The sequence below is a fragment of the Bufo bufo genome, chromosome 1, assembly GCF_905171765.1.
Source record: "Bufo bufo chromosome 1, aBufBuf1.1, whole genome shotgun sequence".
Taxonomy (NCBI): domain Eukaryota; kingdom Metazoa; phylum Chordata; class Amphibia; order Anura; family Bufonidae; genus Bufo; species Bufo bufo.
The window spans coordinates 836281068-836353156 of NC_053389.1; the positions used below are offsets into that span (position 1 = coordinate 836281068).

The window sequence follows — 72089 nt, forward strand, 5'->3', positions numbered from 1 at the left end:
GGCAGCCCACCCACAACCCAATACTGGACCTGTTGCATTTGGTAGCCTGTCTCTGTCCAGTGAGTCCACCAAGGTTATGTTGGAAGCTGGTACTCCCGGTCTCTGTGTTGCTCCCTGGCTTAGAGTCTGGTTGTTGGAGGGGGAGACCGACTGTCTCTACCCCCTGTTCTGTAGGTGCAGAGACCACGGTCCCATCTGCACTGTTGTGGGGGTTACTGTCTCCCCCTGGTGCGTTAAGCTGCCGCTGGGGAGAGGGGGTAACGAGCTCCTCTCCCATACATACTTCCAGCCGCTGGGGAGGGCGACCGACCGTCTCCGCTCCCAATACAGTGTCCTGCTGCTGGGGAAAGGAGACTGGGCTCTCTATTCCCTGCTGGACACTCTGCCGCTGGGGAATGGAGACTGGGCTCCCAATTCCCAAAAAATCACTCTGCTGCTGGGGGGCAGGAACAACTACCTCTGCCCCCTGTAACTCAGCCTGCCGCTGGGGAGGGAGGACGCTGCTCTCCTCTCCCTGCATTTCACACTGCCTTCCCGGCATATCACTCTGCTGCTGGGGGGCAGGGACAACTACCTGTGCCCCCTGTAACTCAGCCTGCCGCTGGGGAGGGAGGACGCTGCTCTCCTCTCCCTGCATTTCACACTGCCTTCCCGGCATATCACTCTGCTGCTGGGGGGCAGGAACAACTACCTCTGCCCCCTGTAACTCAGCCTGCCGCTGGGGAGGGAGGACGCTGCTCTCCTCTCCCTGCACTTCACACTGCCTTCCCGGCATATCACTCTGCTGCTGGGGGGCAGGGACAACTACCTCTGCCCCCTGTAACTCAGCCTGCCGCTGGGGAGGGAGGGCGCTGCTCTCCTCTCCCTGCACTTCACACTGCCGCTGGGGAATGGAGACTGGGCTCCCAATTCCCTGCAGGACCGGTGGAGAGACCTCGGTCCCCTCTCTACCGGCCACCTGGGGTCCTTCCCAGTAACACTCTACAATATCTGCCCAGCTGAATGGGTCTGGATCTGGGTCTGTCACCTTACCGTCCTGCTGAGCCTTCTCAATGGAGTGGAAGAGATCTCGGTAGTCCTGCTCCAGTTCCCACTCCAGGGTTGCTAGGTGAGCCAGGTCTTGCTCTACCTCATGGGGGTCATCCCACTCATGCCTAGCCTCCCTCTCATAGAAAATGTCCTGAAGTCTGGACTGTACAGGGCTCCCAAAGTCAGGCTCTGCAAAGGACTCCCATAACAAGCCAGGACCATCAAACGCCTCTCCCTCTGGCTTGTCATGTTCGGCTGTCCAGGGTATATACTGTGCCATATACCACCAAAGCGCCTGGTAGGCATCCTCCAGCCATAGCTCCTGCCATACCCGGTGCTCTAGATCCTTCACCCATTCCTCCAGGGGCTGCTCTCCCAGGAAGGGCATCCGCAGGGCCACTTGCTTCTGCAACTGCTGCTCTTCACTGGGGAGACTCTCACCCCGCTGGTATTGTAGATTATCCAGGGCCTGGTACCAGATGCCTTTCCTTAATGCATCCCGGCCATCCAGGTCCTCCTCCTCGTATAACACTGCTGGTTCCATCCTGTTGCTTTTAGGGTCGCTGTACTGAGACATGCGTTGCCTTTAAATTGTAGAATCCAAAGAAATGGTGTCTCCTGTAGCTGTCCTTCTGGCTGTAGGAACGATCCCGCTGCTTGCCACCAATGTAACGGACCGTTTCAGCAGACAAGGGGTTAAAATCCGTTTAGGCGATAAGCCCCTTTCTGAGAGACAGGCACAGCTACTGCAGGATACACCAAACTCCCGAACTGGATACAAAGTAGCACTCCAAACTGGAACCTCACGAATAGCTGCTAGCAGATGAACAGGAATCAGCTTACACTTCTGGCAATCGGTCTTCTAACAGCATACAGTGAATCCCCCCAATAACGAGACAAGGCTCCGTGTTGAGGGTCAAGCAGTGGTCTGACTGTACTTCACGTACAGCCTCTTTTATTCATAAACCACAAACATAGTACTGCCCACAGGGGTTTGAAATACAACCATCAGTAATTTACAACACATACAATGTAACTACAGCAACCAATCGTTCACACCCCCAGAGGACCAGAATGAAGACTGTGACATAGGACAAATACAACATATCCCCACAATGCATCATGGTCTCCTCCTCTCTGTCCCGGAGACAACCGAGGAGCAATCCAATTATCTCTGAGGACAAAGGGAGATCACCAATACACATGTGAGGACAACAGAACAGACATCACCATTTAAACACACAATGGGACAATGGCACAATAGAAACACACCCAGCATTTTCCTCCCAAGCTGACAAGTTACACTTATTATAAATTGTTACAACTTTGTGAGTTTACATTGGCCATACATATAACTTACATCAATTTAAACAGTATAACTTGGGGACAAACCTATCCAAAATTCACTTGAATCGGTTCAGGGGTTTAAAAGTTAGTATATGGCCCATAATCCAGGGGCAAGAGGCCAGCAGCTAGTCCTCTCCAAAACCCAGTGGCGAGGTTGGTTTCGCCACAATTACAAACTGTTAAACCGGGGGGTTTGAATGTTGAATATAAGCCATGGCTATTCATCTGATCTCTCGCTGTCCTGTCCGTGTCGGCTCATGTACTGAAGAATCTGTTCTTTTTTATTAAATATATTTGGATAATATACTTTTTTATCTTTGTCACTTATAGGACCTATGGATGGAAGGGCTTTGCTCAACAGGAGGTTGGATACTCTTCAACATGTACGACTTACTCCGTGACAGCTGCATATTTATAGATTTTGTTGAATTATGTTTGCAAGCGTTACTTTATGGCTATGTTGGATGCTTTCACCTGATAGGGTTATTACTAGGTGAGCGAGATGGGAGGACAACGGCTGCCGCTGGTCTCCTCCGAATCTACTCACAATTTACGGATGACAGTGCATCGCGAGATAGCACGTCACCCGATACTATACCCGGGGTGTCACATCCTCATTTATTAGCCGCGGCTTTTGATTTATACATTGATAAAATACGCTTGTAGTAATATCTGACGTCTTACTACAATAAACCGCTATGCGGCGTGTCAGGTGATGCTTCCATATGGGATCATGTGATTATTCCCAGGGTGACCTCACGGACATGCGCAGACACAGCTCCATGTTTCGCAGGGGATCATGTGACTATCCCTAGAGTGACATCATGGACATGCACAGCTTTAGTTCCGGGACGCCGTATTCACGCGGTGTTATCCGCAACAGTGTATCCTCCTGCCATTGAGCTCGCCCGATTCCACGCCGGGTCTGTTTACATCTGCACTGACACAGGTGATGATTATTATATACAGCTGATTGCCACTTGTGCATTATATTATGCTACTGAATAATCACAGTACCTGGAGGTTATTTACATGAATATCTGTATTGATTATATTGTCTTCCAGGCATGATGTCTTTCTCATTTATATATGAGATATTTCTTTGCATATTTTTTGTATAATTTATTAATTGTCACTTATGTATGTTAATTTGATATGACCACATAAATACCCACAGTTTTGTATGATGCATTGCTTGATAATAGTCCCAGCAAGTGGACTGAAACGTCGCAAGGGTGAATAAAGGTTCACACTTTTTCACCAACGGATGTGCTGCAGTGTCTTTATTCCTTCTGTATTATACACCTTGGTAAGGTGTTTTCATCGCTGGCACCCATTCATCTACTACTAGGTGTGCTGCCCTGAACTTTCGTTGTATATGTAATATATATACACACACACAGTGACTGCAGATTATAGGACAGGACTGTACAGCGCTGGGTGTACATACAGGGAGTGCAGAATTATTAGGCAAGTTGTATTTTTGAGGATTAATTTTATTATTGAACAACAACCATGTTCTCAATGAACCCAAAAAACTCATTAATATCAAAGCTGAATATTTTTGGAAGTAGTTTTTAGTTTGTTTTTAGTTTTAGCTATTTTAGGGGGATATCTGTGTGTGCAGGTGACTATTACTGTGCATAATTATTAGGCAACTTAACAAAAAACAAATATATACCCATTTCAATTATTTATTTTTACCAGTGAAACCAATATAACATCTCAACATTCACAAATATACATTTCTGACATTCAAAAACAAAACAAAAACAAATCAGTGACCAATATAGCCACCTTTCTTTGCAAGGACACTCAAAAGCCTGCCATCCATGGATTCTGTCAGTGTTTTGATCTGTTCACCATCAACATTGCGTGCAGCAGCAACCACAGCCTCCCAGACACTGTTCAGAGAGGTGTACTGTTTTCCCTCCTTGTAAATCTCACATTTGATGATGGACCACAGGTTCTCAATGGGGTTCAGATCAGGTGAACAAGGAGGCCATGTCATTAGATTTTCTTCTTTTATACCCTTTCTTGCCAGCCACACTGTGGAGTACTTGGACGCGTGTGATGGAGCATTGTCCTGCATGAAAATCATGTTTTTCTTGAAGGATGCAGACTTCTTCCTGTACCACTGCTTGAAGAAGGTGTCTTCCAGAAACTGGCAGTAGGACTGGGAGTTGAGCTTGACTCCATCCTCAACCCGAAAAGGCCCCACAAGCTCATCTTTGATGATACCAGCCCAAACCAGTACTCCACCTCCACCTTGCTGGCGTCTGAGTCGGACTGGAGCTCTCTGCCCTTTACCAATCCAGCCACGGGCCCATCCATCTGGCCCATCAAGACTCACTCTCATTTCATCAGTCCATAAAACCTTAGAAAAATCAGTCTTGAGATATTTCTTGGCCCAGTCTTGACGTTTCAGCTTGTGTGTCTTGTTCAGTGGTGGTCGTTGTAACGGATCCCCTTCCGTTAGTGGACGCTTCCTAGCTTGCGCCGAGGACCACAAGCACCGCACTGGACACCACAAGCACCGCAGACTCCACAACCGCCGTAGCTTAACTGGAGCCGCGCCGTCTTCCTTCCACCCTGAATGAACCTCCAGCATTCAGGACCGTGTGGGAAAGATCTCTCCTCCAGGGAATATGCAGAGCATAGCAATCCCCAGCGTGACACAGCAATTCCCTCCAATAACGAGACGAGGCTGCGTTTTGAAGGGTTAGCAAAACATTACTGAGCATGAACTCTTTATTGAGGGCTACCCGCCCGTATTTATGCAGGTCCCCACAATGCATCATGGTTTCCTCCTCTCTGCCCTAGAGACACCCGAAGACAATTCAATTATCTCCTAGGACAAAGGGAGACCACCAATACACATGTGGGAACAATAGGAGAGGAATCACCACCCAAATACACAAAATCCTCCCTTCTGTCTGTGATATATTTATGGATTAACATAACCATCACAGACAGTAAAAATACAGTTTTTAAACATACACTGTAACTTTAAAACCATACATTCCATCTCCATAAAAATTACATATTTAAAATCAGCATACATCAAACATAAACACTTCCAAAAATCACACAAATCCCTCCAGCGGATCAAAAGTTTAGTGGAAGTCCTTTATGACCGACCGCAAGCACAACTTCCTGCCCAAAACAGTTCCATAGATTTGGGCTGCGCGGTCGGTCAATTCCATGCAGAAAAATGACTAAGTCCCATCTTCGAACGGGACTTAGTCTCTGGAGCTGAAAGTTCAGTATGGCAGAAGGTAAGGGTCAGCGGCGTTCGTGTATCCGCGCATCCGATTCCAGCTCCACAGAATCCCCAGCATACACCGCTGACCGCGTTCGGTCCCACCAACAGTCCAGACATGCGGCACAGTTCTGTCACTGTTCCTGAAGGGCAACATGTCCCGGGGCCATAGTCGTAGGGCAGGAGGCCAGCCATAAGTCCTCTACAATGCCCAGTGGCAAATGGCAGTTTGTCACACAATTGGTGGCAAGCGGTGGGATGGCTTCCCTAGTGCGAGGAGCAGCATCCTGGGAACACCAAGCAAAACTGGAGTATTGGTATAGTCACGTACGGTTTGACGCTATGCTGAAGAGGCGGTTGGCTATCTACGGGCCCCACCTAACAGAGGAAATTGTACCGGAAGTGAGGAGAGAACTGGCGGAGTGTCTGCAGCAGGAAGCAGAATATCGGGCAGAGATAGCGAAGTATTCCATCCCTGCGCCCCAGCAAAAACGTGAGTTACAGGGGGCCGAAGGTGTCGTCCTTCCCCCCCAGCGGCAGTGTGTACCCCAGAGGGCCAAAGGTGTCGTCCTTCCCCCCCAGCAGCAGTGTGTACCCCAGGGGGCCGAAGGTGTCGTCCTTCCCCCCCAGCGGCAGTGGGTACCCCAGAGGTGCCGAAGGTGACGTCCTTCCCCCCCAGCGGCAGTGTGTACCCCAGGGGGCCGAAGGTGTCGTCCTTCCCCCCCAGCGGCAGTGTGAACCCCAGGGGGCCAAAGGTGTCGTCCTTCCCCCCCAGCGGCAGTGTGTACCCCAAGGGGCCGAAGGTGTCGTCTTTCCCCCCCAGCGGCAGTGTGTACCCCAGGGGGCCGAAGGTGTCGTCCTTCCCCCCCAGCGTCAGTGTGTACCCCAAGGGGCCGAAGGTGTCGTCCTTCCCCCCCAGCGGCAGTGTGAACCCCAGGGGGCCGAAGGTGTCGTCCTTCCCCCCCAGCGGCAGTGTGTACCCCAGGGGGCCGAAGGTGTCGTCCTTCCCCCCCCAGCGGCAGTGTGAACCCCAGGGAGCTGAAGGTGACGTACTTCCCCACCAGCGGCAGTGTGTACCACAGGGGGCCGAAGGTGTCGTCCTTCCCCCCCAACGGCAGTGTGAACCCCAGGGAGATGAAGGTGTCGTACTTCCTCCCCAGCGGCAGTGTGTGTTACAGGGAGCTGAAGATGCCCTCCTTCCTCCCCAGCGGCAGTGTGTACCCCAGGGGGCCGAAGATGTCGTCCTTCCCCCCCAGCGGCAGTGTGAACCCCAGGGAACTGAAGGTGTAGTCCTCTCTCCCCAGCGGCAGCTTACCATAACAAGGGGAGACACCAATCGCCCAGACGGCGCAGAGGGGACCGTGGTCTCTGCCCCTGACCTACCGGGATGCTGGACAGCCTGTCCAGATCCCCCACTACCCTCACCAGGACAACAGGAGGAGGGGGTAAGTACAAATTCCCCTCCCCAGTTAACTCCTAACGTGGCCTCAGGGTTAACAGAGGCGATGTTAACCCCTGCTGACTCCCATGTTCCTCTGGCTACTGAGCCGGACTATGGTCTCAGCACCCCAGCAGAAGAGCTGGCAGCTGGGCAGAGTGCAGTCGGCCTCTGCCCTCCCTCAAGTCCCCACAGCATGTTGCCCCATCACCACAGCAAAATACCCAGGTGCAGTAACTGTCTCTTGTGGGTGGGTCACCCTTGTACCTGTTTGTTGTGGGTGGGCTACTCGGGCATCTGGTTACTGTGGGTTGGTGGATCGACTAACGGAGGCACTGACCGACAGAAAGGTCAGGTGCCTGGTTAGTCTTCCCCCCAAAGGGGAGATGTGTGACAAACTGCCATTTGCCACTGGGCATTGTAGAGGACTTATGGCTGGCCTCCTGCCCTACGACTATGGCCCCGGGACATGTTGCCCTTCAGGAACAGTGACAGAACTGTGCCGCATGTCTGGACTGTTGGTGGGACCGAACGCGGTCAGCGGTGTATGCTGGGGATTCTGTGGAGCTGGAATCGGATGCGCGGATACACGAACGCCGCTGACCCTTACCTTCTACCATACTGAACTTTCAGCTCCAGAGACTAAGTCCCGTTCGAAGATGGGACTTAGTCATTTTTCTGCATGGAATTGACCGACCGCACAGCCCAAATCTATGGAACTGTTTTGGGCAGGAAGTTGTGCTTGCGGTCGGTCATAAAGGACTTCCACTAAACTTTTGATCCGCTGGAGGGATTTGTGTGATTTTTGGAAGTGTTTATGTTTGATGTATGCAGAGTTTAAATATGTAATTTTTATGGAGATGGAATGTATGGTTTTAAAGTTACAGTGTATGTTTAAAAACTGTATTTTTACTGTCTGTGATGGTTATGTTAATCCATAATTATATCACAGACAGAAGGGAGGATTTTGTGTATTTGGGTGGTGATTCCTCTCCTATTGTTCCCACATGTGTATTGGTGGTCACCCTTTGTCCTAGGAGATAATTGAATTGTCTTCGGGTGTCTCTAGGGCAGAGAGGAGGAAACCACGATGCATTGTGGGGACCTGCATAAATACGGGCGGGTAGCCCTCAATAAAGAGTTCATGCTCAGTCATGTTTTGCTAACCCTTCAAAACGCAGCCTCGTCTCGTTATTGGAGGGAATTGCTGTGTCACGCTGGGGATTGCTATGCTCTGCATATTCCCTGGAGGAGAGATCTTTCCCACACGGTCCTGAATGCTGGAGGTTCATTCAGGGTGGAAGGAAGACGGCGCGGCTCCAGTTAAGCTACGGCGGTTGTGGAGTCTGCGGTGCTTGTGGTGTCCAGTGCGGTGCTTGTGGTCCTCGGTGCAAGCTAGGAAGCGTCCACTAACGGAAGGGGATCCGTTACAGTCGTCTTTCAGCCTTTCTTACCTTGGCCATGTCTCTGAGTATTGCACACCTTGTGCTTTTGGGCACTCCAGTGATGTTGCAGCTCTGAAATATGGCCAAACTGGTGGCAAGTGGCATCTTGGCAGCTGCACGCTTGACTTTTCTCAGTTCATGGGCAGTTATTTTGCGCCTTGGTTTTTCCACACGCTTCTTGCGACCCTGTTGACTATTTTGAATGAAACGCTTGATTGTTCGATGATCACGCTTCAGAAGCTTTGCAATTTTAAGAGTGCTGCATCCCTCTGCAAGATATCTCACTATTTTTGACTTTTCTGAGCCTGTCAAGTCCTTCTTTTGACCCATTTTGCCAAAGGAAAGGAAGTTGCCTAATAATTATGCACACCTAATATAGGGTGTTGATGTCATTAGACCACACCCCTTCTCATTACAGAGATGCACATCACCTAATATGCTTAATTGGTAGTAGGCTTTCGAGCCTATACAGCTTGGAGTAAGACAACATGCATAAAGAGGATGATGGGGTCAAAATACTCATTTGCCTAATAATTCTGCACGCAGTGTATATATATATATATATATATATATATACACACACACATACATACACACAATGACTGCAGATTATAGGACAGGACTGTACAGCACTGGGTGTATATATATATATATATATATATATATATACAGTGACTGCAGATTATAAGACAGGACTGTACAGCGCTGGGTGTATATATATATATATATATACAGTGACTGCAGATTATAAGACAGGACTGTACAGCGCTGGGTGTGTATATATATATATATATATATATATATATATATTTACACACAGTGACTGCAGATTATAAGACAGGACTGTACAGTGCTGGGTGTATATATATATATATATATATATACACAGTGACTGCAGATTATAAGACAGGACTGTACAGTGCTGGGTGTGTATATATATATATATATATATATATATATATACACACACACATACAGTGACTGCAGATTATAGGACAGGACTGTACAGCGCTGGGTGTATATATATATATATATACAGTTGCAAGAAAAAGTATGTGAACCCTTTGGAATGATATGGATTTCGGCACAATTTGGTCATAAAATGTGATCTGATCTTCATCTAAGTCACAACAATAGACAATCACAGTCTGCTTAAACTAATAACACACAAAGAATTAAATGTTACCATGTTTTTATTGAACACATCATGTAAACATTCACAGTGCAGGTGGAAAAAGTATGTGAACCCCTAGACTAATGACAAGAGCTAATTGGAGTGAGGTGTCAGCCAACTGGAGTCCAATCAATGAGATGAGATTGGAGGTGTTGGTTACAGCTGCCCTGCCCTATAAAAAACACACACCAGTTCTGGGTTTGCTTTTCACAAGAAGCATTGCCTGATGTGAATGATGCCTCGCACAAAAGAGCTCTCAGAAGACCTACGATTAAGAATTGTTGACTTGCATAAAGCTGGAAAGGGTTATAAAAGTATCTCCAAAAGCCTTGCTGTTCATCAGTCCACGGTAAGACAAATTGTCTATAAATGGAGAAAGTTCAGCACTGCTGCTACTCTCCCTAGGAGTGGCCGTCCTGTAAAGATGACTGCAAGAGCACAGCGCAGACTGCTCAATGAGGTGAAGAAGAATCCTAGAGTGTCAGCTAAAGACTTACAGAAGTCTCTGGCATATGCTAACATCCCTGTTAGCTAATCTACGATACGTAAAACAGTAAACAAGAATGGATTTCATGGGAGGATACCACAGAAGAAGCCACTGCTGTCCAAAAAAAACATTGCTGCACGTTTACAGTTTGCACAAGAGCCCCTGGATGTTCCACACCAGTACTGGCAAAATATTCTGTGGACAGATGAAGCCAAAGTTGAGTTGTTTGGAAGAAACACACAACACTATGTGTGGAGAAAAAGAGGCACAGCACACCAACCTCAAAACCTCATCCCAACCGTGAAGTGTGGTGGTGGGGCATCATGGTTTGGGGCTGCTTTGCTGCGTCAGGGCCTGGACGGATTGCTATCATCGAAGGAAAAATTAATTCCCAAGTTTATCAAGACATTTTGCAGGAGAACTTGAGGCCATCTGTCCACCAGCTGAAGCTCAACAGAAGATGGGTGTTGCAACAGGACAACGACCCAAAGCATAGAAGTAAATCAACAACAGAATGGCTTAAACAGAAGAAAATACGCCTTCTGGAGTGGCCCAGTCAGAGTCCTGACCTCAACCCGATTGAGATGCTGTGGCATGACCTCAAGAAAGCGATTCACACCAGACATCCCAAGAATATTGCTGAACTGAAACCGATCTGTAAAGAGGAATGGTCAAGAATTACTCCTGACCGTTGTGCACGTCTGATCTGCAACTACAGGACACTATTGGTTGAAGTTATTGCTGCCAAAAGGAGGTTCAACCAGTTATTAAATCCAAGGGTTCACATACTTTTTCCACCTGCACTGTGAATGTTTACATGGTGCGTTCAATAAAAACATGGTGCAGAAATCCATATCATTCCAAAGGGTTCACATACTTTTTCTTGCAACTATATACACTGCTCAAAAAAATAAAGGGAACACTTAAACAACACGATGTAACTCCAAGTCAATCACACTTCTGTGAAATCAAACTGTCCACTTAGGAAGCAACACTGAGTGACAATCAATCTCACATGCTGTTGTGCAAATGGGATAGACAACAGGTGGAAATTATAGGCAATTAGCAAGACACCCCCAATAAAGGAGTGGTTCTGCAGGTGGTAACCACAGACCACTTCTCAGTTCCTATGCTTCCTGGCTGATGTTTTGGTCACTTTTGAATGCTGGCGGTGCTTTCACTCTAGTGGTAGCATGAGACGGAGTCTACAACCCACACAAGTGGCTCAGGTAGTGCAGCTTATCCAGGATGGCACATCAATGCGAGCTGTGGCAAGAAGGTTTGCTGTGTCTGTCAGCGTAGTGTCCAGAACATGGAGGCGCTACCAGGAGACAGGCCAGTACATCAGGAGACGTGGAGGAGGCCGTAGGAGGGCAACAACCCAGCAGCAGGACCGCTACCTCCGCCTTTGTGCAAGGAGGAACAGGAGGAGCACTGCCAGAGCCCTGCAAAATGACCTCCAGCAGGCCACAAATGTGCATGTGTCTGCTCAAACGGTCAGAAACAGACTCCATGAGGGTGATATGAGGGCCCGACGCCCACAGGTGGGGGTTGTGCTTACAGCCCAACACCGTGCAGGACGTTTGGCATTTGCCAGAGAACACCAAGATTGGCAAATTCGCCACTGGCGCCCTGTGCTCTTCACAGATGAAAGCAGGTTCACACTGAGCACATGTGACAGATGTGACAGAGCCTGGAGACGCCGTGGAGAACGTTCTGCTGCCTGCAACATCCTCCAGCGTGACCGGTTTGGCATTGGGTCAGTAATGGTGTGGGGTGGCATTTCTTTGGAGGGCCGCACAGCCCTCCATGTGCTCGCCAGAAGTAGCCTGACTGCCATTAGGTACCGAGATGAGATCCTCAGAGCCCTTGTGAGACCATATGCTGGTGCGGTTGGCCCTTGGTTCCTCCTAATGCAAGACAATGCTAGACCTCATGTGGCTGGAGTGTGTCAGCAGTTCCTGCAAGACGAAGGCATTGATGCTATGGACTGGCCCGCCCGTTCCCCAGACCTGAATCCAATTGAGCACATCTGGGACATCATGTCTCGCTCTATCCACCAACGTCACGTTGCACCACAGACTGTCCAGGAGTTGGCAGATGCTTTAGTCCAGGTCTGGGAGGAGATCCCTCAGGAGACCGTCCGCCACCTCATCAGGAGCATGCACAGGCGTTGTAGGGAGGTCATACAGGCACGTGGAGGCCACACACACTACTGAGCCTCATTTTGACTTGTTTTAAGGACATTACATCAAAGTTGGATCAGCCTGTAGTGTGTTTTTCCACTTTAATTTTGAGTGTGACTCCAAATCCAGACCTCCATGGGTTGAAAAATTTGATTTCCATTTTTTTATTTTTGTGTGATTTTGTTGTCAGCACTTTCAACTATGTAAAGAACAAAGTATTTCAGAAGAATATTTAATTAATTCAGATCTAGGATGTGTTATTTTTGTGTTCCCTTTATTTTTTTTAGCAGTGTATATATATATATACACATACAGTGACTGCAGATTATAGGACAGGACTGTACAGCGCTGGGTGTATATATATATATATATATATATATATATACATACACACACATACACACAGTGACTGCAGATTATAGGACTGATTATATTGTGATTATTATACTGTTTTACCCTGTTCTGCTTTGTTTTGTCCTTTTATGGATGATGGGTGTAGGAGTTGCATTTTTATGTCCTAACCCCCAGTGACAGAGGAGCTGTAACCAGTGAACACATCATTCTCCCCAGTACAATGTGGACTGTGCATGGTTTGTTCCGCGTCTACCTTATCTATCTATTACATCTCCCTGCTTTATATGTTTACACAGTGCAACACGGAGTGAGTACTGCCAGAACTCTGCTACATCATGATAGCACTACTGCACAGTGACTCCCCTAATAATAGAGTACAACTGCGTGACACCACTGATCAAACAATACTACACCGTGACACCACTGATCAAACAATACTACACCGTGACACCACTGATCACACACTACTACACCGTGACACCACTGATCGAACAATACTACACCGTGACACCGCTATGTATACACTACAACAATATAAAACTACTAAAGCACGATTATAATCATTGTTCTCACTAATACTCCTTGACACCACTGATTGCACATTACACTGATACTAATTATACTGTACTACTGTACAACACAAAGACACCATTAATTCTACACTACAAGATAGTGTCACCACTTATCTAACCCTAATGCACCTATAATTACACTTTAATAGACACTGACACCACTGATCTCACAATACTCCACTGTGACTTACAAGAGACTAATTGTATACTACTGCACTGTGACGCCACTTATCTAACATCAATATACTGCAGCACTACACGGTGACATCGCTAATTATAGTCCCCCCCATAGTGCCCCTAGTATTTATATTGGTCCCCTCCCGTAGTGCACCCCAGCAGTATAATGTTGCCCCCTGTAGTGTTGTAGTGCCCAACCCTGTAGTGCCCCCAGTATTTATAGTGCCCACCCCTGTAATGCCCCCCCATAGTGCCCCTAGTATTTATATTGCTCCCCTCCCGTAGTGCACCCCAGCAGTATAATGTTACCCCCTGTATTGTTGCAGCGCCCCCAGTGTTTATAGTGCCCACCCCTGTAATGTTCCCAGGCAGTTATAATGCCCCCCCCCCCGTAGTGCCCCTAGTATTTATATTGCTCCCCTCCCGTAGTGCACCCCAGCAGTATAATGTTGCCCCCTGTAGTGTTGTAGTGCCCCCAGTGTTTATAGTGCCCACCCCTGTAATGTTCCCAGGCAGTTATAATGCCCCCCCCCCCCCGTAGTGCCCCTAGTATTTATATTGCTCCCCTCCCGTAGTGCACCCCAGCAGTATAATGTTGCCCCCTGTAGTGTTGTAGTGCCCCCAGTGTTTATAAGGCCTGGGCTACACAGACTTTTTTTTTAGCACAACTGATTGATTTTAACTATTGAATGACAGCTGCAGTCCACAAGATTGCATTCTACTGAATACAGTCATTTGGACTGCAGCTGTCATTCAATAGTTAAAATCAATCAGTCGTACTACAAAAAGTTGCAGTGTAGCCCAGGCCTGAGGCCCCAAGTAGTGCTGACAAACAGACAAACAGAATACCCCCCTGACGCCATCATCCTTGATGCAGGCCACAAGTGAGTCCCAGTGCGTCACAACCACCTGCACCTACTGCCTCACAGGCTTCAGGACTAATGGCCTGTGGTCTAGGAGACTGAATGGCAGGGTGGGAGCTGTAGGCTTCCATATGCTACCCCCCCCCCCCCCCCCCCCCATAACAGATGTGGCCCTGTTTGGATCTCCTATAGGCCTCTGGCTGGTTTGGGTCTGCTGCCACCACAAGCCTAAATCAGCCTGTGGCCTGCGAAAGTGAATGGTGGGGCAGTGAGCCTGCGGGTACCAAGTGCTCCCTTCACACTACTACCCAATGACACTACTGATCTCACACTACTACACCGTGACACTACTGATCTCACACTACTACACCGTGACACCACTGATCTCACACTACTACACTGTGACACCACTGATCTCACACTACTACACCGTGACACCACTGATCTCACACTACTACACCGTGACACCACTGATCTCACACTACTACACCGTGACACCACTGATCTCACACTACTACACCGTGACACCACTGATCTCACACTACTACACCGTGACACCACTGATCTCACACTACTACACCGTGACACCACTGATCTCACACTACTACATCGTGACACCACTGATCTCACACTACTACACCGTGACACTACTGATCTCACACTACTACACCGTGACACCACTGATCTCACACTACTACACCGTGACACCACTGATCTCACACTAGTACACCGTGAAACCACTGATCTCACACTACTACACCGTGACACCACTAATCACACACTACTACACCATGACAATACTGATCTCACACTACTACACCGTGACACCACTGATCTCACAGTACTATACCATTGATCTCACACTACTACATCGTGACACTACTGATCACATACTACTACACTGACACTACTGCTCTTACACTACTACACCATGACACCACTGATGTCCTACTACTACACCGTGACACTACTGATCTCACACTACTACACCATGACACCACTGATTTCACACTACCCGACGCCACCAATTATACATTACTATAACAGGATACCACCGATCTGACACTACTACACATTAAAATCACTGATCTCATAACTCCACTGATCACACACTACTATACACTGACACCACTGATCTCACACTACTACACTGTGACACCACTGATCACACACTACTACACAGTGAGACCACTGATCACACACTACTACACCGTGACACCACTGATCACACACTACTACACAGTGAGACCACTGATCACACTACTACACCGTGACACCACTGATCACACACTACTACACCGTGACACCACTGATCACACACTACTACACCGTGACACCACTGATCACACACTTCTACACCGTGAGACCACTGATCACACAAACTACTACACCGTAACACCACTGATCTCACACTACTACACCGTGAACTACTGATCTCACACTACTACACCGTGACACTACTGATCTCACACTACTACACCGTGACACCACTGATCTCACACTACTACACCGTGACACCGCTGATCACACACTACTACATCGTGACACTACTGATCTCAAACTACTACATCGTGACACTACTGATCTCAAACTACTACATTGTGACACTACTGATCTCAAACTACTACATTGTGACACTACTGATCTCAAACTACTACATCGTGACACCACTGATCTCACACTACTACACCGTGACACCACTAATCTCACACTCCTACACCGTGAGACCACTGATCACACACTACTACACCGTGAGACCACTGATCACACACTACTACACCGTGAGACCACTGATCACACACTACTACACCGTGAGACCACTGATCACACACTACTACACCGTGACACCACTGATCACACACTACTACACCGTGACACCACTGATCACACACTTCTACACCATGAGACCACTGATCACACACACTACTACACCGTGACACCACGGCTCATACACTTGTAGATCCTAATAGCTGTAAGTATATACTATTACCGTGTCCGCTATGATCTCTCACACAGATCCATGTTTGACTCTCGCATCTGGAGCCGAATTCAGCACTTTACAGTAAACAGTAGGTGATCAGAACTGGAAAGTCAGCATCCGGGTATCGTGCGAGAGAGCGGACATTGCAGGGTTGACTGGCGGCTGTGATTGATACCTCCATCTGACACATTGAATGGTTTCCATGTTTACACACACACAGCAATGGCGATACAAGGTGTGCTGTGTAAATACATGCCGCCTGAAGCCAGACATAGCAGGCTCCTGCACTCGCCACAATCTGCTTCATCTGTCACCTACCTCCACCAATAAAACCATGCACCCTCCAAACTGCCTCCTGAAGGTGCAGCATGGAAGTGTGAACATGGTGTGAGCTCAGCACTGAGAAGCACAGTATTGTTCTGAAGTTGAACCCGGTCTAAGTAGGTTTGTCACCCGTCCACCTGCACCTTACAACATGGCGAATGAAGGAGCAACATTCTTCTCCAGCCCAGTACATCGGAAGGTACATGCAGGACCAATGTTGAACCATCTACCAAAGTTCAATGCAGTTCACTTGATGGGACTGATGGAAGGTAGAACAAGAGACCACGTCCTCTACTACTGCTGACGTTCTTCTGCAGGATCAGTTTGTGCGTGGACTCAGAAATCAGCCATAGCTGAGAACCCTATGGGAGAAGGTTAACTGAGAACCCGAAAAGAAGGAGCAAGTTGGGACGGTCTCAACGATGGCCTAGCAAGCAAAAAGAAGAAAGTATGGAAGTCAGGGGATAACGAAAGGCCCGGACGAAGCGTTAAAAGAGATGAAAGACATCAAATTTCTGGATGGCAAGCAGGAGAGGTGCTGGGAGTGAAGGACATTTGGTCCAAGACTGCCCATGGTGCCTCGTGACCACCAGCCACAGTACTTACAACTACAAGTCACAGGGGAAGGTGCTCAGATATGTTACCTGCTAGAGGCCCAAGACTTGGTGGGAGAGTGTCCAGGTGGGATGAAAGTGTTTGCAAGAGTTAAGTGGACCTATGGTCCGTGAGTTGAGACCCAAGTACTTGAAGCAGGTCCCAAGTTAGAAACCCATATAAATAGCACTGCAGAGGACCCTTAAAGGGCATCTGTCAGCAGATCCGTCCCTATGACACCGGCTGACTTGTTCCATGTGCTCCTGGCAGCTGAAGGCGTCTGTGTTGGTCCCGTGTTCATAGGTGTCCGCATCGCTGAGAGAAATTATGTTTTACTATATGCAAATGAGCCTCTAGGAGCAACGGGGGCGTTACCATTACACACAGAGGCTCTGCTCTCTCTGCAACTGCTGTGTCCTCTCCACCTTGATTGACAGGACCAGGCAGTGCAAACGTCATCATGCCTGCCTGGTCCGGTCAATCAAAGTGCAGAAGGCGCAGCAGTTACAGAGAGAGCGGAGCCTCTAGGTGTAATGGCAACGCCCCTGTTGCTCCTAGAGGCTCATTTGCATATATTAAAACATTATTTTTCTCAGCAATACAGGAACCAGCCATCGGATGTGGATCTTGGACCCCATTCAAGTGACTGGATCCTGCATCCACATACAGCGGCCCTACAGTCGGTGCCCGTGCCCGGCCGGCACACAGTTTGCGTACATGAGCCCTAACAGGCAGTAGTTGTGGACCCGCTGTACTAACTGGTTCACCTTTGGGCTAATCCTAGCAGACCCCTGGAGTTAGCAGGCCGCTAACTCTTGGAATAGTCCGGGTATGGTAGACTGTTGTGAAGCATTAAAAAGTGTCAGGCAAAACTCGTCAGTAAACAGACAGAGGGCAGGGCAGGCAGCAAACGGGGGACAGACTAAGGTCAGGGCAGGCAGCAGAGGATCAGAATCGGTAAACAGGCAGAGGTACAGTACACAGGCAGAATTGCACATCTTCACTGGTAAACTAGAAACCTAAAGCTCATGCACCCTCCCTTAGGGAAGCAGCCAGAAGGGACCAGTGACAGGACGAGCAAGACTAAGGTGGCGCACGCACTGGCCCTTTAAGAGTGTGTGCGCACCCTAGAGCAGGAAGACCTGACAGGAGAGCACAGGCTACGGTCAGCAAGGAGGCCACACGGGGCGCCAGCGGTTGAAACTGTGGCTTTGTGATGTGGTTTATAGAAGTGAAGAAAAACACATAACAAATAGCCAAATCACAAAACCGCAGCAAAGCCGGGAAAACTTTTTTTTTAATGCAATTTTGACAGTGTGGATATAAAACCTCTCATCTGAATATGCCCTTACACAGCCGACTGTAAAATATTAACCTAACGAACAAGTCCGAAGGCACCTAGAGCAATGGGTGGCGCAGGATTAGCAGAATCATAGCATGCACCATCCAGCTCTGATGGTCCCTCAAGTCAGAGGGTCTGCACGAAAAACAGCCAGGAAGCGACATCGTCTGCGAGTGGCCATATAAATATGTGTCCGTGGGCACAGGTTGGAACAAAAACGAGTTTATCATCACTTATCTGTGTATGGCAGCCTTTACTCTGTACTTTACTGCTTTGGTGTCCGTGTGTGGCTCATAGAACGGCTTCCGTGTGACACCTTTCTCCTTGTCTGACTGCTCTGATGTCTCCTTATCACTTACTTCTGTTTACTGCAGCATCAAGTCAGGGGACTTAACCCTTACACTGCCTTCCTGAGAGATTACGGTTACATTAGTTGTAGGTGAGCAGTGTGAGGATTAAACCTCCTCCTTTATTAGCTACAATAAACAAAAGTTAGTGATAAGGAGACATGAGAAGCAGCAGAAATCATTTGTCTCCTGTCTTGTTGTAAATACAGCCCTGGGCCCGGGCCGCTGGCACAGCAAAATGGAGAGTGGGGTAAGTGATGCTGCACCTGTGCCCGCTCAGAAATCCATGGCATGGGCCATCCCTTCAGAAATCCTGTCTGGCCCTTAGCAGTTGGCACCAAACAAGGTGTAAGAGAAGCTACCACTGCACAGAGAAGGGATAGCAGTAGCCAGAACCATGTTTACCGTCCAGGCTGGACAGGTGCTACTGAGAATGGTGTCACCAAGCATGATATGAACGTTACATCATGAAAGCTGATGGCGACAGTGTTCACCACAAGGGCAAGTTACCCAAGAACCCCACTGATGGGCACCACTACCATGATCGTATGCCAAGGTGTCTCTAGGTCACGACATCTACAGGGGAACAGCTCCTGAATAAAGTCCACTTCTAGATGGTGAAGCTGTCTGCCATGAATTAAGGCGGCTATGCTCCCGGGGATGAATCCTGATCCTTTCTCTAGAACTGAGACAGACTTTGGGTTGACAGACCCTAGAATATGACATCCCAATTATGGTTGCCAGTCCTATTCGTGAGCACTACTACCACATCCCCCCAGCACTCTAACAAGCCAAATTAACGCTGAGTACTTGGTGTCCAGACAGGGAGTCTCACCCATGGACAAAGCAGTGGAACACAGGCCTGTACCTACTAATGTGAAGGAGCTCTGGGTCTTCCTGGGACTAGTCGCTTACAGTAGACTTTGCCAAGGTGCTGCATCCCTGGGGCAGCAAAGAAAGGGGTCATTGCATGTGGGACTGAAGCAGACCAGGCCTTCCAAGAGCCGAAGACATTGTGGACCTGTACCCTTGTTCTGGCCTATGCTGACTACACCAAGCCTTTTGCCCTGTGACTGATGGAAGCTTGAAGGGTCTGGGGACAGTCCTGACCCAAGTTCAAGAAGTAGGGAGTGACTGGTCACCTATATCAGAAAAACCCTGAGAACTTCAGTTTGTTCAGGCTGGAATGGTTGGTGGTGTTGTGTGATGGTGGTACTGTGGACTGGAAACAATCCTCCCCTAGCCCATTTATACACCGCCAGGCTGGGAATGGTCAGGCTCAGCACATTCAAGTACAATGTATGATACTGACTGGGCCATAACAATGGGAACTCTGACGCCCTATCCCAAAACCCAGTAGAACCAGCCAGTGGTTCCACTTAGGAAGAGCTAGGGGAGACTTCAAAAAGGGAACGCCCGGACCACCGAGGAATAAAGAAGCAAACAATGGCCGGCCAGTCAAGTAGAGATGATGAGAAGACCTGTCGTGGAGAAAGAGAGGAACTGGCAAGTGATCAAGAGCAGGACATGACGACCCTCTATTGAAGGTACTGGCGGAGGTAGGCCTTACACGGCTTCCACAGAATGAGGAGATATCGGTGGTACAGTGGATGCATGAGAAGAATGAGCACTCTGGACTTGAAAAAACCTTTGCGAGCAACCAAAAATTGAAGAAATACCAAGTCACCGATTAGAACTGGGGAATCCGAAGGGCCTGGAAGCTGTAGAGAAGATTGGAACCTATGGTGGTGGTCCGATCCTCATGTACCAGTTTCCTGGGGACAGTGCCAAGGGGGTAGAGGAGGAATGGCGGTAGGCTGAATTAGTGCTGGGCTGACAGCTCTCCAACGTGCTCGGCTGGCGTCAGCCTCCGATTGCACAACCGATCCCTGAGAGAAATCTCTGGCTCAGTCGGATTGTAGGTCACCTGTCGCTGTGGTCTGCACACATTCACCTTGCAGATTACGTCCTGTACATATTTGTTCTATGGCCCGGGAGTGTGCACAGCTGTGTCCTCCCTGCCGCCCCGCTACACCGCTGCCCCGAATTCTCCATTCTCACAACAACTACGACCAGCTGACCAGGGTTCATATCTGGAAAAGTGGATTTTATTCTTTATTTCAGTAACACATTCTTCATATTTTTTTTTTGCTCTTATCGGTACAGTTAATTTTCCTTCTAAAGAAACAGAAAATCATGAGAAAAAAAATAAATACTGATAAAAACAAAAAATATTTCTGTCCAATTTACCAACAGAGTCATTTACCACAGACACAAATATAGATCGAGTCAGCTAGAAGAATCTAAAAGAAACACAAACCTGCGTGGATAACGGAGAAATAGTCAACAGGCGATGAAGATGTAAAAAAGGCGCAAAGAAATATTCAGAGTACATTCAGAATTACGGATTTTCTGCATTAATCCAAGGTGCTTTACAAGAAATACATTCATTAAATACAGAGAAGGGAAACACAACCGGTAAAAAAAAAACTCATAATATTTAAATAAATAATACAATTATTTAAGCAAATATAACATTTTAAAAAATGTAAAAATCAAAAAAAGAATGAAAATTTCCTCAAATTTTTCTTAAATATAAAATAAATAAATGTATAAAAATAAATAAAAGGCAGCTCTAGGCCGGGGGTTACACGGTGATCTTGGCTGCAGCACCGGTCGAACACTGCGTAGCGCAGCCAATGAACTGAATGCGGTCACGGAGCGACCCACAAGTTGCCACAATGCCAGAATCGTAAAGAGTCCAACACTGCTGGAATAACTGCGGTTCTGGGGTCGTGGTACTTTGCGAGTTGAGCTGTATCCGCATTCAGTGATTGCATTAATACCCAGCGATATGGCGTTGTGCCTCAGCCTAAAAGAAAAAAAAAAAGGAAATAAAAACAAAACTATAAAAAGTTTATGGACTAAAAATAATTTTTTCAATTGGCCTTTATTAAAAATTGTCAGCAGTTTTTGTGATACGTGTGGTTAACAATCAGTCTATTTGCAGATTGTCCCTCCTGAGCTGATGGCTCATGTGAAGCCTTATCTCTGATTTCCTGACATATCCTTATCAGTTTGATAATAGTTTAGCTATAATAAGGGGTTTATGAGGTCAGGAGATCAGAGACTTCACTTCAGACATAAGCTGATGGACCTCGGACTGATTTTTAACCACACGTATCACAAAAACTGCAAATTAAAAAAATAAATAAAGACCAATTGAAAAAATGATTTTTAGCTCAAAATTATAAAAATTCTGACGGTGCCCATAGCCTTTAAAGGGGTTTTCCAGGAAAGGTCATCAATATCTGATCAATAGGTGTCCGAGTCCCGACGCCCCCACCAATTAGCGGTCTGAGAGACTTCCTTACAGCTCACCAAGCACAGCGCCGTACACCGCATAGTGGCTGTGCTTGGTATGGCAGCCCAGGTGTGTTCACTAGGTCATGTGACTGATGAAGGTGATGTCATCAATCACCAGAGCGTCCCGATCTCTTAAAAAAAAAAACTGATAGGTGGAGCCCCCCCCACCGATCTGATATCCTAATCTCAGAAAACCCCTTTAAATTTTGAATAAAAATAAGTAAATTAAAATGGAGCGATCCCGAAAAATAACTGAGCTACAATCATAAACTATAATATAAAATAATTACAACAAAATATAAATAGTAAAAATAACATAAATAGTAAAAATAAATACAAAACATAAATAGTAAAAATAAATACAAAACATAAATAGTAAAAATAAATACAAAACATAAATAGTAAAAATAAATACAAAACATAAATAGTAAAAATAAATACAACAAAACATAAATAGTAAAAATAAATACAACAAAACATAAATAGTAAAAATAAATACAATGTAAAATAAATAAATACAATAACTTAATGTAAAATAAATTAAAATGAAAAACGGTTCCACGTAAAGTATAAACAGGACACTAAAAGGTAGTTTTGTAGAGATGATCACATTATATTGGAATCGTGGGCGGCAATAAATCGTAGAATTTGTCCCATTAGAAGAATAAGGCCCCCTGCACACGACCGGATCAGCATTTGCGGTCCGCAAATCACGGATACCGGCCGTGTGCGTTCCACATTTTGCGGATCCGCACGTCCTTCCCATTGTCAGCAATGCCTATTCTTGACCTGAAAAACGGACAAGAATAGGACATGTTCTGCTTTTTTTTTTTTTTTTCAAGGTTGCGGGCCGCCATACGGATGCGGACGGTACGCGGTGTGCTGTCCACATGTTTTGCGGCCCCGTTGAAATTGATGGGTCCGCAGCGATCCGTAAAAAAAATGCAGATTGTATACGGACCGAAACTGCGGTCGTGTGGATGAGGCCTAAAATGTGGGTCAATATTTAGCAGAAATAACCGCACGGCGGCGTGAGCGCCGCTCTTAAGGCAAACGAATAAAAAGGAGTAAAACCATTAATAATAATAATCCAGGATAAAGCACTTGATTTCATCTGTCAGTGATAAATGGCACATAATGAAATAAATCATGAAAAAGAACCTAAACATACCCCCGCCGTGTTCTCTACGCGAATGACACCGACGCTACAATCAGTACGATCTCGTATGCCTCGCCATGACCTCCTATATACAAAAATGTTTATATACACGAATAAATATCTGAAATCTCATTATTACAGCTCAGAAAAGAGACCCTATAAAGTCGCGGCCGCCGGCTGATGTGCGTCTGTGTGGAGGGCCTGAAAATTCCGGATAAACGGGTCATTTTTGAGTTTTTTTGCAATTAGTCAGCTGCTTGGTAATTCCTTTGTGAAGGGACTGAACGAGGAGGTAAATCCTCATCATCCAGCCCTGTAACCGCGAGCGTATACCACCCCCGTCGCATGAAGTGGGCTCACCCAGTTACTAGACTGCCCCCAGGCGCTAGATTCCCTTTGGAAGATCCCATTATTGTTTGGAGGGGAGATCCACCATGATTTGGAGGTTTCCTTTCGTACACCCCTTTGACGTTGGTGACATCACAGCACCAATATGGCGTCACCTCCAGCACATGATGTTGGATCCACCATGACAAGGAAGACCTGGAACATGAATGTGGGAGACCCCGGGGGATGAAGGTGGTCACTGGACCCCATTTCTGGCGGTCCTCCACCTTAGAGGGACATTATACATGTTTGATATGAGATAAGAAGAGCCAGGCGTGTTTGGCATCCGCTTATCCCATCGCCACGTGAAATGAAGCCTACGTTTCGACCTCCGATGGCACCATCGCCATATTTGCTCTGTCAAACTGGTCTGTAATGGTAATGCAACAACCAATCAATGAAGCCGATTATACACGGCACCAAAGATCACTTAGGGCTCGTTCACATGAACGTGCCGCGTTTTGAGGTCCGCAATTTGCGAAATGGAACGGTTGGCCCATTATAGAAATGCCTATTCTTGTCCACAAAACGGACAAGAATAGGACATGATCTATACTTTTTGCGGGAACGGAGCAACGGATGCGGACAGCTCGCGGAGTGCTGTCCGCAACTTTTGCGGCCAAATTGAAGTGAATGGGTCCGCACCCGAGACGCAAAAACTGTTGTGTGAATGAGCCCTTAAAGGCGGACTCCACCCAAAATGTGCCAACCCTGCCAGACATTCCCGGTGCCGCCCCGCGGACCATAGGACGGCAGCTGACTAGTTTCATGGATTTGCCCATCAATCTTAGTTTGGGTGATTCGCCCTCCGATCCGCGCGGGAAGCGCTCCGTGTGTGTGGACAGCTCGGCGCCATTCTGCCCGGTTAGCCCTTGACCTCGCTGGCGGATGACCCGAAGTGACCCTAGTACTTTGGGGGCTCCTTCTCATGGGTGACAACTCATCAACTATTGGCATGGTCAAGAATGGACTATCACCCTCATCATCCCCCACTACTGCAGACTATCCCCCCATGCCCCCACAGACCTCCTGCCCACCTCCACCGCAGGGTTTCGGCCAGCGCCCCTGGGTACAGAGAAGGGGGAGGATTCTCAGATGGCAGTGTCCCACAACACAGCCTGATGCCGATGGCATGGCGGGGTGCCCCCTTTCCGGACTTCAGACCCCCGCCTCCAGCTGGGAAGGATGGGCAGGCTCTCCTGCTTGCAGAGCCCCCTCTCTGCCCGTGGCTGCCGCGACTTGATCTCGTGGCACAGAAATCTCTTCCTCTCAATCACTTCCTGCAATTTTCCATCACGTTCCCGGCCACCAGAGGGCAGCGTGGGGGTGGGGGACAAAACCGCCTGGGGGAGAGAGAGAGAGACAAGGTCAGAGGCATGATGAGCAATGCTCTGCAGGACAGCTAGTTAATAGGCATGCAGGAGCAATGCTCTGCAGGGTGCTTAGCTGGTACGCATGCAGGAGCAATGCTTTGCAGGGTGGATGAACGCGGCAGTAATGCTCTGCTAATATTCATGTAGAAATAATGCTCTGTATGTAGCTGAATTGCATGCAGGAGTAATGCTCTGCAGAATGGTCGGTTAATATGCACGCAGGAGTAATGCTCTGCAGGATGAGCAACAGAGTCATACACGTGTAATGTTCTGGAGAACGGCCAGTTAATATGCCCGCAGGAGTAATGCTCTGCAGGATGAGCAACAGAGTCATACACGTGTAAAACTCTGGAGAACGGCCAGTTAATATGCCCGCAGGAGTAATGCTCTGCAGGATGAGCAACAGAGTCATACACGTGTAATGCTCTGCAGAACGGCCAGTTAATATACATGCAGGAGTAGTGCTCTGCAGGGTGCTTAGCTTATATGCATGCAGGAGCAATGCTCTGCAGTGTGGATGAATGTGGGAGCACTGCTGTGCAGGATGGTCGGTTAATATGCACGCAGGAGTAATGCTCTGCAGGATGGGCAACTGAGAGTCATACACGTGTAATGCTCTGCAGAACGGCCAGTTAATAGGCATGCAGGAGTAATGCTCTGCAGGGTGCTTAGCTGGTACGCATGCAGGAGCAATGTAGAAATAATGCTCTGTATGTAGCTGAATTGCATGCAGGAGTAATGCTCTGCAGAATGGTCGGTTAATATGCATGCAGGAGTAGTGCTCTTCAGGGTGCTTAGCTGATATGCATGCAGGAGCAATGCTCTGCAGTGTGGATGAATGTGGGAGCACTGCTCTGCAGAATGGTCGGTTAATAATGCATGCAGAAGTAAGGCTCTGCAGGATGGGCAACTGCTCAAGTCATACACGTGTAATGCTCTGCAGGGTGGTCAGATAATATGCATGCAGGATATTGCACTGCAGGCTGGTCAGCTGATGTAATGCTCTGCAGAGTGCTGAGATGATCTGTACAGAAGTAAAAAGTGTGGAGGAATGCTCTGCAGGAAGAATGCAGTGACCTGTGTGAAGATGAGAGTATGTGCATGCGAGGCTCTTGCTGTACAGAGAGGTGCGATAATCTGCACACATGGGTAATGGAGATAACGGGAAGCATGAATGAGGCTCTGCAGGGAGAGATAGGAAATGAGGTCAGAAATCAGCGGAAAGTAATCAGCATGGAGGCGAATCGCTCTGCGGAGAAAGAGGATGATCACAATGCAGCAGTAATGCTCTGCAGAGAGGTGAGAACTCCATTTGGGAATAATGTTCTGCAGAGAGAGAGAGAATGATAAAACGATGTGATGAGATTGGCACAGTGAGTGACCTGCATGCCGGAGTAATGCTCTGCAGCCTTGTAATCTGATGCACAGTGCAGTAATGCTCTGCAGGCCTCAGTGTCTGAGCAGATACCTGATTTTGCCTGTGGGCAGATGTCTGGCGCACCCCGGAGGTAGAGGCGGAACGGCCCAGGCGATATCCACCTCCGAAATCTGCAGGAAAATACAGCGGTCACCAGAAGGAGGCAGCAGAGCGCAGAGACCTTCAGGGCAGCGGATGGACGGGCCTGGTCGGCATCGGATCTATTCTACTCTCCGTCATATCTGGTATTATAGTAAATATTTGGCATCTGGCATGGCGCTGTTATACGTGGTGCCAGGTATGATCTTATACTTGGCACTGGTAACAATGGCACTAGTCAGAGGACCGGTTTGTTTTGGACCAGTCCTCCATCTGGCATACTGCTATTAGGCCGCTATTACACGTGGCACTTGGCATAGGCTGTACCCGCCTCCACTCATTATACCTGACGCCGAGTGTGGAGTTATTACAGTAATATCTGTAGAGGGCAATTATACAGTAATATCTGTACAGGGCAATTATACTTGGTATGAAATCTGGGCGAGAGGTACCTGCACTCCTGTGACATGCTGGAAAGGTTTGGCATGGCACTGGAAGACCGGTCCGTGCCACCCCACGGGCAAGTGCACTGTCCAGGCTTTGTTGGCTCCGAACAGGGATCCCAGATGCAGTTGTCCCATGGCCGGTCTTCTCTGGTCTTCCTGGATTCCCGTTCCAAACGCGGGGAGCATCGGGTAATGCTGGGAAGAGATAGACAGATATGCTTACGCTAGGTGTCTCTACGGTGGCAATGCCCAGTTGTGACAGTTGACTTACGTTCACCAAGTTGGCTCCGACGCCCACATGACATCCTTCTCTGTAATTCCCATACAGACCCAGGCCTCTCCTCCTCTGCTGCCCCAACACCTACACGGGTTTCGGAGGCCTGAACGACTGGTGTTCTTGAGCCCTTTATGCTGGTCTCGTATGCTGGTGGTCTCTTGCCCGTAGGGTATGTCCAGACGGCAGGAGAAGCCTGCTCCCCTTGGACCTGATGGAGGTGTGCTGAAGGAGGTCGACTTGGGAGTTGTGTGCCCGCCACACGGGATGCTGGACAGATAAGTCCAGCTAAGACCGAGATCTCCCTCTCAGTTTTTTCCTCAACCTGTGAGGCTGGTAAGAGAGAATGTGTCACCTTGACGGAAGAATACACCATGGTGTAAGAAAGGGCTTTGTCCCGATTATGTCCATGGGGAATGGGCAACATCGATGACCCCTTTTCCTGTGAGAACGTCGACCCTCTCGGGGTTTCAGACTCTGGTCTACGCTGGGCAGACGTCTGCGGGGGCAACGGTGTTGAGTGACTGCGAGCACGACCAGATGGAGGGAGATGAACGGATGATGAGGAGGCTGCGCTTGGCATCTCCTTGTGAGGAACCGGCAGCTTAGAAGATGCGGCCGGCTGCGAAGGCTTTGTGACTTTTTGGCCCTTTCCAGATGGTGCTCCAAGAAGTGGAGGTCGATGCTGTAGGAGGTTAGGAAAAGGTGGAGGTATGTCAACCTCCGGAGTTCTAGGTGGTGGAAGCCGGCGGCGTTGAGGATGTCTCAGATGGGATGGCTGCTCTTCATGAAGAGGGTACTTCATTTCCTCATAGATCGCCTCTTCTTCACCATCTGACTCCTCCTCTGGTGGTGCTGGGGTGGGTGGGGGAGGAGGCCTTCGAGACGCGTTGCCTACCATCTCAATGTACACAGGTTCTTCTGGGGAGGGCGAAGAGGTGCGATTGCTGGAAGTGAGAATGGCAGATGTTGAGGCAGGTCGGTTCGCATAGGCGTCGTCAAAGGAGGCAGACAGATGTGTATGGGGGCTGCGCTGTGGTTTCTGCGGGGGCATCCGGCGAGTGTCAGAGGCACTTTTTATGGACCCTACAAAACAAAAATAAGAGTCAAGCATTCAGCGAAATTAAAGTTGGACTGTCGAGACATGCCACCACCTAGTAAAGCCTATGACTCCATGTAGGACAAGGCCAGTTATGCCATTCATTATTTGCTCTTACCTTCCTTCCTGATCCTACGTTCCTCTGCCGTCCGTCCTTCTCCACCAAGGCTGAGTTTTGTGCTGGGGTTTCTCTTAGGTTTTGCTGGAGGTCTCCTCCCCGGGGGGCCCCCTTCGTTTCCACTATCCTCTGGTGCACTGCCCACTGAGTGACAGGAAAGAGACCGAGGGGCCATGGCACTGGCACATGGGAGAGGGGCCCGCTCTTGAGAGGCTGGCATCGTCATGAAACCCATCCGGAAATGGCGACGGAAAGAAGCCATGTCCCGAACCTTTCCAGAGCTACAAAAAAGAGACAAAGGATACAGAACTGCCAATGACACCACAGTATATTTTAATACCCCATTGCTGGCAACCAACTGATGTCCATTACCCTGACACCCGCCCCCCCCATTTGTACCTTTTCTTAGGTTCCTCCTCCTTCTGTCTCCACTCCACTCGGCTCTTCCTGTACAGCAGATTCATGGCTCCAGCCTTTTCTATCCCAAGAAATGTCACAGTGTCAGAGGAGCTGGGGGTCATCTTCTGGAGACCGACCTTTAGACCCCGCTGAGGGTGGAGACTTTGTGAGACAAAGAAGAACATGTCATGATGAGGAAGCAAGATGTGAGAAGGTCAGTTCTTGTAAAGGCCCTTCTGCACTCGCAGTTATTAAGAATGAGCTGAACTCTTGCTTGTTTGTTAGGCGATTGGCTGCACCTTTACACGGGACAATTATTAGTCGTGTTCCCACACATGTTCTTTGGTTCATGTCAGAGGAGCTTTAGAACAGCTATGACCAGCCCATGGGAAGGATGCAATGAACCAGGGTGTGGACCCTTTTTGGGCCCCTACAGAATTTGAAATTGGGACATCGTGAATCAGGTAAGCAAGCTGTCTGGAAGTTAAATGTGCATTACCCAGGAGAAAGACAGTCAGGTCCATAAATATTGGGACATGGACACAATTCTAACATTTTTGGCTCTATACACCACCACAATGGATTTGAAATGAAACGAACAAGATGTGCTTTACCTGCAGACCGTCAGCTGTAATTTGAGGGGATTTACATCCAAATCAGGTGAACGGTGCAGGAATTACAGCAGTTTGCATATGTGCCTCCCACTTGTTAAGGGACCAAAAGTAATGGGACAATTGTCTTCTCAGCTGTTCCATGGCCAGGTGTGTGTTATTCCCTCATTATCCCAATTACAATGAGCAGATAAAAGGTCCAGAGGTCATTTCCAGTCTGCTATCTGCATTAGGAATCTGTTGCTGTCAACTCTCAAGATGAGATCCAAAGAGCTGTCACTATCAGTGAAGCAAGCCATCATTAGGCTGAAAAAAACACACCAAACCCATCAGAGAGATAGCGAAAACATTAGGCGCGGCCTAAACAACTGTTTGGAACATTCTTAAAAAGAAGGAACGCACCGGTGAGCTCAGCAACACCAAAAGACCCGGAAGACCACGGAAAACAACTGGGGTGGATGACCAAAGAATTCTTTCACTGGTGAAGAAAACGCCCTTCACAACAGTTGGCCAGATCAAGAACACTCTCCAGGAGGTAGGTGTATGTGTGTCAGAGTCAACCATCAGGAGAAGACTTCACCAGAGTGAATACAGAGGGTTCACCACAAGATGGAAACCATTGGTGAGCCTCAAAAACAGGAAGGCCGGATTAGAGTTTGCCAAACGACATCTAAAAAAGCCTTCACAGTTCTGGAACAACATCCTATGGACAGATGAGACCAAGATCAACTTGTACCAGAGTGATGGGAAGAGAAGAGTATGGAGAAGGAAAGGAGCTGCTCATGATCCTAAGCATACCACCTCATCAGTGAAGCATGGTGGTGGTAGTGTCATGGCGTGGGCATGTATGGCTGCCAATGGAACTGCTTCTCTTGTATTTATTGATGATGAGACTGCTGACAAAAGCAACAGGATGGATTCTGAAGTGTTTCGGGCAATATTATCTGCTCATATTCAGCCAAATGCTTCAGAACTCATTGGACGGCGCTTCACAGTGCAGATGGACAATGACCCAAAGCATACTGCAAAAGCAACCAAAGAGTTTTATAAGGGAAAGAAGTGGAATGTTCTGCAATGACAGAGTCAATCACCGGACCTAAATCCGATTGAGCATGCATTTCACTTGCTGAAGACAAAACTGAAGGGAAAATGCCCCAAGAACAAGCAGGAACTGAAGACAGTTGCAGTAGAGGCCTGGCAGAGCATCACCAGGGATGGAACCCAGCGTCTGGTGATGTCTATGCGTTCCAGACTTCAGGCTGTAATTGACTGCAAAGGATTTGCAACCAAGTATTAAAAAGTGAAAGTTTAATGATTATTATTCTGTCCCATTACTTTTGGCCCCTTAACAAGTGGGAGGCACATATGCAAACTGCTGTAATTCCTGCACCGTTAACCTGATTTGGATGTAAATACCCTCAAATTAAAGCTGACGGTCTGCAGGTAAAGCACATCTTGTCCGTTTCATTTCAAATCCATTGTGGTGGTGTATAGAGCCAAAAATGTTAGAATTGTGTCGATGTCCCAATATTTATGGACCTGACTATCTCCTACCAATGTGGAAGTATTGAAGAATTATAATGGAGCTGAACACATGCCTTCTATACCTTACCTTGGGGTGTCTCACTTTGGTAAGTTCATCCCACAGCCATGTCTCTCGATCTTGCATGTGGGTCAAGTTGAATAAACTGACCTCACGTCCTCTACAGTGACTGTCTAGAGACGTTCATGCAGGATCCTGTTCCTGTCCCGAGTCGGGAATCAATCTATAAAGTCTGTTCTGAAAACCTCTGTACAAAACGTTTCAAACCTCTGTCCTACATTTCACAGTCAGTGGTGGAAGCTTCTTCCTCCTACGAAGACGTTGCCGAATTCACATGGATCCAATAGGAGTACAGACCATGACCATACGAAGACGCTATTTGCCATGCATCTCCTCCACACAAAGTAATCTAATGATACTGCACAATCGAGCCTGGAAGATGGTCCATCGGCAAAAGTCATCTACAAAACCTCCAGCATAATTTGACCACATAAAGGAATTCGGGTTGGTAAGTTACCAGCTATCGTACATGAAAAACAAGATCAGTATGTACAGATTACAGATCATGTCAGTATATGTGTCTTGTCCACAGAATGAGGAAGTTCTCTTTGCTGACTCAAGTCAGTGGTGGATGATGTCTTGGCCACCAGCGGCACGCAGATAAGAAGCCCATAAAGAGGTCACACAAACTGGTTCCAGATAAGACATTCCGGACTGGGTGGTGCTTCTCCTGTCTTGGTTTCCCATAGTAAGATCTTCACGAGAAAAAAAAACAATGTGTAGATTTTTTTGTAGAAATTTGTCCATGACAATAGAGTCAGAAGACGTGGAAACTGGAAGACATCTTCAAGGACAGTTCTCTAGAAGAAAACAAAGAATGAACCGTGAGGCCTTAACATCTTCGTTACTATCCCTGTTCTACTGACCTGGCCTATAGTTACCAGAGGAGTAAGCTTCTGCATCCCACTGTGCAACATTTTAAGGTCAAACCAGCCGTTTCTGTACACAATAATTATACACTGGCAATTAATTACTTCACTATAATAAACAACCCACAACGAGGAGCTACTAAGCAATATGGGACAATCAGCAATCTAATAGTCTGCGGTACCTAGGGCCTTGAAGGAAGACCGAGGAGAGGAAAGAGAAAAGAGTGGTAAGTGAGAAAGGGAGTAACAGGGAGGAGAGGTAGTAATGAAGAGGCAGCAACAAAAGAGAGAGGCAGCAACAAAAAAAGAGAGGTAGTAACAAGGAGTAGAGGCAGTAATAGTAAAATAAAGGACCAGTATTAACAGAGAGATCTAATGAAAAGAAAAGGTAGTAACAGTGAAGAGAGGTAGAAAAATGATAAGTGGTAGTAACATCGAAGAGAAGTAGTAACAGGGAGAAGAGGTAGAAAAAAGATTAGTGATAGTAACAGAGAGAAGTAGTAATAGAGAGTAGTGGAGGCAAGAAAAAGGAAAGGTAGTAAGAGAGGGGTAGTAACAAGGATGAGTGGTAGCAACTGAGAGTAGACGTAGTAACAAAGAGGAGAGGTAGGAAAAAGATAAGAGGTATTAACAAAGATGTGAGGTAGTAACAGAGAGAAGAGGTAGTAATGGAAAAAAGAGGTAGTAACAAAGATAAGAGATATAAACTGAGAGGAGATGAGAGAGAGAAGATGCAGACAGAGAAGACATATAGTAACAGGAAAAGTAGTAACATAGAGAAAGTAAGGTAATCACAGAGGAGGAGGTGGTATCACAAGTGAGAGACGAGAGGTAGTAAAACAGAGGAGAGATAGTAAGAAAGATAATACCGTAGGTAGTAATAGAGAAGACAGTGTAAAATATTACAGGGGTTAATAAAGGGGAGAAGCACTTCTGGAGAGTTGTGGTAGTGAGAGAAAGGAGGAGTGGAAACAGAGGACAGATAGTAACACAGAGGAAAAGAGTAACCAAGAGGAGGAAAGGTAGTAACAGAGGAGAGGTAGTAACAGAAAGAAGAGAATAATACTGTAGAAAAGAACAATGTAGGAAGAGTATTCTGTAGGAGCAACACTGCAGTAGGAAGGAACAGAGTAGGAATACTATTACAGTAGGAAGTAACAGAGTTGGAAGAGTATTACAGAAGAAAAAAACACAGTAGGAAGATTATTATTGTAGGAAAGAGTATTCCAGTAGGAAGAAAAAGAGTTGGAATACTATTACAGTATGAATTAACATTTAAGGCCTTTATGAGGGGAGTATTTTTTAGTACTATCTTCAATTTAAGAAGGAGGTATGGCAGGAAAGCGAGAGATGTAAAAGAAGCAGCCTAGCTGGTATGAATGGATTCTCTAGGAACAAAACCCCAGGGAATAGGGAAACTATGCAAAATGCACGTCAGGCGTCCTCTGACCGTCTCTTGGAAAAGGCCCAGCAGAGACTTTTTTTTTCAAGGGACAAAAATATTTCTCTGAATCGGGAAACTTTTGGCGAGGGCGATTTCTAATCAGGAGCAAAAAAAAAAAAAAAAAAGAGATAGTCAGTATTCGCTCACTCGAGGGTATAGTTATAGAAGATCAAGAACGTATAAAAGGAAAACCTTTTGAAGTTTTTTTTCGGAATTCTATAACTCAGATGAGGTCATTCCAGAAGAAGAGATGGACTCATATCTGGACTCCACGTAGATCTCTCTCTCGAGGAGTTAGCGGTGGCGCTGGGGGTATGCTCTGGTAATTTCTCCCCGGGTGCGATGGATTCCCATATAAACTCTATCATAAATATAGGGAGGTGATTTTCCCTCATCTTTTGGAGGTGTTCACCGGATCCTAGGCAGGGGTAGGCTTCCAGAACCCATCCGAATAGTAAACTCCTTTGGAGCAGTCTCGGGCCTCGATATTAACCGATCAAAGACAACCCTCATGCCGCTACATGGACTTGAATGTCCCATTGATGGGCCTTTGAATATGTTAGAGAGGATTTATTTTAATACTTGGGTATGGCGATATCTCTCAGGATTGAAGGTTTTCTACATCTCAACTTGATTCCATGGATTAATAAATTGAGGTCAAAAGTGACGGTATGGCTCCGACGTCCATTATCTGGGGCGGATGGAGTGTCCCTGGTGAAGACGGTGATATTACCCCAACTCCTCTATATCCTTAGGAACTCCCCAATACGGGTTGAGGAGAAGTTTTTCAAATTAATTGAACAATTTACTCTGGAGGAGAAAACGGGTCGGGTTAAAGTCGGAGCACCTCTATAGGCCGATGGGCTCAACCTTCCCTATGTTGAGGGTTATTTTATAGCTGCACAGTTATGGCTATACTGTGAATGGGAGAGGCCTCGGTCAGGAGCTCCCGACATGATAAGAGGTTTACGCTATTCGAGTCAGGGCGATCATCCAGGAAGTCATCCGCTAAAGCGTGGGTCACTATCAAAGGTTGGTTTGGAATAAAGGGGTCTCTTAATTGTACGCCCCTTTGGCACAATCGTCACCTACAGGAATTAGAAGATTTGGATGGGGATCAGTATTGGCGAAAAAATGATATTTTATATGTGTCACAGGTGGTGAGAAATGGGGATATACTTCCGTTTTTTGGAATTGGCACAAAATGAAAGTATTGTTGATCATTTTCAGTTACGTTCGGTGCTTTCTAGTGTTAAGGGAAAGTCTATGTTTGAGATGGATATTTCTACACCTTTGGGCCAGAAGGTCAAGATCTCCCAACTGTATAAATACACGATCCCCCGGACAAAGGGCCCGGGGAGCGGACTGTCCGGCGATCCGACTGCGTGATTGGGATAATATATCAGCTCATTTAAGACTAGTGTCTCACAATGTTAATCACGTGGCGGTGCAATGAATATGTGTCACCCCACTATGTCCGCGGTGCGATTCACCTGGAGCGTATTACTTACACCACACGTTCTGCTCCTCTAATAGAATATTGGAGGGCAGTCAATGTCCTATACAAAGAAATACTGAGGAGAAGCTTCCCGCCTTCTTCACCTCATCTGTATCCGGCTCCGTCTTGTTGATGAAGGGGATAGGAGACGCATCGCAACAGGGAGGGAGGGTAGGGGTAAGGATGAAATGCGGGGAAAATGGGGAAAGCAATTATGTTGATGATTAATTTTTTGTATGGCATTTATTCTTTGTTCTTTCTTGTATTTTTACTGTAGAAAACAACAGAGTAGGAAAATAATTAAATAGGAAGGGACAGAGTGGAGAGAGTATTACAGTAGGAAGTAGAGTATTAGACTATTACAGTAGGAAGAAAGTGCACCCTAGAGACAGGCCGGGAGGCCAGGACTGAGAGGCCGCGACCTGCAGAGGACAAGTGGCCGGGACAGCAGGAGAAGGCAAGTAGGTACCAGCTGCCGGAGAGAGAGAGGTGAGTGGCACAGCGTCTATGCTCCCCAGAAGATGTGCCGCAGCGGAGAGCATGGCCTGCCATTGTGACAAAAGTTCCTACTCTGTCCCTTATGGTAGGAAAAGTATTAAAGTAGGAAGAGACAGAGTAGGAAGAGTATTATAGTAGAAATGGACAAAGAAGGAAGATTATTACAGTAGGCGGGGACAGAGTAGTGAGAGTATTAAAATAGGAATTGAAGGAGTAAGAAGATTATTATAGTAGGAAGAGACAGAGAAGGAAGATTACTACATTACCAAAGTAATAGAGTAGGAAGAGTATTATATTAGGAAGAGACAAAGAAGGAAGAGTATTATAGTAGGAAGAGAGGGACATGGAAGATCATTACAGTAGGAAGGGACTGAGTAGAAAGAGTGTTATAGTAAGAAATGACAGAAGAGTATTACAGTAGGTGGGGACAGTAGGAAGAGTATTACAGTAGGCGGGGACAGAGTAGGAAGAGTATTACAGTAGGTGCGGACAGAGTAGGAAGAGTATTACAGTAGGTGGGGACAAAGTAGGAAGAGTATTACAGTAAGTGGTGTAAGAGGGAACAAGGAGCCGTCATTGACGGAAGGTACGCGTCACCGAGGTTCCTGGCCTCGGTGAGGTAAGAACCGGATTCTTCCCTGAAGTGTCCGTTTGGCAATTGGAAGGGACTGAGTAGAAAGTGTTATAGTAAGAAATGACAGAAGAGTATTACAGTAGGTGGGGACAGAGTAGGAAGAGTATTACAGTAGGTGGGGACAGAGTAGGAAGAGTATTACAGTAGGTGGGGACAGAGTAGGAAGAGTATTACAGTAGGTGCGGACAGAGTAGGAAGAGTATTACAGTAGGTGCGGACAGAGTAGGAAGAGTATTACAGTAGGTGGGGACAGAGTAGGAAGAGTATTACAGTAGGTGGGGACAGAGTAGGAAGAGTATTACAGTAAGTGGTGTAAGAGGGAACAAGGAGCCGTCATTGACGGAAGGTACGCGTCACCGAGGTTCCTGGCCTCGGTGAGGTAAGAACCGGATTCTTCCCTGAAGTGTCCGTTTGGCAGTTGCAGGCTGACACTTCAGCTGTTAGTATGGCTGTAAAGCCGATCCGGGCCGGTTCTTATTGGGAGCAGCCAAAGTGCAGGGTGGGTGGCTGCTCCCCACGGTTCCAGGCCGGGTCTTGGTTTGGGATAAAAACCCAGCCAGCAGTCTCAGCTGTGTGGATTATCCTCCATCTGTCAGTCTGGGTGTTGGAGCCTGAGAGTCTGGGCCAGGACTAGGCCTGCTATAATGTATGGGACAAAGCACGTGGACTACTGCTTCATCCAAGGACTTAGGTGCTGCCGCCTGGTGTGAACAACCAGGTGACCGTTTTTTTGTCACTTTACTTATGTGTGAATAAAAGAATGCACTGTTTAAATTAAAGACTTTGTGGTTGCCTCTGTACTGCGTCTGCTAGCCTGTCTACCAGAGCAAATCCCCACAAATTGGTGGAGGATGCGGGCAAACGCAGTGAGGCAGGCCTGAAGGCCGAAAAGTTTTTGTTTTTCCCGGGCACAAGTATATTAAGCCGGTAAGGTTACGACCCGTGACAAAATGGAGGCGGTCGTGAAAGCCCTCGTGGAGGCTAACTTGCAGCAGCGGGAGGCTAACAAGCAGCAACAAGGAACGAACCAGCTGCTATTACAACATGTGATGGCGTTGCAGGCGGCAGGAGCGTCCCAGAATGTCCACGATGCCCGGAAAGCTGTCCGCACTGCGATTCTGAAGATGACCCCCTCGGATGACGTCGAGACCTATCTGGCAGTCTTCGAAAAAGTGGCCATGAGGTAAAAGTTACCCCGAGACCAGTGGGCTGAGGTCGTTGCTCCGTTCCTGGTGTCTGGACCCCAGAAAGTTTGATCTCCCTGATGTTTGATCTCCCTGATGATCAGGCGGCCGACTACCCGACAGTAAAAAATGAGATCCTGGCGAGACTGAGGGTGACCGTTTTGGTCCGGGCCCAGCGGGTGCATCAGTGGGAATTTAACCCGGCTGAACCCACCAGACTGCAGTAAAATGACCTGTTACACCATTTGCAAAAATGGCTGCAGCCTGACATGTTGACTCCCACTGCTATGTTGGATCAGCTGTTGCTGGATGTGTTCTGGAGGGCTTTGCCGTACCCTCTCCAGCACTGGATCGGCCAGGTGTCTCCGAATAATGCCCTGGAGATGGTCGAACTGGTGGAGCGGTATGAGGCCACCAGAAATCTGCAGGGGGGTTCTTTGGGGAGGGGGCCAGTTAAACCCCGGAAATCTCCACTCCAAACTCGGCGGCTGGTGCCAGCCAAACAAGCCCGGGACGTGCTCCCTGCAGGCCCAGCCTCGGTGGTCTGCTGGCGGTGTCACGAACTTGGACATATAAGAGCTGACTGTCCCCATCAGGGTGAAGTGAACCCATGGATACCAACTATGGCTACCGCCACTGATTGTATGCCAGGAAGCTGTGTGCCACAGGTACCTTTGACACTGTAGACAATAGCCACCTGTGCCAGGTCGAAGTGGGGGACACTCTGGCGGTGGCACTGTTGGATTCAGGGAGCCTGGTGTCCCTGGTAAGAGCTGCCCTGGTGCGGCCGGCTGAGTATACTGGCTGAAGAGTCGGCGTTGTCTGTATTCATGGGGACTTAAAGGATTATCCCACCGCCCTGGTCTCTCTGTCAATGGTGGCCGGCAGGTGGATGCATGAGGTGGCCGTCGCCACAAAGTTACCATATGAATTGATAATTGGGAGAGACTTCCTCGGCACTCTGGCCGGATACGAAAGTTACCGATACCCGGGAGACAGATGTAACCCTAGCAGAGTGGCCTGGCTTGGGGGGGAGGCCAGAACCTTGGGAACCTGAGTCAGAAGGGCCAGCAGTAGGGGTGACCGCTACTTCGGTGGAAGAGGGGGAGACAACCCCGCTAAGTGTGATGGTGGGAGACGTGGAAGACTTGCCGCCGGGTCCTGAGATGGCAGACCTCAATGTCTCTGGGGATAATTTTGGTACAGCACAGCACCAGGACCCGACTATCCCGAGCCTGGGAGAATGTGGTAGTAGTTGAGGGTGAGCCGCAACAACTGGGGGCCGAGTCCATGTTCCCCCGTTTTGTGGTTCAACAGGAGATGCTGTACAGGGTAAATAAACTACGGGGTGAGCATATTGAACAGCTGGTGGTGCCCAAGGCATATTGCAAGCTCGTGTTGGAGCTAGCCCACCAACATGTTCTTGGGGGACACCTGGGCCAGCAGAAAACGCAGGACCGGATTCTACAGCAGTTCTACTGGCCCAGTGTGTTCAGAGAGGTGGAAGAGTATTGCAAGTCTTGCCCAACCTGCCAGATAACCAGCCCCCAGACACATTTCCGTAGTCCCCTGGTCCCTCTCCCGATTATTGAGGTTCCATTCGAGCGGATCGCTATGGATCTCATAGGCCCAGTACCGAAGTCCGCTAGAGGGCACCAACACATCCTGGTCATCCTCGACTACGCCACTCGGTACCCAGAGGCGGTGCCACTGGGTCATACATCAGCCAAACTCATAGCTAAGGAGTTAATGGAGATGTTTTCTCGAGTGGGACTGCCTAAGGAGGTTCTAACTGACCAAGGAACCCCATTTATGTCCAAGGTCATGAGAGAACTCTGTAAGTTGCTCCACATAAAACAGTTACGGACATCCGTGTATCATCCGCAAACGGATGGCCTGGTAGAGAGGTTTAATCAAACATTAAAAAGAGTGGTGTCTAAGGATGGGAGGGACTGGGACCTTGGCCTCTACTGGGTTCCCGCCCTTCGAACTGCTATACGGCAGACACCCTCGCGGTTTATTGGACGTCGCCAAAGATGTGTGGGAACAACCACCCACACCGCACAAAAGTGTTGTTGAATACGTCACCCAGATGCAAGGACAGATGGAAACAGTGTTGCCTCTGATTAGCGAGCACATGGAGGCAGCGCAGCGAGCCCAGAGTAGGGTCTATAATCGGCAGGCTCAAGTCCGGAACTTTAACCCGGGTGATCGGGTGTTGGTTCTGGTACCAACCGTAGGCAGTTAGTTCCTAGCTAGGTGGCAGGGGCCCTACGAGGTACTTGAAAAAATTGGAGAGGTACAAGGTACACCAGCCAGGGAGGCGAAAGCTGGAGCAGTTGTACCATGTGGATCTGCTCAAACCCTGGAAAGATAGGGAAACGTGTACGGAAGACAGCCCACGGCCGGGGTTTCTGTGGAAGAGGTTTCGGCCCCTCGGTCTGAAGCAAGGGAAGCGGCTGCCACAGTGAAAATTGCTGACAGCCTCTCCTCTAAACAGACTCAGGAAGCAAGGGAGTTCATTAGTCGGAACACGGATGTGTTCTCGGACCTTCCTGGACGCACGTCCGTAATCTGGCATAATATTGTCACTGAGCCTCAGGCGAAAGTCCGGTTAAAACCGTACCGGGTACCCGAGTCTTGGCGACAAGCCATTGCGGAGGAAGTGCAGCTAATGCTCCAGCTAGGTGTCATTGAGGAGTCAAAAAGTGAGTGGGCCAGTCCGATAGTATTAATACCCAAGCCGGACGGGGCATTGCGGTTCTGTAATGACTTCCACAAACTAAATGGAATCTCTAATTTTGACGCATATCCCATGCCCCGAGTAGATGAGCTTATTGAGAAGTTTGGCCAAGCCCAGTATTTTTCTGTGTTGGACCTCACCAAAGAGTACTGACAGGTACCCCTGACGGAGGCTTCGAAAGAAAAAACAGCTTTCATCACACCAGAGGGGCTGTATCAGTAGGTGTTACCCTTTGGTCTACATGGCGCTCCCGCCGCGTTTCAAAGGCTAATGGACATTGTACTCCGTCCACATCGTCTGTACGCTTCGGCGTACCTGGATGATATCGTTATCCACAGCCCCGACTGGGAAAGTCACCTACCTAAAGTACAGGCTGTAGTGGAGTCCCTTAGAAAGGCTGGCTTAACCGCTAACCCAAAAAAGTGCACAATAGGGTTAGAAGAGACCAAGTACCTGTGGTATGTCATTGGGCGTGGAATGATCAAACCTCAGGTGAACAAAACTGAGGCAATTAGGAATCGGCCCCGACCTGTCACTACTCGGCAAGTAAAGTCGTTCCTGGGAATGGTGGGGTACTATATGAGGTTTGTCCCCAATTTTGCTACAGTCGCCGCACCATTGACAGGTTTTTTGAAGGGACGCAAGTCAGTGACGGTTTACTGGAATGAGCAGACGGAAAAGGCTTTCTCCGCTTTGAAGTCGGCCATGTGTGGGTCCTTGGTTTTGGTGACTCCCGACTTCAAGTGGTAGTTTATAGTGCAGACCGATGCCTCCGAGGTAGGTCTCTGTGCTGTACTGTCTCAGGATGTTGACGGGGATGAGCATCCCGTTGTCTTCCTCAGCCGTAAGCTCACCCCAACCAAGACCAGGTACAGTATAGTGGAGGGAGAGTCCCTGGCCATCAAGTGGGCACTCGAGTCTCTCCGCTATTATCTGTTGTGGAGAAGGTTCCGTCTGGTGACCGACCACTCCCCTCTCAACTGGATGAGCCAGGCCAAAGAGAGGAATGCTCGGGTCACCTGATGGTTCCTGTCCTTACAAAACTTCAAGTTCTCAGTGGAACACAGGGCAGCCCGCTTACAGGGAAACGCGAATGCCCTGTCCCGGGTACACCCCTCAGGGTTGAACAAAGGGGGGAGGTATGAAGGAAGGAACAAAAGGCCATCATTGACGGAAGATACGTGTCACCGAGGTTCCTGGCCTCGGTGAGGTAAGAACCGGATCCTTCCCTGAAGTGTCCGTTTGGCAGTTGCAGGCTGACACTTCAGCTGTTAGTATGGCTGTAAAGCCGGGCCGGGCCGGTTCTTATTGGGAGCAGCCAAAGTGCAGGGTGGGTGGCTACTCCCCACGGTTCCAGGCCGGGTCTTGGTTTGGGATAAAAACCCAGCCAGCAGTCTCAGCTGTGTGGATTATCCTCCATCTGTCAGTCTGGGTGTTGGAGCCTGAGAGTCTGGGCCGGGACTAGGCCTGCTATATTGTTTGGGACAAAGCACGTGGACTACTGCTTCATCCAAGGACTTATCTGCTGCAGCCTGGTGTGAACAACCACCAGACTCCAGGTGACCATTTTTCCTTAAAAAAGTTTTTTTTGTCACTTTACTTATGTGTGAATAAAACACTGCACTGTTTAAGTTAAAGACGTTGTCATTGCCTCTGTACTGCGTCCCCCGCCTGTCTACCAGAGCGAATCCCACAGTGGGGACAGAGTAGGAAGAGTATTACAGTAGGTGGGGACAGAGTAGGAAGAGTATTATAGTAAGAAATTATAAGAGTATTGCAGTAGGTGGGGACAGAGTAGGAAGAGATAGTACAGAAGAGTAGATAGAACAGAGAAAAGGACTAGAGAAAAGTAGATATTTATGAACAGTACTCAGGATATCTCTCTCTAATAACCTCGTTACACAGGGGGTGTATATAATATACGGGGTACAGGTTATAACTGAGGCCGGGGTGTTCCTGCACTCGGCTGTAGCTATGGATTGTGCCTGTAACTTATTGGAAAATATAAATCCACAGCAGCCGGAACCCCAACCGTCCAATCACAGCGGAGCGTCCTGTCACCCCTCGTGTTATACCCCCATACAATGTGAATATAATGGGGGGGGACGGGGGACGTCAAAAATATGCACAAAATGCTTCCTGATTATCTGGAACCAACTAACAGTATCATTGTGTGTATTATGTGTATATGTATCTATATCTGTGTGTAGTAAGTATATGTATCTACAGTATATCTGTGTGTATTATGTGTATATGTATCTATATCTGTGTGTAGTAAGTGTATGTATCTACAGATGCAAGAAAAAGTATGTGAACCCTTTGGAATGATCTGGATTTCTGCACAAATTGGTCATAAAATGTGATCTGATCTTCATCTAAGTCACAACAATAGACAATCACAGTCTGCTTAAACTAATAACACACAAAGAGTTAAATGTTACCATGTTTTTATTGAACACACCATGTAAACATTCACAGTGCAGGTGGAAAAAGTATGTGAACCCTTGGATTTAATAACTGGTTGAACCTCCTTTTGGCAGCAATAACTTCCACCAAACGTTTCCTGTAGTTGCAGATCAGACGTGCACAACGGTCAGGAGTAATTCTTCACCATTCCTCTTTACAGAACGGTTTCAGTTCAGCAATATTCTTGGGATGTCTGGTGTGAATCGCTTTCTTGAGGTCATGCCACAGCATCTCCATCGGGTTGAGGTCAGGACTCTGACTGGGCCACTCCAGAAGGCGGATTTTCTTCTGTTTAAGCCATTCTGTTGTATGACCAATTTGTGCAGAAATCCATATCATTCCAAAGGGTTCAAATACTTTTTCTTGCAACTGTATATCTGTGTGTATTATGTGTATCTAAACTGAACAAAAAAATATAAACCCAACACTTTCAGTTTTGCTCCCATTTTGCATGAGCTGAACCCAAAGATCTGACACATTTTCTACAGACACAGAAGACCCGTTCCTCTCAGATATTGTTCACAATCTGTCTGAATCTGTGTATTGAGCGCTTCTCCTTTGCCGAGATAATCCATCCCACCCCACAGGTGTGGCATATCAAGGTGCTGATTAGACAGCATGGATATTGTACAGTGCGCCTTAGACTGCCCACAATAAAAGGCCACTCTGAAATGTGCCTTGCCGGGGGAAGGTCAGAAAACCAGTCAGTATCCGGTGTGGCCACCATTTGCCTCACGCAGTACAACACATCTCCGTGGCATAGAGTTGATCAGGTTGGTGATTGTGGCCTGTGGAAGGTTGGTCCGCTCCTCTTCTGTGCGAAGTTGCAGAATATTGGCAGGAACTGGAACGCGCTGTCGTCTACGCCGATCCAGAGCGTCCCAAACCTGCTCGATGGGCGACATGTCCGGTGAGTGTGCTGCCAGGCAAGAACTGGGATGTTTTCAGCTTCCAGGAATGGTGTCCAGATCCCTGCACTATGGGGCCGTGCATTATCAGGCTGCACCATGAGGCGATGGTTGTGGATGAACGGCACAACAATGGGCCCCAGGATCTCCTCACGGTATCTCCTGTGTTCCTTGTCCATAACATAGGCCTGCCCATACCATAACCCCCCCGCCACCATGGGCCACTCCATCCACAACGTGGACGTCAGCCACACACGCTGTCTGCCATCTGCCCTGAACAGTGAAAATCAGGACTCATCCGTGAACAGAACGCCTCTCCAACGTGCCAGACGCCATCGAATGTGAGCATTTTCCCACTCAAGTCGGTCACAACGACGAACTGCAGTCCGGTCCAGACCCCGATGAGGACGGCGAGCATGCGGGTGAGCTTCCCCGAGACGGTCTCTGACAGTTTGTGCAGAAATTCTTTGGTTGTTGCTGCAGCTGTCCGGCGGCTGGTCTCAGACGATCATGGAGGTGGACATGCTGGATGTGAAGGTCCTGGTGTGGTTACACGTGGTCTGCGGTTGTGAGGCTGGTTGGATGTGCTGCCAAATTCTCTGAAACGCCTTATGGTAGAGAAACGAACATTCATTGCACGGACAACAGCTCTGGTAGACATTCCTGCAGTCAGCATGCCAACTGCACGCTCCCTCAAACGGTGCGACATCTGTGGCATTGTGTGATCAAACTGCACATTTCAGAGTGGCCTTTTATTGTGGGCAGTCTAAGGCGCACTGTGCAATATTCCTGCTGTCTAATCAGCACCTTGATCTGCCACACCTGTGAGGTGGGATGGATTATCTCGGCAAAGGAGAAGCGCTCACTACACAGATTGTGAACAGTATCTGAGAGTAACGGGTCTTCTGTGTCTGTAGAAAACGTGTCACATCTTTGGGTTCAGATCATGCAAAATGAGAGCAAAACCGAAAGTGTTGTGTTTATATCTTTGCTCAGTTTATTATATGTATATGTATCTATATCTGTGAGTATTATGTGTATATGTATCTATATCTGTGAGTATTATGTGTATATGTATCTATATCTGTGAGTATTATGTGTATTATGTATCTATATCTGTGAGTATTATGTGTATATGTATCTATATCTGTGAGTATTATGTGTATATGTATCTATATCTGTGAGTATTATGTGTATATGTATCTATATCTGTGAGTAATATGTGTCTATGTATCTACAGTACAGACCAAAAGTTTGGACACACCTTCTCATTCAGAGTTTTCTTTATTTTCATGACTATGAAGGCATCAAAACTATGAATTAACACATGTGGAATTATATACATAACAAACAAGTGTGAAACAACTGAAAATATGTCATATTCTAGGTTCTTCAAAGTAGCCACCTTTTGCTTTGATTACTGCTTTGCACACTCTTGGCATTCTCTTGATGAGCTTCAAGAGGTAGTCCCCTGAAATGGTCTTCCAACAGTCTTGAAGGAGTTCCCAGAGATGCTTAGCACTTGTTGGCCCTTTTGCCTTCACTCTGCGGTCCAGCTCACCCCAAACCATCTCGATTGGGTTCAGGTCCGGTGACTGTGGAGGCCAGGTCATCTGGCGCAGCACCCCATCACTCTCCTTCATGGTCAAATAGCCCTTACTTTCAAAGTTTTCCCAATTTTTCGGCTGACTGACTGACCTTCATTTCTTAAAGTAATGATGGCCACTCGTTTTTCTTTACTTAGCTGCTTTTTTCTTGCCATAATACAAATTCTAACAGTCTATTCAGTAGGACTATGAGCTGTGTATCCACCTGACTTCTCCTTAACGCAACTGATGGTCCCAACCCCATTTATAAGGCAAGAAATCCCACTTATTAAACCTGACAGGGCACACCTGTGAAGTGAAAACCATTTCAGGGGACTACCTCTTGAAGCTCATCAAGAGAATGCCAAGAGTGTGCAAAGCAGTAATCAAAGCAAAAGGTGGCTACTTTGAAGAACCTAGAATATGATATATTTTCAGTTGTTTCACACTTGTTTGTTATGTATATAATTCCACATGTGTTAATTCATAGTTTTGATGCCTTCATAGTCATGAAAATAAATAAAACTCTTTGAATGAGAAGGTGTGTCCAAACTTTTGGTCTGTACTGTATATCTGTGAGTATTATGTGTATTATGTATCTATATCTGTGAGTATTATGTGTATTATGTATCTATATCTGTGAGTATTATGTGTATATGTATCTATATCTGTGAGTATTATGTGTATATGTATCTATATCTGTGAGTATTATGTGTATATGTATCTATATCTGAGTATTATGTGTATTATGTATCTATATCTGTGAGTATTATGTGTATTATGTATCTATATCTGTGAGTATTATGTGTATATGTATCTATATCTGTGAGTATTATGTGTATATGTATCTATATCTGTGAGTATTATGTGTATATGTATCTATATCTGTGAGTATTATGTGTATATGTATCTATATCTGTGAGTATTATGTGTATATGTATCTATATCTGTGAGTATTATGTGTATATGTATCTATATCTGTGAGTATTATGTGTATTATGTATCTATATCTGTGAGTATTATGTGTATATGTATCTATATCTGTGAGTATTATGTGTATTATGTATCTATATCTGTGAGTATTATGTGTATTATGTATCTATATCTGTGAGTATTATGTGTATTATGTATCTATATCTGTGAGTATTATGTATCTATATCTGTGAGTATTATGTGTATATGTATCTATATCTGTGAGTATTATGTGTATATGTATCTATATCTGTGAGTATTATGTGTATATGTATCTATATCTGTGAGTATTATGTGTATATGTATCTATATCTGTGAGTATTATATATGTATCTATATCTGTGAGTATTATGTGTATATGTATCTATATCTGTGAGTATTATGTGTATATGTATCTATATCTGTGAGTATTATGTGTATATGTATCTATATCTGTGAGTATTATGTGTATATGTATCTATATCTGTGAGTATTATATATGTATCTATATCTGTGAGTATTATATATGTATCTATATCTGTGAGTATTATGTGTATATGTATCTATATCTGTGAGTATTATGTGTATATGTATCTATATCTGTGAGTATTATATATGTATCTATATCTGTGAGTATTATGTGTATATGTATCTATATCTGTGAGTATTATGTGTATATGTATCTATATCTGTGAGTATTATGTGTATATGTATCTATATCTGTGAGTATTATATATGTATCTATATCTGTGAGTATTATGTGACATGTGGTTGGCTGTACAGTGTACACAAACAGGATAATAATGTATAGTGACATATCTCCCCCGTGCAGTCCACACCCACTGTATTACACCTCCTGGCACATGCCTGTATAACACCTCCTGGCACATGCCTGTATTACACCGTAGTCCTGTATTACACCTCCTGGCACATGTCTGTATTACACCTCCTGGCACATGTCTGTATTACACCTCCTGGCACATGTCTGTATTACACCTCCTGGCACATGCCTGTATTACACCTACTGGCACATGCCTGTATTACACCGTAGTCCTGTATTACACCTCCTGGCACATGCCTGTATTACACCGTAGTCCTGTATTACACCTCCTGGCACATGTCTGTATTACACCTCCTGGCACATGTCTGTATTACACCGTAGTCCTGTATTACACCTCCTGGCACATGCCTGTATTACACCGTAGTCCTGTATTACACCTCCTGGCACAGGCCTGTATTACACCGTAGTCCTGTATTACACCTCCTGGCACAGGCCTGTATACACACCTGATCTCTCTAACGATCAGGCGGCGGTACCGGAGCGGTTTCCGGCTGTGACCTCTCTGCCATCTGCTATGAGGAGGACTGTGGCGGCGCTGACAGCACAGGCCGGACCGGAGCAGACAGACCTGTCATTACCACGGCCCGCTGCTGTCTGGGCCCCCGCTCCTCTCCGGGGCCCCTCCGCCCCCCTCTCTCCCATTTCACCGGTCTGGTCCCCCCTCTTACCTCCGGTACCGGCAGGCGGAGAGATGGAAGCAGCGCTGAGGGGCTGGGAGGAGGTTGGTGTGATGATGAGGAGGAGGAGGTCGGTGTGATGATGAGGAGGAGGAGGAGGAGGGCGGAGAGCAGAGGGAGGAGGAGAGACGGCGGCGGCGGCGGCGGCGGCACACTGCGGCTGTGTGCGTGTACTGTGCGTGTGAGGGGAACTGGGGTGCAAGCTCCTCTGGTGCAGGAGGCCACAACAGGACGGACTGCAGGGACTTATCACAGTCCAGTCACAGTGTAACATCACCCAGGGACCTCCACCTCCATACAGACACTGCACAGTGTGACATCACCCAGGGACCTCCACACAGACACTGCACAGTGTAACATCACCCAGGGACCTCCACCTCCATACAGACACTGCACAGTGTAACATCACCCAGGGACCTCCACCTCCATACAGACACTGCACAGTGTAACATCACCCAAGGACCTCCACCTCCATACAGACACTGCACAGTGTAACATCACCCAGGGACCTCCACCTCCATACAGACACTGCACAGTGTAACATCACCCAGGGACCGCCTGTAACATCACCCAGGGACCTCCACCTCCATACAGACACTGCACAGTGTAACATCACCCAGGGACCTCCACCTCCATACAGACACTGCACAGTGTAACATCACCCAGGGACCTCCACCTCCATACAGACACTGCACAGTGTAACATCACCCAGGGACCTCCACCTCCATACAGACACTGCACAGTGTAACATCACCCAGGGACCTCCACCTCCATACAGACACTGCACAGTGTAACATCACCCAGGGACCTCCACCTCCATACAGACACTGCACAGTGTAACATCACCCAAGGACCTCCACCTCCATACAGACACTGCACAGTGTAACATCACCCAAGGACCTCCACCTCCATACAGACACTGCACAGTGTAACATCACCCTTGGACCTCCTGTAACATCACCCAGGGACCGCCTGTAACACCCATGGACCTCCACCTCCATACAAACACCGCACAGTGTAACATCACTCAGGGACCGCCTGTAACATCACCCAGGGACCGCCAGTAACATCACCCAGGGACCTCCACCTCCATACAGACACCGCACAGTGTAACATCACCCAGGGACCGCCTGTAACACCCATGGACCTCCACCTCCATACAAACACCGCACAGTGTAACATCACTCAGGGACCGCCTGTAACATCACCCAGGGACCGCCAGTAACATCACCCAGGGACCTCCACCTCCATACAGACACCGCACAGTGTAACATCACCCAGGGACCGCCTGTAACATCTCCCAGGGACCTCCACCTCCATACAGACACCGCACAGTGTAACATCACCCAGGGACCGCCTGTAACATCACCCAGGGACCGCCTGTAACATCACCCAGGGACCTCCACCTCCATACAGACACAGCACAGTGTAACATCACGCAGGGACCGCCGGTAACATCACCCAGGGACCGCCTGTAACATCACCCAGGGACCTCCACCTCCATACAGACACTGCACAGTGTAACATCACCCAGGTACCGCCTGTAACATCACCCAGGGACCTCCACCTCCATACAGACACTGCACAGTGTAACATCACCCAGGGACCTCCACCTCCATACAGACACTGCACAGTGTAACATCACCCAGGGACCTCCACCTCCATACAGACACTGCACAGTGTAACATCACCCAAGGACCTCCACCTCCATACAGACACCGCACAGTGTAACATCACCCAGGGACCTCCACCTCCATACAGACACTGCACAGTGTAACATCACCCAGGGACCTCCACCTCCATACAGACACTGCACAGTGTAACATCACCCAGGGACCTCCACCTCCATACAGACACTGCACAGTGTAACATCACCCAGGGACCTCCACCTCCATACAGACACTGCACAGTGTAACATCACCCAGGGACCTCCACCTCCATACAGACACTGCACAGTGTAACATCACCCAAGGACCTCCACCTCCATACAGACACTGCACAGTGTAACATCACCCAAGGACCTCCACCTCCATACAGACACTGCACAGTGTAACATCACCCTTGGACCTCCTGTAACATCACCCAGGGACCGCCTGTAACACCCATGGACCTCCACCTCCATACAAACACCGCACAGTGTAACATCACTCAGGGACCGCCTGTAACATCACCCAGGGACCGCCAGTAACATCACCCAGGGACCTCCACCTCCATACAGACACCGCACAGTGTAACATCACCCAGGGACCGCCTGTAACACCCATGGACCTCCACCTCCATACAAACACCGCACAGTGTAACATCACTCAGGGACCGCCTGTAACATCACCCAGGGACCGCCAGTAACATCACCCAGGGACCTCCACCTCCATACAGACACCGCACAGTGTAACATCACCCAGGGACCGCCTGTAACATCTCCCAGGGACCTCCACCTCCATACAGACACCGCACAGTGTAACATCACCCAGGGACCGCCTGTAACATCACCCAGGGACCGCCTGTAACATCACCCAGGGACCTCCACCTCCATACAGACACAGCACAGTGTAACATCACGCAGGGACCGCCGGTAACATCACCCAGGGACCGCCTGTAACATCACCCAGGGACCTCCACCTCCATACAGACACCGCACAGTGTAACATCACCCAGGGACCGACTGTAACATCACCCAGGGACCTCCACCTCCATACAGACACAGCACAGTGTAACATCACCCAGGGACCTCCTGTAACATCACCCACGGACCGCCTGTAACATCACCCAGGGACCTCCACCTCCATACAGACACCGCACAGTGTAACATCACCCAGGGACCGCCTGTAACATCACCCAGGAACCTCCACCTCCATACAGACACAGCACAGTGTAACATCACCCAGGGACATCCTGTAACATCACCCAGGGACCGCCTGTAACATCACCCATGGACCACCACCTCCATACAGACACCGCACAGTGTAACATCACCCAGGGACCACCTGTAACATCACCCAGGGACCTCCACCTTCATACAGACACCGCAGAGTGTAACATCACTCAGGGACCGCCTGTAACATCACCCAGGGACCGCCTGTAACATCACCCAGGGACCTCCACCTCCATACAAACACCGCACAGTGTAACATCACCCAGAGACCGCCTGTAACATCACCCAGGGACCGCCTGTAACATCACCCAGGGACCTCCACCTCCATACAGACACCGCATAGTGTAACATCACCCAGGGACCGCCTGTAACATCACCCAGGGACCTCCACCTCCATACAGACACAGCACAGTGTAACATCACCCAGGGAACTCCTGTAACATCACCCACGGACCGCCTGTAACATCACCAAGGGACCTCCACCTCCATACAGACACCGCACAGTGTAACATCACCCAGGGACCGCCTGTAACATCACCCAGGGACCTCCACCTCCATACAGACACCGCACAGTGTAACATCACCCAGGGACCTCCTGTAACATCACCCATGGACCGCCTGTAACATCACCCATGGACCTCCACCTCCATACAGACACCTCACAGTGTAACATCACTTAGGGACCGCCTGTAACATCACCGAGGGACCTCCACCTCCATACAGACACTGCACAGTGTAACATTACCCAGGGACCGCCTGTAACATCACCCAGGGTCCGCCTGTAACATCACCCAGGGACCTCCACCTCCATACAAACACCGCACAGTGTAACATCACCCAGGGACCTCCACCTCCATACAGAAACCGCACAGTTTAAAATCAGCCAGGGACTGCCTGTAACATCACTCAGGGACCTCCACCTCCATACAGACACCGCACAGTGTAACATCACCCAGGGACCGCCTGTAACATCACCAAGGGACCTCCACCTCAATACAGACACCGCACAGTGTAACATCACCCTGGGACCGCCTGTAACATCACCAAGGGACCTCCACCTCCATACAGACACCGCACAGTGTAACATCACCCAGGGACCGCCTGTAACATCACCCAGGGACCTCCACCTCCATTCAGACACCGCACAGTGTAACATCACCCAGGGACCGCCTGTAACATCACCCAGGGACCTCCACCTCCATACAGACACAGCAAAGTGTAACATCACCCAGGGACCTCCTGTAACATCACCCTGGGACCGCCTGTAACATCACCCAGGGACCGCCTGTAACATCACCCAGGGACCTCCACCTCCATACAGACACCGCACAGTGTAACATCACCCAGGGACCGCCTGTAACATCACCCAGGGACCTCCACCTCCATACAGACACCGCACAGTGTAACATCACCAAGGGACCGCCTGTAGCATCACCCAGGGACCTCCACTTCCATACAGAGACCGCACAGTGTAACATCACCCAGGGACTGCCTGTAACATCACCCAGAGATCTCCACCTCCATACAGACACCGCACAGTGTAACATCACCCAGGGACCTCCTGTAACATCACCCAGGGACCGCCTGTAACATCACCCATGGACCTCCACCTCCATACAAACACCGCACAGTGTAACATCACCCAGGGACCGCCTGTAACATCACCCAGGGACCGCCAGTAACATCACCCAGGGACTTCCACCTCCATACAGACACCGCACAGTGTAACATCACCCAGGGACCGCCTGTAACATCACCCAGGGACCTCCACCTCCATACAGACACCGCACAGTGTAACATCACCCAGGGACCGCCTGTAACATCACCCAGGGACCGCCTGTAACATCACCCAGGGACCTCCACCTCCATACAGACACCGCACAGTGTAACATCACCCAGGGACCGCCTGTAACATCACCCAGGGACCTCCACCTCCATACAGACACCGCACAGTGTAACATCACCCAGGGACCGACTGTAACATCACCCAGGGACCGCCTGTAACATCACCCAGGGACCTCCACCTCCATACAAACACCGCACAGTGTAACATCACCCAGGGACCTCCACCTCCATACAGACCACGCACAGTGTAACATCACTCAGGGACCGCCTGTAACATCACCCAGGGACCTCCACCTCCATACAAACACCGCACAGTGTAACATCACCCAGGGACCTCCACCCCCATACAGACACTGCACAGTGTAACATCACCCAGGGACCGCCTGTAACATCACCTAGGGACCTCCACCTCCATACAGACACAGCACAGTGTAACATCACCCAGGGACTGCCTGTAACATCACCCAGGGACCGCATGCAACATCACCCAGGAACCTCCACCTCCATACAGACACCGCACAGTGTAACATCACCCAGGGACCGCCTGTAACATCACCCAGGGACCGCCTGTAACATCACCCAGGGACCTCCACCTCCATACAGACACCGCACAGTGTAACATCACCCAGGGACCGCCTGTAACATCACCCAGGGACCTCCACCTCCATACAGACACAGCACAGTGTAACATCACCCAGGGAACTCCTGTAACATCACCCACGGACCGCCTGTAACATCACCAAGGGACCTCCACCTCCATACAGACACCGCACAGTGTAACATCACCCAGGGACCGCCTGTAACATCACCCAGGGACCTCCACCTCCATACAGACACCGCACAGTGTAACATCACCCAGGGACCTCCTGTAACATCACCCATGGACCGCCTGTAACATCACCCATGGACCTCCACCTCCATACAGACACCTCACAGTGTAACATCACTTAGGGACCGCCTGTAACATCACCGAGGGACCTCCACCTCCATACAGACACTGCACAGTGTAACATTACCCAGGGACCGCCTGTAACATCACCCAGGGTCCGCCTGTAACATCACCCAGGGACCTCCACCTCCATACAAACACCGCACAGTGTAACATCACCCAGGGACCTCCACCTCCATACAGACACCGCACAGTTTAAAATCAGCCAGGGACTGCCTGTAACATCACTCAGGGACCTCCACCTCCATACAGACACCGCACAGTGTAACATCACCCAGGGACCGCCTGTAACATCACCCAGGGACCGCCTGTAACATCACCCAGGGACCTCCACCTCAATACAGACACCGCACAGTGTAACATCACCCAGGGACCGCCTGTAACATCACCAAGGGACCTCCACCTCCATACAGACACCGCACAGTGTAACATCACCCAGGGACCGCCTGTAACATCACCCAGGGACCTCCACCTCCATTCAGACACCGCACAGTGTAACATCACCCAGGGACCGCCTGTAACATCACCCAGGGACCTCCACCTCCATACAGACACAGCAAAGTGTAACATCACCCAGGGACCTCCTGTAACATCACCCTGGGACCGCCTGTAACATCACCCAGGGACCGCCTGTAACATCACCCAGGGACCTCCACCTCCATACAGACACCGCACAGTGTAACATCACCCAGGGACCGCCTGTAACATCACCCAGGGACCTCCACCTCCATACAGACACCGCACAGTGTAACATCACCCAGGGACCGCCTGTAACATCACCCAGGGACCTCCACTTCCATACAGAGACCGCACAGTGTAACATCACCCAGGGACTGCCTGTAACATCACCCAGAGACCTCCACCTCCATACAGACACCGCACAGTGTAACATCACCCAGGGACCTCCTGTAACATCACCCAGGGACCGCCTGTAACATCACCCATGGACCTCCACCTCCATACAAACACCGCACAGTGTAACATCACCCAGGGACCGCCTGTAACATCACCCAGGGACCGCCAGTAACATCACCCAGGGACTTCCACCTCCATACAGACACCGCACAGTGTAACATCACCCAGGGACCGCCTATAACATCACCCAGGGACATCCACCTCCATACAGACACCGCACAGTGTAGCATCACCCAGGGACCGCCTGTAACATCACCCAGGGACCGCCTGTAACATCACCCAGGGACCTCCACCTCCATACAGACACCGCACAGTGTAACATCACCCAGGGACCGCCTGTAACATCACCCAGGGACCGCCTGTAACATCACCAAGGGACCTCCACCTCCATACAGACACCGCACAGTGTAACATCACCCAGGGACCGACTGTAACATCACCCAGGGACCGCCTGTAACATCACCCAGGGACCTCCACCTCCATACAAACACCGCACAGTGTAACATCACCCAGGGACCTCCACCTCCATACAGACCACGCACAGTGTAACATCACTCAGGGACCGCCTGTAACATCACCCAGGGACCTCCACCTCCATACAAACACCGCACAGTGTAACATCACCCAGGGACCTCCACCTCCATACAGACACTGCACAGTGTAACATCACCCAGGGACCGCCTGTAACATCACCTAGGGACCTCCACCTCCATACAGACACAGCACAGTGTAACATCACCCAGGGACTGCCTGTAACATCACCCAGTGACCGCATGCAACATCACCCAGGAACCTCCACCTCCATACAGACACCGCACAGTGTAACATCACCCAGGGACCGCCTGTAACATCACCCAGGGACCTCCACCTCCATACAAACACCGCACAGTGTAACATCACTCAGGGACCGCCTGTAACATCACCCAGGGACCGCCTGTAACATCACCCAGGGACCTCCACCTCCATACAAACACCGCACAGTGTAACATCACCCAGGGACCTCCACCTCCATACAGACACTGCATAGTGTAACATCACCCAGGGACCGCCTGTAACATCACCCAGGGACCTCCACCTCCATACAGACACCACAAAGTGTAGCATCACCCAGGGACCGCCTGTAACATCACTCAGGGACCTCCTGTAACATCACCCACGAACCGCCTGTAACATCACCCATGGACCTCCACCTCCATACTGACACCACACAGTGTAACATCACTCAGGGACCGCCTGTAACATCACCCAGGGACCTCCACCTCCATACAGACACCGCACAGTGTAACATCACCCAGGGACCGCCTGTAACATCACCCAGGGACCTCCACCTCCATACAAACACCGCACAGTGTAACATCACCCAGGGACCTCCACCTCCATACAGACACCGCACCGTGTAACATCACCCAGGGACCTCCTGTAACATCACCCAGGGACCGCCTGTAACATCACCCATGGACCTCCACCTCCATACAAATACCGCACAGTGTAACATCACCCAGGGACCGCCTGTAACATCACCCAGGGACCGCCAGTAACATCACCCAGGGACCTCCACCTCCATACAGACACCGCACAGTGTAACATCACCCAGGGACCGCCTGTAACATCACCCAGGGACCTCCACCTCCATACAGACACCGCACAGTGTAACATCACCCAGGGACCGCCTGTAACATCACCAAGGGACCTCCACCTCCATACAGACACCGCACAGTGTAACATCACCCAGGGACCGCCTGTAACATCACCCAGGGACCTCCACCTCCATTCAGACACCGCACAGTGTAACATCACCCAGGGACCGCCTGTAACATCACCTAGGGACCTCCACCTCCATACAGACACAGCAAAGTGTAACATCACCCAGGGACCTCCTGTAACATCACCCTGGGACCGCCTGTAACATCACCCAGGGACCGCCTGTAACATCACCCAGGGACCTCCACCTCCATACAGACACCGCACAGTGTAACATCACCCAGGGACCGCCTGTAACATCACCCAGGGACCTCCACCTCCATACAGACACCGCACAGTGTAACATCACCCAGGGACCGCCTGTAACATCACCCAGGGACCTCCACTTCCATACAGAGACCACACAGTGTAACATCACCCAGGGACTGCCTGTAACATCACCCAGAGACCTCCACCTCCATACAGACACCGCACAGTGTAACATCACCCAGGGACCTCCTGTAACATCACCCAGGGACCGCCTGTAACATCACCCATGGACCTCCACCTCCATACAAACACCGCACAGTGTAACATCACCCAGGGACCGCCTGTAACATCACCCAGGGACCGCCAGTAACATCACCCAGGGACTTCCACCTCCATACAGACACCGCACAGTGTAACATCACCCAGGGACCGCCTGTAACATCACCCAGGGACCTCCACCTCCATACAGACACCGCACAGTGTAGCATCACCCAGGGACCGCCTGTAACATCACCCAGGGACCGCCTGTAACATCACCCAGGGACCTCCACCTCCATACAGACACCGCACAGTGTAACATCACCCAGGGACCGCCTGTAACATCACCCAGGGACCGCCTGTAACATCACCAAGGGACCTCCACCTCCATACAGACACCGCACAGTGTAACATCACCCAGGGACCGACTGTAACATCACCCAGGGACCGCCTGTAACATCACCCAGGGACCTCCACCTCCATACAAACACCGCACAGTGTAACATCACCCAGGGACCTCCACCTCCATACAGACCACGCACAGTGTAACATCACTCAGGGACCGCCTGTAACATCACCCAGGGACCTCCACCTCCATACAAACACCGCACAGTGTAACATCACCCAGGGACCTCCACCTCCATACAGACACTGCACAGTGTAACATCACCCAGGGACCGCCTGTAACATCACCTAGGGACCTCCACCTCCATACAGACACAGCACAGTGTAACATCACCCAGGGACTGCCTGTAACATCACCCAGGGACCGCATGCAACATCACCCAGGAACCTCCACCTCCATACAGACACCGCACAGTGTAACATCACCCAGGGACCGCCTGTAACATCACCCAGGGACCTCCACCTCCATACAAACACCGCACAGTGTAACATCACTCAGGGACCGCCTGTAACATCACCCAGGGACCGCCTGTAACATCACCCAGGGACCTCCACCTCCATACAAACACCGCACAGTGTAACATCACCCAGGGACCTCCACCTCCATACAGACACTGCATAGTGTAACATCACCCAGGGACCGCCTGTAACATCACCCAGGGACCTCCACCTCCATACAGACACCACAAAGTGTAGCATCACCCAGGGACCGCCTGTAACATCACTCAGGGACCTCCTGTAACATCACCCACGAACCGCCTGTAACATCACCCATGGACCTCCACCTCCATACTGACACCACACAGTGTAACATCACTCAGGGACCGCCTGTAACATCACCCAGGGACCTCCACCTCCATACAGACACCGCACAGTGTAACATCACCCAGGGACCGCCTGTAACATCACCCAGGGACCTCCACCTCCATACAAACACCGCACAGTGTAACATCACCCAGGGACCTCCACCTCCATACAGACACCGCACCGTGTAACATCACCCAGGGACCTCCTGTAACATCACCCAGGGACCGCCTGTAACATCACCCATGGACCTCCACCTCCATACAAATACCGCACAGTGTAACATCACCCAGGGACCGCCTGTAACATCACCCAGGGACCGCCAGTAACATCACCCAGGGACCTCCACCTCCATACAGACACCGCACAGTGTAACATCACCCAGGGACCGCCTGTAACATCACCCAGGGACCTCCACCTCCATACAGACACCACACAGTGTAACATCACCCAGGGACCTCCTGTAACATCACCCAGGGACCGCCTGTAACATCACCCATGGACCTCCACCTCCATACAAACACCGCACAGTGAAACATCACCCAGGGACCGCCGGTAACATCACCCAGGGACCGCCAGTAACATCACCCAGGGACCTCCACCTCCATACAGACACCGCACAGTGTAACATCACCCAGGGACCGCCTGTAACATCACCCAGGGACCTCCACCTCCATACAGACACAGCACAGTGTAACATCACCCAGGGACTGCCTGTAACATCACCCAAGGACCGCCTGTAACATCACCCAGGGACCTCCACCTCCATATAGACACCGCACAGTGTAACATCACCCAGGGACCGCCTGTAACATCACCCAGGGACCTCCACCTCCATACAGACACAGCACTGTGTAACATCACCCAGGGACCGCCTGTAACATCACCCAGGGATCGCCTGTAACATCACCCAGGGAACTCCACCTCCATACAGACACCGCACAGTGTAACATCACCCAGGGACCGACTGTAACATCACCCAGGGACCTCCACCTCCATACAGACACAGCACAGTGTAACATCACCCAGGGACCTCCTGTAACATCACCCACGGACCGCCTGTAACATCACACATGGACCTCCACCTCCATACAGACACCGCACAGTGTAACATCACTCAAGGACCGCCTGTAACATCACCCAGGGACCTCCACCTCCATACAGACACCGCACAGTGTAACATCACCCAGGGACCGCCTGTAACATCACCCAGGGACCGCCTGTAACATCACCCAGGGACCTCCACCTCCATACAAACACCGCACAGTGTAACATCACCCAGGGACCTCCACCTCCATACAAACACCGCACAGTGTAACATCACCCAGGGACCTCCACCTCCATACAGACACCGCACCGTGTAACATCACCCAGGGACCTCCTGTAACATCACCCAGGGACCGCCTGTAACATCACCCATGGACCTCCACCTCCATACAAATACCGCACAGTGTAACATCACCCAGGGACCGCCTGTAACATCACCCAGGGACCGCCAGTAACATCACCCAGGGACCTCCACCTCCATACAAACACCGCACAGTGTAACATCACTCAGGGACCGCCTGTAACATCACCCAGGGACCGCCAGTAACATCACCCAGGGACCTCCACCTCCATACAAACACCGAACAGTGTAACATCACCCAGGGACCGCCTGTAACATCACCCAGGGACCGCCTGTAACATCACCCAGGGACCTCCACATCCATACAGACACCGCACAGTGTAACATCACCCAGGGACCGACTGTAACATCACCCAGGGACCGCCTGTAACATCACCCAGGGACCTCCACCTCCATACAAACACCGCACAGTGTAACATCACCCAGGGACCTCCACCTCCATACAGACACTGCACAGTGTAACATCACCCAGGGACCGCCTGTAACATCACCCAGGGACCTCCACCTCCATACAGACACAGCACAGTGTAACATCACCCAGGGACTGCCTGTAACATCACCCAGGGACCGCCTGTAACATCACCCAGGAACCTCCACCTCCATACAGACACCGCACAGTGTAACATCACCCAGGGACCGCCTGTAACATCACCCAGGGACCTCCACCTCCATACAAACACTGCACAGTGTAACATCACTCAGGGACCGCCTGTAACATCACCCAGGGACCGCCTGTAACATCACCCAGGGACCTCCACCTCCATACAAACACCGCACAGTGTAACATCACCCAGGGACCTCCACCTCCATACAGACACTGCACAGTGTAACATCACCCAGGGACCGCCTGTAACATCACCCAGGGACCTCCACCTCCATACAGACACCACAAAGTGTAGCATCACCCAGGGACCGCCTGTAACATCACTCAGGGACCTCCTGTAACATCACCCACGAACCGCCTGTAACATCACCCATGGACCTCCACCTCTATACTGACACCACACAGTGTAACATCACTCAGGGACCGCCTGTAACATCACCCAGGGACCTCCACCTCCATACAGACACCGCACAGTGTAACATCACCCAGGGACCGCCTGTAACATCACCCAGGGACCTCCACCTCCATACAAACACCGCACTGTGTAACATCACCCAGTGACCTCCACCTCCATACAGACACCGCACCGTGTAACATCACCCAGGGACCTCCTGTAACATCACCCATGGACCTCCACCTCCATACAAACACTGCACAGTGTAACATCACCCAGGGACCGCCTGTAACATCACCCAGGGACCGCCAGTAACATCACCCAGGGACCTCCACCTCCATACAGACACCGCACAGTGTAACATCACCCAGGGACCGCCTGTAACATCACCCAGGGACCTCCACCTCCATACAGACACCGCACAGTGTAACATCACCCAGGGACCTCCTGTAACATCACCCAGGGACCGCCTGTAACATCACCCATGGACCTCCACCTCCATACAAACACCGCACAGTGTAACATCACCCAGGGACCGCCTGTAACATCACCCAGGGACCGCCAGTAACATCACCCAGGGACCTCCACCTCCATACAGACACCGCACAGTGTAACATCACCCAGGGACCGCCTGTAACATCACCCAGGGACCTCCACCTCCATACAGACACAGCACAGTGTAACATCACCCAGGGACTGCCTGTAACATCACCCAGGGACCGCCTGTAACATCACCCAGGGACCTCCACCTCCATATAGACACCGCACAGTGTAACATCACCCAGGGACCGCCTGTAACATCACCCAGGGACCTCCACCTCCATACAGACACAGCACAGTGTAACATCACCCAGGGACCGCCTGTAACATCACCCAGGGATCGCCTGTAACATCACCCAGGGACCTCCACCTCCATACAGACACCGCACAGTGTAACATCACCCAGGGACCGACTGTAACATCACCCAGGGACCTCCACCTCCATACAGACACAGCACAGTGTAACATCACCCAGGGACCTCCTGTAACATCACCCACGGACCGCCTGTAACATCACCCAGGGACCTCCACCTCCATACAGACACCGCACAGTGTAACATCACCCAGGGACCGCCTGTAACATCACCCAGGGACCTCCACCTCCATACAGACACCGCACAGTGTAACATCACCTAGGGACCTCCTGTAACATCACCCACGGACCGCCTGTAACATCACCCATGGACCTCCACCTCCATACAGACACCGCACAGTGTAACATCACTCAAGGACCGCCTGTAACATCACCCAGGGACCTCCACCTCCATACAGACACCGCACAGTGTAACATCACCCAGGGACCGCCTGTAACATCACCCAGGGACCGCCTGTAACATCACCCAGGGACCTCCACCTCCATACAAACACCGCACAGTGTAACATCACCCAAGGACCTCCACCTCCATACAGACACCGCACAGTGTAACATCACCCAGGGACCGCCTGTAACATCACCCAGGGACCTCCACCCCCATACAGACACCGCACAGTGTAACATCACCCAGTGACCGCCTGTAACATCACCCAGGGACCTCCACCTCCATACAGACACCGCACAGTCTAACATCACCCATGGACCGCCTGTAACATCACCCAGGGACCTCCACCTCCATACAGACACAGCACAGTGTAACATCACCCAGGGACCTCCTGTAACATCACCCAGGGACCGCCTGTAACATCACACATGGTCCTCCACCTCCATACAGACACCGCACAGTGTAACATCACCCAGGGACCGTCTGTAACATCACCCAGGGACCGCCTGTAACATCACACATGGTCCTCCACCTCCATACAGACACCGCACAGTGTAACATCACCCAGTGACCGCCTGTAACATCACCCATGGACCGCCTGTAACATCACCCAGGGACCGCCTGTAACATCACCCATGGACCGCCACCTCCATACAGACACCACACAGTGTAACATTACCCAGGGACTGCCCCCTCCATACAGACACCGCACAGTGTAATATCACACATGGACCTCCCCCTCCATGCAGCCACTGCACAGTGTAATATCACACAGGGACCGCCCCCTCCATACAGACACCGCACAGTGTAATATCACCCAGGGACCGCCTGTAACATCACCCATGGACCGCCACCTCCATACAGACACCACACAGTGTAACATTACCCAGGGACCGCCCCCTCCATACAGACACCGCACAGTGTAATATCACACAGGGACCGCCGCCTCCATACAGACACAGCACAGTGTAATATCACACAGGGACCGCCCCCTCCATACAGACACTGCACAGTGTAATATCACACAGGGACCGCCCCCTCCATACAGACACCGCACAGTGTAATATCACCCAGGGACCGTCTGTAACATCACCCATGGACCGCCTGTAACATCACCCAGGGACCGCCTGTAACATCACCCATGGACCGCCACCTCCATACAGACACCACACAGTGTAACATTACCCAGGGACCGCCCCCTCCATACAGACACCGCACAGTGTAATATCACACATGGACCTCCCCCTCCATACAGCCACTGCACAGTGTAATATCACACAGGGACCGCCCCCTCCATACAGCCACTGCACAGTGTAATATCACACAGGGACCTCCCCCTCCATACAGACACCGCACAGTGTAATATCACCCAGGGACCGCCTGTAACATCACCCATGGACCGCCACCTCCATACAGACACCACACAGTGTAACATTACCCAGGGACCGCCCCCTCCATACAGACACCGCACAGTGTAATATCACACAGGGACCGCCGCCTCCATACAGACACAGCACAGTGTAATATCACACAGGGACCGCCCCCTCCATACAGACACTGCACAGTGTAATATCACACAGGGACCGCCCCCTCCATACAGACACCGCACAGTGTAATATCACACAGGGACCGCCGCCTCCATACAGACACCGCACAGTGTAATATCACTCAAATAATACAGACAGCCCTATGTAATACAGGCAGCTCCATATCTGGCCAGAACTCCTGTGAGGGGTGTGGGGATCCGCTCTGGTAGGCAGGTTAGCGGACGCAGTATAGATTTATTCACACTCAGAACATAACACAACAGTCCCTTTTTCAGGCTTGGTGCTTATTCATAAAACAGAATAGCGTTCACCTGGCCTCCTGGGTGTCAGTTCACACCCGGCTGAATGCTCAGCCTCAGAAAGTCCACTTTCAGGCTGTAAGGTGGCCTGCTCGCCTGACACAGTCTTCAGACCTCAGCGCAGAGAGCTCCACTGTCAGAGGGAGGTAACCCACCACACCTGACAGTGCTGACTGTTTTAAACCTGCCAAGACCCGGCCTGGAACGTGGAGACTAGCCACCCACCCAGCACTTTGGCTTCTCCCAGTAAAAGCCGTCCCGGATCAGCTTACAACCATGCTGAACAGCTGAAGTGTCAGGCTGCAATCTGCAGTACCGACACTTCAGGAAAAAAAAAATGGCTTTTACCTCACCGAGGCCAGGAACCTCGGTGACATGTACCGTCCATCAATGACAGCCCCTTGTTCCTTTCTACATACCTCCCCCCTTTGTTCAACCCTGAGGGGGTGGACACACATTAAACAGTATACCCGGGACAGAAACCATCAGGTGACCCGAGCATTCCTCTCTTTGGCCTGGCTCATCCACTTGAGAGAGCAGTGGTCGGTCTCCAGACGGAACTTTCTCCCCAACAAATAATAGCGGAGAGACTCGAGTGCCCACTTGATAGCCAGGCACTCTCCCTCCACTATACTGTACCTGGTTTCGGCTGGGGTGAGCTTACGGCTGAGGAAGACAATGGGATGCTCCTCCCCGTTGACTTCAGCACCGAGACCTACCTCGGAGGCATCGACTGCACTATAAACTCCCTTTTGAAGTCCGGCGTCATCAATACCGGGGACCCACACAGGGCCGACTTCAAAGCGGAGAAAGCCTCTTCCGCCTGTTCATTCCACTGGACCATCACTGACTTGCGTCCCTTCAAAAAACCTGTCAATGGTGCGGCGACTGTAGCAAAATTGGGGACAAACCTCATATAGTACCCCACCATTCCCAGGAACGACTTTACTTGCCGAGTAGTGACAGGTCGGGGCTAATTCAGAATTGCCTCAATTTTGTTCACCTGAGGTTTGATCATTCCGCGCCCAATGACATACCCCAGGTACTTGGTCTCTTCTAACCCTATCGCCCACTTTTTTGGGTTAGCGTTTAAGCCATCCTTCCTAAGGGACTCCACTACAGCCTGTACTTTAGGTAGGTGACTTTCCCAGTCGGTACTGTGGAAAACGGTATCATCCAGGTACGCCGACGCGTACAGACGATGTGGACGGAGTACAATGTCCATTAGCCTTTGAAATGTGGCAGGAGCGCCATGTAGACCAAAGGGTAACATCTTATACTGGTACAGCCCCTCTGGTGTGTTGAAAGCAGTTTTTTCCTTGGCAGTCTCCGTCAAGGGTACCTGCCAGTACTCTTTGGTGAGGTCAAACACAGAAAAATACCGGGCTTGGCCTAACCTCTCAATAAGCTCATCCACTCGGGGCATGGGATAAGCGTCAAACTTGGAAACCTCATTAAGTTTGCGGAAGTAGTTACAGAATCGTAATGTCCCGTCCGGCTTGGGTATTAAGACTATCGGACTGGCCCACTCACTTTTTGACTCCTCGATGACACCTAGCTGTATTATCAGCTGCACTTCTTCCGAGATGGCTTGTCACCGCGACTCAGGTACCCGGTATGGTTTCAACCGGATTCTGGCCTGAGGCTCAGTGACAATTTCATGTCAGATGATAGAAGTGCATCCAGGGAGGTCCGAAAACACATCCGTGTTCCTGCTGATGAACTCCCTGGCCTCCTGAGTCTGTTTAAAGGAAAGGTTGTCAGCAATCTTTACTGTGTCAACTGCTTCCATCGTATTAGACCGCGCCCCAGAAAACCCGGCCGGGGGCTGTAGTTCGTACTGGTCTCCCTATCTTTCCACGGTTTCAACAAGTTTACATGGTACACCTGCTCCGGCTTTCTCCGCCCGGGCTGGAGTACCTTGTAGGTTACCTCCCCAACTTTTTTGAGCACTTCGTAGGGACCCTGCCACCTAGCCAGGAACTTACTGTCCACCATCGGCACTAGAACCAAAACCTGATCTCCAGGGTTAAAATTCCGAACCCGAGCCTGGCGATTATAGACTCTACTCTGGGCTCGCTGGGCTGCCCCATATGTTCCCTAACCAGTGGCGACACTGTCTCCATCCACTCTTGCATCTGAGTGACATACTCAATCACACCTTTATGCGGTGTGGGTTGTTGTTTCCACGCTTCTTTGGCTATGTCCAACAGACTACACAGATGTCGGCCATACAGCAGTTCGAAGGGCTAGAACCCAGTAGAGGCCTGGGGTACCTCTCGCACTGCGAACATGATATAGGGCAGTAGCAGATCCCAATCCCTCCCATCCTTAGACACCACCCGCTTTAACATGTTTTTCAAGGTTTGATTAAACCTTTCTACCAGGCCATCCGTTTGCGGATGATACACGGACGTCCGTAACTGTTTGATCTGTAGTAGTTTACTGAGTTCCCTCATGACTTTTGACATAAAAGGGGTCCCCTGGTCGGTCAGAATATCTTTAGGTAGGCCCATTCGGGAAAACATCTCCATTAACTCTTTGGTTATGAGTTTGGTGGAGGTATGTGGCAGCGGCACCGCCTCCGGGTACTGAGTGGCATAGTCCAGGACCACCAAGATGTGTTGGTGCCCTCTAGCTGACTTCGGTACTGGGCCTATGAGATCCATAGCGATCCGCTCGAATGGAACCTCAATCGGGAGGGGGACCAGAGGACTACGGAAATGTGGCTGGGGGCTGGTTATCTGGCAGGTTGGGCAAGACTTGCAATACTCTTCTACCTCTCTGAACACACTGGGCCAGTAAAACCGTTGTAGAATCCGGTCCTGCATTTTCTGCTGGCCCAGGTGTCCCCCAAGAACATGGTGGGCTAACTCCAACACGAGCTTGTGATACGCCTTGGGCACCACCAACTGTTCAATATGCTCACCCCGTAGTTGATTTACCCGGTACAGCATCTCCTGTTGAACCACAAAACGGGGGAACATGAACTCGGCCCCAGGTTGTTGTTGCTCACCCTCAACTACTACCACATTCTCCCAGGCTCGGCATAGAGTCGGGTCCTGGTGCTGTGCTGTACCACAATTGTTTCCAGAGACGTTGAGGTCTGCCAACTCCGGACCCGGTGGCAAATCCTCCACATCTCCCACCATTACATTCAGTGGGGTTGGCTCCCCCCTTCCCCTAGTGCTGGCCCTTCAGCCTCAGGTTTCCAGGGTTCCGGTTTCCCCCCTGAGCAAAGCCATTCTATTGGGGCTACTTCTGCCCCATGGGTATCGGTGACTCTCGCCTCAGGCCACATTGACGGGAAACCGGGGAACTCTCTCCCAATTATTAGTTCATAATGTTACTTTGTGGCGACGGCCACCTCATGAGTCCACCTGCCGGCCACCATGGATAAAAACACCAGGGTGGTGGGATAGTCCTTTAAGTCTCCATCTATGCACACGAGGCCGACTTTTCGGCCAGTATACTCGGCGGGCAGCACCAGGGCAGCTCTTACCAGGGACACCAGGCTCCCCGAGTCCAGCAGCGGCACCGCCAGGATATCTCCCACTTGCACCTGGCACAGGTGACTATTGTCTATTGTCTCGGGGGTACCGGTTGCACACAGCCTCCTGGCATACATTGAGGGGCGGTAGCCATAGTTAGTGTCCATGGATTCCCCCCGATGGGGACAGTCAGCGCTTATGTGACCAGGCTCTTGACACCGCCAACAGACCATCGGAGCTGGGTCTGTAGGGAGTATATCCCGAGCGGGTTTGGCTGGCACTGGCCGCCTGGTTGAGGGTGGAGATTTCCGGGGTTTAACTGGCACCCTCCCAAAAGAACCCCCCTGTAGATTTCTGGTGGCCTCATAGCGCTCTACCGGGTAGACCATCTTTAGGGCATTACCAGGAGACACCTGGCCGATCTAGTGTTGCAGAGGGTACGGCAAACCCCTCCAGAACACATCAGCCAACAGACGGTCCAGCATAGCAGTGGGACTCATTACATCAGGCTGCAGCCATTTTTGCAACCGGTTTAGCAGATCATAATACTGCGGTCTGGCGGGTTCAGCCGGGTTAAATTCCCACTGATGCAACCGCTGGGCCTGGACCAATACATTCACCCCCAGTCTTGCCAGAATCTCATCCTTTACGGTCGGGTAGTCGGCCGCTTGATCATCTGGGGTCCAGAGACCAGGAACGAAGTGACGACCTCAGCCCATTGGTCTCGGGGTAACTTCTCCCTCACGCCCACCTTTTCGAATACCACCAGATAGGTATCGACATTGTTCGAGGGGGTCATCTTAGGGATCGCTGCACGGACAGCTCTCCGGGCATCTTGGACGTTCTGGGACGCTCCTGCCGCTTGTAACGCCATCACATGTTGTATTAAGCTGGAAGGTGTGTTAAAGACAGAGGTGCAATGAATACAAGTCCTAATTCACACAGGATGCAGGCACCTGGGCACAGAGGACAGCGGCAGCTGTAGGCCTCAGTTCACATGCAAGTTCTAGAAGTCTCTCCAGAACCCTCAACTCTTAGTCTAAGGACTACATCCAGATCCAATGCACCAAAAAGTAGTTGGTGTGGACTTTAAGGGTCCACATATCTGCAGAAGAAGCCTTGGGCAGAAGATTTTCAGCCTAACCAGTCGAAGATTTCAGCCTAACTAGTTGAAGATTTAGGCTTCGTTCACATCTGAATGCCAGCTGCCAGCTGGACCAAAACCAATATCTGACTGGCCGCAACCTGCCTGGAAACCAGTTAGATCCCATTATAGTCCATGGTGTCTGGCGGGAAGGTGGCAGTATCTGGAGATCTCCCCAGGCTGTTCTGTACCGGGATAGCCACTGGAGTTCCCTGCCGCAAGTGAGACTAGCCTAAGCGCATGATTCTGATCCAGGTCTTCCTCATCGTACTCCACTGCTGGTTCCATTCTGGTGCTGTCAGGGTCGCTGTACTAAACATAGAAACATAGAATGTGTCGGCAGATAAGAACCATTTGGCCCATCTAGTCTGCCCAATATATCTGAATCCTATTAATAGTCCCTGGCCCTATCTTATATGAAGGATAGCCATATGCCTATCCCATGCATGCTTAAACCCCTTCACTGTATTTGCAGCTACCACTTCTGCAGGAAGGCTATTCCATGCATCCACTACTCTCTCAGTAAAGTAATACTTCCTTATATTACTTTTAAACCTTAGCCCCTCTAATTTAAAACTGTGTCCTCTTGTGGTAGTTTTTCTTCTTTTAAATATGCTCTCCTCCTTTACCGAGTTGATTCCCTTTATGTATTTAAAAGTTTCTATCATATCCCCTCTGTCTCTTCTTTCTTCCAAGCTGTACATGTTAAGGTCCTTTAACCTTTCCTGGTAAGTTTTATCCTGCAATCCATGTACTAGTTTAGTAGCTCTTCTCTGAACTCTCTCTAGAGTATCTATATCCTTCTGGAGATATGGCCTCCAGTACTGCGCACAATACTCCAAGTGAGGTCTCACCAGTGTTCTGTACAGCGGCATAAGCACTTCACTCTTTCTACTGCTTATACCTCTCCCTATACATCCAAGCATTCTGCTGGCATTTCGTGCTGCGCTATTACATTGTCTTCCCACCTTTAAGTCTTCTGAAATAATTACTCCTAAATCCCTTTCCTCAGATACTGAGGTCAGGACTGTGTCAAATATTCTATATTCTGCCCTTGGGTTTTTACGCCCCAGGTGCATTATCTTGCACTTATCCACATTAAATTTCAGTTGCCAGAGTTCTGACCATTCTTCTAGTTTTCCTAAATCCTTTTCCATTTGGCGTTTCCCTCCAGGAACATCAACCCTGTTACATATCTTTGTGTCATCAGCAAAAAGACAAACCTTACCATCGAGGCTTTTTGCAATATCACTTATGAAGATATTAAACAAAATTGGTCCCAGTACAGATCCCTGTGGAACCCCACTGGTAACATGACCTTGTTTTGAATGTTCTCCATTGACTACAACCCTCTGTTGTCTGTCACTCAGCCACTGCCTAATCCACTCAACAATATGGGAGTCCATGCTCAATGACTGCAGTTTATTGATAAGTCTTCTATGTGGGACAGTGTCAAAAGCCTTACTAAAATCTAGATATGCGATGTCTACTGCACCTCCACCGTCTATTATTTTAGTCACCCAGTCAAAAAAATCTATAAGATTTGTTTGACATGACCTCCCTGAAGTAAACCCATGTTGTTTTTCATCTTGCAATCAATGGGATTTTAGATGTTCCACAATCCTATCCTTTAATAGGGTTTCCATTAATTTGCCTACTATTGATGTCAGACTCACTGGTCTATAGTTGCTCGATTCCTCCCTACTACCTTTCTTGTGAATGGGCACGACATTTGCCAATTTCCAATCTTCCGGGACGACTCCTGTTACTAATGATTGGTTAAATAAATCTGTTAGCGGTTTTGCCAGCTCACCACTAAGCTCTTTTAATAATTTTGGGTGTATCTCATCAGGCCCCTGTGACTTATTTGTCTTCACCTTAGACAGCAAACTTAGAACATCTTCCTCTGTAAAGATACATGCATCAAATGATTTATTAGTCATCCTTTCTAGTGGAGGTCCTTCTCCTTTTTCTTTTGTAAAAACTGAACAGAAGTATTCATTAAGGCAGTCGGCTAGCCCTTTATTCTCTTCTACATACCTTCCGTCCTTTGTTTTTAATTTAGTTATTCCCTGTTTTAATTTCCTTTTTTCATTTATATATCTGAAGAATGTCTTATCCCCTTTTTTCATAGACTGAGCTAGTTTTTCTTCTGCCTGCGCTTTAGAAGTTCTTATAACTTGCTTGGCCTCTTTCTGCCTAATCTTGTAGATTTCCTTATCTTCATTGCTCTGGTTTTTTTTATAATTACAAAATGCTAGCTTTTTATTTTTAATGATTTGGGCCACTTCTGCTGAGTACCACAGTGGTCTCTTCCTTTTTTTGCTTTTACTGACAAGTCTAATGCAATTTTCTGTTGCCTTCAATAATGCACCTTTTAAGTAGTCCCATTTCTCCTGGACTCCATGTAATCCGTTCCAGTCTGATAAGGACTCATTTATGACTAATTTCATTTTTGAAAAGTCTGTTTTTCTAAAATCTAAAACTTTTGTTTTTGTGTGGTGGGACTCTTTCACAGTTCTTATATTAAACCACACTGACTGGTGATCACTAGATCCCAAGGTTTCGCCTACAATGACATCATATACCGAATCCCCGTTTGTGAATACCAAATCCAAAATGGCCTCCCTCCGGGTTGGCTCCTCAACCACTTGTTGTAGAGATAACCCCAGTAGGGAATTTAGAATATCTGTACTCCTGGTAGAACTTGCTATTTTGGTTTTCCAGTTTATATCTGGAAGATTGAAATCTCCCATAATGATAACTTCTCCTTTCATTGTCATTTTAGCTATTTCTTCAACTAGTAGATCATCTAGTTCTTTAACTTGACCAGGTGGTCTATATATCACACCTACACGAGTTACTGCATGGTTAGCAAACTGCAACGTAACCCAAACTGACTCTATGTTGGCCTCACCAACTTGTATTAGGTTAGATTTAATGCTATCTTTCACATACAGGGCCACTCCTCCTCCTTTCTTGCCTTCTCTGTCTCTTCTGTATAAAGAGTACCCTGGTATGGTTATGTCCCAGTCATTTCTTTCATTAAACCATGTCTCCGTAACAGCCACTAAATCTACATTCTTAGATGCCATTATTGACCCAAGTTCATTGATTTTTTTACCTAAACTGCGAGCATTTGTAGACAGGACTCTGAGCTTATCATTTCTTAACCTCTGTGCTTCTGACCTGTTCTGGCATTGTTTCGGGGGGCAATTGGACTCTTTTATTTTCACTCTTTTGCCCCCCCTTCCTAGTTTAAATACTCTTTCGCAAATTCTTGGAGTTGTTCACTGAGTACATTTGTTCCTTTGAGAGAAAGATGCAAACCATCTTTTTTGTACAGTTCCTTTCTATTCCAAGTAGAGCTATCATGAGAAACAAAGCCAAATCCTTGCTCTTGACACCATTTACCAAGCCATATGTTGAACTCCTTTATGCGCCTCTGCCTATCATTCTGAACATTATGCACAGGCAGAACTTCAGAAAATGAAATGGTGGATGCAAAATCCTGTACGTCATTACCAAGTGTGATAAAAGATTTTTTCACCTCTGACACTTCATTGCAAGCCAGGTCATTTGTCCCTAGATGGACAAGAACATCCACGTCCCCTTCCTGCTTTGCTTGCTTAACAATATTAATAATACGTCTTCTATCTCTTCTAGCAGTAGCCCCAGGGAGACATCTCACAAAACCATTTTCTTTAAGCTCCACACTTCTTATGATTGAATCACCCAGCAACAGCTGCTTCCTTTGAGACTTCACTTTATCTTTTTTGTTGCATACATTAGACATAGGAGTCGATGGTTTCTCACCCTCTGTGCTTGAGTCCATATCCATGTTGCCCTTACATTCTGAGAGTGCTACAAATGAATTATGGAGAACCACCGACTGTGGGACATGTCTTCTATCCACCACTCTAAGTCTTCCAGAACCTACATTAACCCATCTGCCATTTCTGGGGGTCCTCTGTGGCAGTGGCATTGCAGCAGTCCTAGCTGGAGTTTGTTTAACAGATAATTTAAATATTTCAGATTTCAAAAATGAAATTTCCTGCTGCAGTAAGGAGAACTGTCTACAGATCTGACAGCATCTGAATCTCCAAAGAGTGGAACATGAAATAAATGCACAACAATTCCTGCACTGAACCAAGTCTGCCATTTTAAAGAGGAAAAAAAAAATAAAAAATTATAAGTTTAAATCAAACAAATCTTACCTTTTTTCTTTTTTTGTATTGTTTCCACCTTCCAGCCTACCTCCTGACTATCTCCTGCAATATCTCTTTACTATACTTAATGTAGTACTTGAAGGTAGTACTTGCAGCTAATGAATT

At 49.1% G+C, this 72089-nt stretch overlaps 1 protein-coding gene across 4 annotated transcripts; it reads right to left on the reverse strand.

The window, feature by feature from the left end:
- Positions 1-24469: 24469 nt before the first annotated feature.
- On the reverse strand, positions 24470-47645 carry NYAP1 (neuronal tyrosine phosphorylated phosphoinositide-3-kinase adaptor 1). Of its 4 annotated transcripts, none has more exons than XM_040415328.1 (9): positions 47564-47645; positions 31283-32073; positions 29060-29221; positions 28661-28941; positions 27441-28529; positions 27176-27364; positions 26676-26755; positions 26285-26533; positions 24470-25177 (listed from the first exon to the last, which is right to left on the reverse strand). In XM_040415328.1, the coding sequence occupies exons 3-9, from the start codon at positions 29179-29181 to the stop codon at positions 24926-24928; spliced, it is 2262 nt and encodes a 753-aa protein (XP_040271262.1). In that variant the 5' UTR covers positions 29182-29221; positions 31283-32073; positions 47564-47645; the 3' UTR covers positions 24470-24925. The 4 variants fall into 4 exon arrangements, with proteins under 4 accessions (XP_040271262.1, XP_040271263.1, XP_040271265.1 ...); XM_040415329.1 differs by lacking the exon at positions 47564-47645 and adding an exon at positions 47342-47505; XM_040415331.1 differs by lacking the exon at positions 26285-26533.
- Between the last annotated feature and the right edge of the window lie 24444 nt (positions 47646-72089).

Bases quoted from the DNA above. Each gene is read 5' to 3' on its own strand.
- NYAP1 (XM_040415328.1), bottom strand. From the start codon at position 29,181: ATGACCCCCAGCTCCTCTGACACTGTGACATTTCTTGGGATAGAAAAG. The intron at 28,530-28,660 runs GTAAGAGCAAAT...TTTGTTTTGTAG, and splicing joins ACGTAGGATCAGGAAGGAAG to GGTCCATAAAAAGTGCCTCT. The intron at 25,178-26,284 runs GTCACTGCATTC...TCTCTCCCCCAG, and splicing joins ATACTCTCATCTTCACACAG to GCGGTTTTGTCCCCCACCCC.